Genomic DNA, 70095 nt, shown 5'->3' on the forward strand with positions numbered 1-70095 from the left:
TGTCGAGGCGGGCTCCCCATTGGGATAAAACATCCCTTCCTAATAATAGTATGTTTGAAGAGACAACAAAAGGTCTCACCGTTGCCAATTGTCCTTCCGGACCTTCCACGCACACAAGACGCCTACTCCTCAGAGGGTGGACCGCTCCGCCCACACCGGAGATCCTGCCGCAAGGGGGCACAAGCTCCCAGTCGCTGGGCCACCTCGCCTGGGGGATGATGGTCACGTCAGCTCCTGTGTCTGCCATGAGCCGCATCTGCACCGACTTTCCCTGGAAAGAAAGTTTGGCATCAATTAATGGTCTTTCTTTACATACATTTTGGGTGAAGAAAACATGTCTCTCTGTGTCTGGATCATCGTGGGTGTCCAGTACATAAAGCAAAGCAAAAGGATCTCCTTTCCTTAAAGTAAATGGCGGGTGGTTACAAATGACGGAGACGGTGATCTCCTCTCCTGGTGGAAAACACACTACCTCAGGTAAGATGGTGATTTCATTCGGCGTGTTGAAGGAGTCTTCTAAGATGAGCACGGTGGTGTCCCGACACTCGTGGAGGGGGCCCAGGAACCCAGCAGGAACTCTCGTCAGGTCCTCATCCTGGAGAGAGATGGTGATGCTGCTGCGGAGGACCCGACGATTGCCCTGATTTAGGGTACCTGTCCAGCGGATGAGGCGGAGTCCGTCCTCGTGGCTGCGCTGAACTGCTGGACTTGGCCGCGCGGCCACTCGTCCTCCCTGATGGTCGGGAGGCTGGGATGCTGAGAAGGGCCACTTGGTGTCCTCGCGCGGCCCCTCCTCGCCCTCCGCCGCCAGTTTCCCACTGGCTGGTACCCTTGTCGCTGTAGATGAAACTGGTGATCTTGATAAAATGAGTTCCTAGGATATGGTCTTGGAGGGGGCAAGATAGGTTGTTGAATTTGTGGCCAGTGGGGACAGTTCACCTGGATGTGACCCAGCTGACCACAGTTAAAACAGCGCGTATTTTGTAAGTTTATCATGGCCTCTCCCACCCCTTTGCTGACAGCCAGGGCCACCGTGTGCTCCATTGACATTGCCTTTGTGCAAGCCTCCACCATCTGAGAGATGGTGGGCTCGGGGTCCTGAGGTAGTGCACGGAGAATCTGTTTTGTTTCCGAATTAGAATTAGAAATGGCCATCTTTCGTAGAAGCTCTGCACGAGCTTCTGCGTTGTCTATTTGTCTCTCAATGGCCTCTTTCAGTCTATCAACAAAAGTAATAAAAGTCTCCTCAGGCCCTTGCATGATGGAAGAAAAGTTTTGGAGGGGGGTCTTACCATCCGGTATCTTCAGGAGCGCCTCCTTTCCCGCTGCTGCTATGTCCTGAAGCAGCTCCTGTGCTAGTAGAATTTGGTCCTCCGGACTGCTGAACTCCCCTTCTCCAGCAAGGGCTTCCATTGCCTCGTCCCCCTCTCCCACCACCTCTGCGAGATCATACTTGCACAGGAGTGGTTTCAACAGTTTTTTCCAATGAATCTCCCAGAGGTCGCATTTGGTGGGAGAAAACAGTGCCTTAGCAATATACCTTAAATCATGGGGGACTAGCAAACGTCCAGCAAATGTTAAGTCCAGCACATTTTTAAAGAAAGGCGAGTTTCTGCCATAATCTTTGGCAGCCTTCCTTAACTCCTTCACCTCAGCGTATGGAATTTGCTCCCACTTTGGCTCCCTCCCCCGCCAGAGGATGACCGGTGCCGCAAAGCTGCCCAAGTCCCGTGCCAATTCCAAATCCCCATCCTTAATTGCCTCCTCTCTGATCTTTGCCCAACCACCCCCCCCCGACTTGTTGGAATGCCGGGGACTGCCACTCTCCTCATCCTATTCCGAGGATGAAGCAGGCCGGGTTAGGGCACGGTGCCTCTTCCTGGCCGGTGGGTCCCGGAGACAGTGGGCCCGGCAGGCCAGGATGGCCTGCTTCCGGCCAGGCTTCTTCCCGGTTCCGGTAGCGTGGGAACTGGCAGTGGCAGGAGAGGAGGAGGCGTGTCCTGACCCACCCACTGGGGCGTGACCTTCTGGTTGGGGGTTCCCACCCACAGGGGCTGGGCCCACTTGGGGGCTGGTCCCAGCCACAGGGGGCCCACCCAGGGGTGTGGTCAGAGAGAAGGAGGGGACGGGTCCTGACGCAGGGGCGGCACTCGACGGAGGCGGGGGAGGAGGCGGGGGCGAGACGGCAGGAATTTTCTGGGGTGAAGGAGAAGGAGGGGCGCCATCTTGAGGCTGGTCTTTTTTCGCCACGAGGCAGGCGCCATTTTGTCCCATTTGTTCAGTTAAGTCCTCTAAAGAGCAACAGGGTTTCAAACTAGGATTAGGGTCTCTGGGGTGGAGGGAACAGGAATGACATGTGTTGGGGTGGCCAGTCCCAACACACGAATGGGACAGGGAGGATCGGGAAGCAGCAGAGAGACGGCAGCAGCTCTGTGCCGATGTATGGCAGGATCTGTCTCCCGATCCGCCCTTAGGGGAAGAGGGAATAGGATTGGGGGGGGGAGGAACACGAGGTAGGTGAACTGGGGACCCAACTCTCTCCCTTCTTTTTTAACAAATTAAGAATGGAATGAAAATCAGAAAAAAACGACCGACTGAAATCCTCCCCTGAACTTGTAAATCATAAATCTTTCTCCCAACTCTTCCCCAGAAATCAGGCACCAAAACATCTTCCCATGTAGTAGCAGGAAAATGTTCAAAAATAAATTTAACAAAAGGTTTTAAATCTCTCTTATTAAAAGAAATGTTCCCTAAAACAAGGTGGGACTTAATTTGGATATAAAACTCCTGTTGAGCTGGAGACAGGCGGTTACCCATTATATCAGGTCTCACAGCTAAATCACCCTCTTCGAAAAGGAAAAAAAAAACCAAAAAACAAAAAAGGGAGGTGAAGCCTAGTCAGGCATAAGAAAAAGCGAGATAAGCATACCTCTTGTAATTAAAAGGTCTTTGTTCATCAAAACGAACATTTAAAGAAGATAAGAATTTAAACTGAACAGAGAATTTCAGACTGTGAGAAGAGAAAGAGGAGAAAAAAAAGGGGGGGGGGGCTTGATAAACAACAAGTTTTCTGCTTAAGAATTGTGCAAATGCAGCTAGCACAGAAGACTGTGTAACTAACTATACACAAGCTAACTTTTAGGCCAAGGACAACCGGCAAAGAAGATAAGGAGCCTTCATCCAAAGGACCCCCTAGCAACCAATTGCACCGGCGCAGAGTACATCGAGAGAAAATACGTCAACCGAAAAAAAGGGGGGAATATAAAAACAAAAAGGTCAAAGGGGGAAGGTGCGCCGTGGCAGAGTGGAGACTCCCCGGCCGCCCAGTGCTGTTTTTTTGCTTAATACCGCTTGCTTAATAAATTCTTGTTAATTGATTTATCTATAATTAGCCTCCCCAATTGAATTTGTCCATAACAAATTTGGTGCCGTGACTCGGATAAGGGCAAACGGGCAGGAATTCCTAATCAGGGAGGCGCCCCGCTGCCTTTTCAGCGGCCCTGGTGCAGGCTTTTCCTTCTCGGGCCCTTACCGACGAACCTAAATTCGGTATTAAGCAAAAGGGATACCGGTAACCCCGTAATCTTTGTGCACGAAGCCCGGGCGAAGACGCAGGACAGCGTGAGCATAAAAGTGGGATCCGCTCGGTTGGGGTTGGGATCCCAGGACATAACGTACGAGACGTCCTTTTAGGACGAGGCAAGTGTGGACCTCTAAGTAGTGCGGTTTCCAGACCCCGAGAGGGGCTGGGCCACGAACAGGGGGCCGCGAGTGTGTGTGTGTGTGAAGGTGTCCTGGAAGATGGGACAGAGGAAAAGCAAGCCCTCTGATTCCATGGGGACGGGGACCCCGGTAAAGTTTCCCCAGATACCACCTGACAGTCCGTTAGGTTTAATAATAAAATCTTGGGATGAATACCCTTCAAGAAAAGGGAAGGATAAGGCAAAAATGATACATTATTGTATGGAAGTATGGGGAGGGAAACAAATCTGTGGTGATAATTTATTTTGGCCAGTGTTTGGAAGCTTCGAGGACTGGATTTGCCAGGCATTAAACATTTATATAAATTCTAAAGAACCTTTTGATATGGAAGAGAGCAAGTACTCTGCTCTCTGGATAGTGGGGGAAACAAGAGCAAAACTTTTTGCCTTAAGCACCCAGGGAGAAAAAAAGAAAAATAAAAAGCCTGAGGAGGTTCCAACTGCACCCCCTCTACCATACATACCTCCCCCTCCTCCACCTCCACCAGCACCACCAGTAGTCTACCCCAATTTAGATCAAGGGGGGGACTTTGAAAACCAGGAAGTAGAAATCCTGGAACCGGTCCCTGAGGAAAATCGTCGTGTTACTCGTAGCCTAACAAGGGGAAAAAGCGAGAGGGAAAGGCAAGCTCTATATCCATTAAGGGAAGTAGCTTTGGGAATGATCCCTAATCCTAATGCTGGTCAGCAGGGACAACCAGCCCAAATTCCGGGAATAGGTTATGTGGAGGTACCTCTTAATTCAGGAGATGTGAGGGAGTTCAAGAATGAAATGGGACATCTATTGGAAGATCCCCTCGGAGTTGCAGAGCGGGTGGATCAGTTTCTGGGGCCCAACGTGTATACGTGGGATGAAATGCAGTCAATACTGGGGATTTTATTCACCTCTGAGGAGCGAGGGATGATCAGGACAGCCGGTATGAGAATTTGGGATAGAGACCATCAGGCAGGACCCCAAGCAGATACTAAATGGCCTTTACAGCGTCCTAATTGGGATAAGCAGGATCCCCTGCATAGGACACATATGGCCGACTTAAGAACAATTCTTATCCAGGGGATCAGAGAATCAGTCCCTAAGGGGAAGAATGTGAATAAAGCTTTTTGTGACAGTCAAAAGAAAGATGAGGACCCCACGGAATGGTTAGGACGGCTCCGGAGATCTTTTCAGCTGTACTCCGGAGTAAATCCTGACACTCCGGAAGGACAGATGTTGTTAAAGACCCAGTTCGTGGCTAGAGCCTGGCCTGATATTAGGAGAAAATTGGAAAAGATTGAGGATTGGCATGGTAGAGGCCTGGATGAATTGTTGCGGGAAGCTCAGAAAGTGTATGTACGGAGAGAGGAGGAAGGACATAGGAAACAAGCAAGAGTGATGATGGCTGTGGTACGTGAAGGGCAGAGGGGAACGCTTAGTCAGTTCCAGGGAAGTAAGCCGAGGGGCCAGAAGGTAGAAGAAGGGAGAAGAGAAAAGGAGAGTGGACAAGGAAGCTGCTTTTATTGTGGTAAGAGAGGGCATTTTCGGCGGGAATGCAGAAAAAGGTTGGCAGATGAAAAGCATTCAAGGAAGATTGAGGGGGTCAGGGGCTCTATTTGCTGGGGACCCAGAAAAAAACAGAGCCCCTGGTAAAACTAAAAATTGGTCCCCAGCAGCAAGAATATGAGTTTCTTGTGGACTCAGGAGCTGAGAGATCAACGGTTGAAACCCTTCCCTCAGGGTGTAAATTATCAAGAGAAACAATACAGGTAGTTGGGGCAAAAGGGGAAGCCTTTAAAGTGCCTGTAATCAAAGACATTATTTTTGAAACCAGCTCCAAAATAGGTATAGGGTCACTGTTGTTAGTTCCAGAGGCTGACTATAACTTACTGGGACGAGATTTGATGATTGAATTAGGAATTGGAATCGACATAAATGACAAGAAGCTAAATATTAAATTATGTCCTCTTCGGGTAGAGGACGAACAGAAAATTAACCCTGAAGTGTGGTATACCCCAGAAAAAGCAAGCCGATTGGACATAAAACCTTTTGAGATAATATTAAGAAATCCTGAAGTCCCAGTTAGAGTTAAGCAGTACCCAATTCCAAAGGAAGGAAGGAAAGGGGTCAAACCTGAAATTGAAAGATTAAAAGCACAAGGGTTATTAGAACCCTGCATGTCCCCCTTTAATATTCCTATCCTTCCTGTTAAAAAAAACCCGATGGGAAATACCGTTTGGTACATGATTTACGAGAAAGTAACAAAAGGACTGTAGAAAGATTCCCTGTAGTAACTAACCCTCATACTTTATTAAGTCAGTTAGGCCCCGAAAATCAGTGGTATAGTGTTATAGATTTAAAGGATGCATTTTGGGCATGTCCCCTTAAAGAAAGTTGTAGGGACTATTTTGCCTTTGAATGGGAAGACCCAGACACCCACAGGAAACAACAACTCCGTTGGATGGTACTTCCACAAGGGTTTACAGAGTCCCCTAATTTATTTGGCCAGGCACTGGAGCAGCTGCTTACAGATTTTCAGTTGAGAGAAGGGGCTGTCCTGATTCAGTATGTAGATGACTTGTTAGTAGCTGGGAAAGAAGAGGAAATTGTCAGGGAAGAGAGTATAAGATTACTCAATTTTCTAAGCCTGAAAGGACTCAAAGTGTCAAAATCCAAATTACAATTTGTGCAAAAAGAGGTGAAGTATCTCGGACATAGACTGAGTCAAGGAATGAAGAAACTAGACCCAGAAAGGGTTAAGGGAATCTTAGCTATGCCAGGGCCAAGGACAAAGCGGGAGGTTAGACAGCTGTTAGGATTGTTTGGGTACTGTAGACAATGGATAGAGGGATTTAGCGGGAAAGTAAAATTCCTATATGAGGAACTAACAAAAGAAGGCTTGCTTAAGTGGACTCGGGAAGATGAGGAAAAACTACAGGACCTCAAGGCAGAATTAGTAAATGCACCGGTTCTCAGTCTTCCTGATTTAAAAAGGCCCTTTTATAATATAAAACCAGGTGATAAGGTGTTAATAAAAACCTGGAAAGAAACCTCACTAATCCCAAACTGGGAAGGCCCCTATGTTGTTTTACTTACTACAGAAACTGCAGTCAGAACCGCCGAGAAGGGATGGACACATGCGAGCCGAATAAAGGGACCGATTACTGCTGCTGCTGCCGAAGACCCCTGGAGAATAACCAGCCAACCCGGAGATCTTAAGGTCACATTTAAATGGACTTAATGGACTCAGTAAAAATTGTACAAACCAGCTGGTATAGTGAGATATTGGATTATGGATATCCTATAACTGATGATTTTAGAGTCTATTGTACAAATAAGGATTGTGATTGTTACCCTTTTGTATGCTATATTTGTAAAATCTTCCAGGAACGGTGGTGGGTCCATAGTTATAGAGGTACCCCTCCTAGGGGTATTTGTAAAGGCTGTTACCAATTAGAAAGAGAACTGACAAAGTCAGTCCTAGAGATTGGAGAAGAGAACGGGACCCTACCAAGGGAATCCCAAGAGTGGTGGGAGGTGTTTACTAAGGGGGCTAGGCCTGAAAATTGTTGTTACCACTCTAATGAACCAATTCCCCTAATTGTTCAAATTATAAAAGGGAATTGCCGGAAGACTTTACCTGGAATTCAGTGTAATTCACCGCAAGTGAAGGATAAGAATTGGGAATCATTCAAAAAGAGGCAGCAAAAACAGAGTAAGGGTCCTTCTGAAGAATATCCTTGCTGCCGAGAAGATGGTACACCTCGCGGCTCAAAGCAACCGGGTCGGCGAGCAAGGCAGAGGGATAAGAAGCAGTGGAGGAAAAAGCCCTCAAACTGGGACAATTCAAAGGTATTTCAAGAACTGCCTCAAGGATACTGATCTCCCAAGGGTAAAGGTGAGCCCGGCAATAACATGTCAAACCAAACAGTGGGAAGGGGGAAATAATGATAATCAAGTTCTGGGGCGGTTTGGACTCCACCCTTGCTGGCAAATTCTGTACATATTAGTTATATGTTGTACCTGGCCTGTACAAGGGGACTATGCACACCAGCCATTTAATTAGACTCTGACCAAAATAGACCAAGGGAAAGTTGTTAAGCAAAATGCCACCACTGTAGCTCCTACTTTTTTAGTTACTAATGAGGACTTGGTGAACTCTGTGTGGGGATGGAGTAAACCTGACTTCCACGCTATCTATTGGTGTCCTAGTTCCAATCCTGGGAGGGGATATTGTAATTACCCTGGGGAATATCTGTGTGGATATTGGGGCTGTGAAACCATAGCAACTGCCTGGGCTGTCACCCATCCAGATAAATTTTTACAGGTCTCATGGTATCCTAAAGGATGCAAAGTTCCATGGTATGGCACTCAAGGAGAAATTCTGTATATGGGGAATTGCAGGTCCTTGAAAATACAGGTGCTCAAGCCCCTGGACCCAGGATGGCTGGTAGGAAAAACTTGGGGAGTAAGGTGTTGGGAACCGGGTAAGGATCGTGGAGGGTACATTCAAATAAAAAAGGAAATCCTACCACATGATCCTCTACCCATAGGCCCTAACTCTGTAATTGCTGAGGAGGAGTTGACCGAGACAGCCACAGGGACCAGTGACACCACAATGCCCGGAAACGGGACCCTCATACTCCCGACCCCGGATCCCCAGCAAAGTACCCTTTGGAAACTTATGCAGGCAGCATACCAAGTCCTCAATGTAACACGACCTAACATTACTGAACAATGCTGGCTGTGCTTTGATATTAAACCTCCTTTCTATGAGGCAGTAGGACTCAAAGAGAAACCCAAACGAGTTAATGGGAGCAATCCGCCATAATGTAACTGGAAAGACCCCCAAAGCCAAGGGATAACGTTAGCAGCAGTAACTGGAAAGGGACGATGCATAGGGAGAGTCCCGTGGCAAAAGAAACATTTGTGTAAAACAGTCAGTAAAGCACAGCATAAGAGTAACCCGGCAAAATGGTTGATTCCAGCCAAAAATACTAAATGGATACGCTCCAGAGGGGGGCTTACACCCTGTATTGCTCTTGACCTATTCAACGAAGTCTCTGAGTTTTGCATACAAGTGGTAATAGTCCCTAAAATCATTTATCATCCTGAGGAATATGTGTTTAATGCTCAAGTCACTTCTGAACATCACTTATCAAAAAGGGAACCCTTCACAGCCTTGACAGTGGCTACCCTAATGACTGTAGGTGGAACAGGTGTTGGCACTGGGGTGGCATCATTAGTAAAACAGAATCAAGAATTTAATTCCTTGAGGATGGCTATAGATGAAGACTTAGCCCGCATTGAACAGTCGATCTCAGCCCTTGAAAAGTCTGTAAGATCCCTGTCAGAGGTAGTATTACAAAATCGTAGAGGATTGGACTTAATATTCTTGCAACAGGGAGGATTATGTGCTGCCCTTAGGGAGGAATGCTGTGTGTATGCAGACCACACGGGAATTGTGAGAGATACAATGACTAAACTAAGGGAAGGCCTCGAACGGAGAAAGAGGGAGAGAGAGTCACAGCAAAGCTGGTATGAGACTTGGTTCAACAGCTCCCCTTGGCTTACCACGCTACTATCAACCCTTGCAGGTCCTGTGATATTGTTGTTACTAGGTTTAACTTTCGGACCTTGCATTTTTAATAAAATCATAGACATTGTAAAAGGAAGACTAGAGGCAGCTCATCTAATGCTTATTAGGGAGAGGTACGAAGCATTGCCCAGGGACTCAGAAGTAGATGAAACCCTGGTCTTAAGCCACCAAGAGTTAAAGCGTTTTAATGAACAAATTGGTAAAGAGAAAGAGGAGGGATTGTAATAAAAAGGTCTTTGTTCATCAAAACGAACATTTAAAGAAGATAAGAATTTAAACTGAACAGAGAATTTCAGACTGTGAGAAGAGAAAAAGGAGAAAAAAAAGGGGGGGGGGCTTGATAAACAACAAGTTTTCTGCTTAAGAATTGTGCAAATGCAGCTAGCACAGAAGACTGTGTAACTAACTATATACAAGCTAACTTTTAGGCCAAGGACAACCGGCAAAGAAGATAAGGAGCCTTCATCCAAAGGACCCCCTAGCAACCAATTGCACCAGCGCAGAGTACATCGAGAGAAAATACATCAACCGAAAAAAAGGGGGGACTATAAAAACAAAAAGGTCAAAGGGGGAAGGTCCGCCGTGGCAGAGTGGAGACTCCCCGGCCGCCCAGTGCTGTTTTTTTGCTTAATACCGCTTGCTTAATAAATTCTTGTTAATTGATTTATCTATAATTAGACTCCCCAATGGAATTTGTCCATAACAGGATCATCCCACAAGTGCTGCAGGAATTGTCTGCAGGCTCCTGCAGTGCCTCGTGCTGCTCCCTTGCCAGAGGCACCCCAGGCCAGGGGGGCACATCTGGGCTGCTGTGTCTGCCTGTGGGGCTCCCCGTTCTGGGCAAGGAGGAGGAGCTGCAGAGGCTCTGCAGGACTGACAGGATGGGCTTTGGGGCTGTGAGGAGAAGCTGAGGGACCTGGGCTGCTGAGCTTCTGAGGAGGAGGCCCAGGGCTCCTCCTGCAACTGGAGGTTGGCCCATCAGAGTCTGCTGCAGCTGGTCAAAAATTAGAAAAAGTAACTGATCTCCCTTCTCCAGGATAAACAACCCCAGCTCCCTCAGCTGCTCCTCACAGGACTCATGTGTCAGAGCCTGCACCAGCCTTGTTGCCCTTCTCTGGACACGCTCCAGCCCCTCCATGTCCTTCCTAAATTGGGGGCCCAGAACTGGACACAGCACTCGAGGTGCTGCCCAACCAGTGCCCAGTACAGGGGAAGAATCACTTCCCTGCTCCTGCTGGCCACACCATTCCTGATCCAGGCCAGGAGCCATTGGCCTTCTTGGCCACCTGGGCACACTGCTGGATCATGTCCAGCCTGCTGTCCATCAGTGTCCCCAGGTCCCTTTCTGCCTGGCTGCTGTCCAGCCGCTCTGTCCCCAGCCTGTAGCTCTGCCGGGATTTTTGTGGCCAAAGTGCAGGACCCAGCACTTGGTCTTGTTAAACCTCACCTTGTTGGACCTGGATCCAGCCTGTCCAGGTCCCTCTGCAGAGCCCTCCTACCCTCCAGCACATCCACACTCACACCCAGCTTGGTGTCATCTGCAAATTTCCTGATGGTGGATTCAGTCCCCTCATGCAGATCATCAATGCAGACATTGAAATCCACGCTGGCTGGCTCTGATCCCTCGGCCATCCTGTGGGTGCCCTGTGATGGCACTCAGGGTGATCTGTTCCAGAACCTTGCCGGGCACCAAGGTCAGGCTGACAGGCCTGCAGTTCCCCAGATCCTCCTTCCAGCCCTTCTTGGGGATGGGCTCACACTGGCACCTCCAGTCCTCTGGGGCCTCCCTGGTGAGCCAGGACTGATGCTAAATGATGGAGAGCAGCTTGGGGAGCTCATCCACCAGCTCCCTCATCCCTCTAGGATGGATCCCATCTGGTGCCAGAGACACCTGTGAGCATCTGAGTGGCTCAGCAGGTCCCCAGCTGCTCCCTCCTGGATTCCAGGGAGCTGTTCTGCTCCCTGTCCCCATCCACCAGCTCAGGAGAACACTTGTCCTGAGCATGACCTGTCCTAATGTTGAAAACTGGGGCAAAGAAGGTGGCTCAAGTTAAGCAGCTCAGCTTTTCCTTATCTTTAGTTACTTTATTCCCCACTGCATCCAATAAAGAGTAGAAGTTCTACTTATCCCTCCTTTTGCTATTAGTTTATTTTTAAATCACTTGTTATTCTTTTTCACAGAAGTGGCCAGCTTAAGCTCTAATTGACCTTTCACCACTCTACTTTCTGCACAACCTAACAACATCCTTAAAGATTTCCTGACATGCCTGCTCTTCTCTCCAAAGTTGATGCACCCTCTTTTTTCCTGAGTTCCCACAAAAGCTCCATGCACAGACAGAACAGTCCTTTTTCCTCGCTGGCTCAACTTGGGCACAGAGGGACAGGCTGCTCCTTCCCTCTTAGGATTTCTTTCTTGAGATGTGTCCATCCTTCCTGGACCTCTTTGTTTTTAAGGGCTGTTTCCCTGAAAAAATCAGTACTTGATTCGCTACTCTCCAAATCTGCATCCTGAATAAGCCCAGGTCTGCCCTCCGTAATTCCTGTGTAGAAGTTCGGTTGATGCCCCTCTTGCTTTCACAGAACATTGAAAACTTGATTATTTCATGGTCACTGTGCCCCAGGCAGCCTCTGAGCACCACATTTGCCACCAGCCCTTCTCTGTTTGTGAACAGCAGGAGACAGAGCTTTCCTTGGGAGTGGGAGTTACCAAAAATTCGGTAAAACAGAAAACTCCTTAACCCCAATGTAGCATTAGGAAGCAACATTCTTTACTCAGCTGGATGCACGGGGGAGAGCTCCTCCCAAAGCCAAGCATGCTGAGTGCAGGAAAGTTTCTGTTCATATTCTGTATTTTGCACACATATTCATTGATTGTCTGGGACTAAACACACAGATGATAATCATTTCCCCAAAATCATGAACACATTTCCCATCCCCTTTTGCATGCCTTCTTCTGTCCTGGGGGGTCTCTCTGGTGGTCCCTGGTGGTCGTGGACCCCAATGTTCCCGTCAGCCTGGCTGAGCTGGCAGGACACTGAGGCTGGTGAATTTCAGTTCCCCTTCTCACACAATGGGCATTGTGTGGTTTCCATAGGCCCAGGGTTTTGCAAAACGAGCATTTTGTGTGCTCAGCAGGTGGAGACAATTTATCATCTGGGAACATAAGGTCACAGAGTGGGATATGACATCACAGAGTGGGTTATGTGAGGTCATCACGCAACTATGGTATCATAGGCTGTCTCTGTGACATCACAGAGTCAGCTGTGACATCACAGGGCAGAGGTCTGACATCACAGAGCAGGCTATGACATCACAGAACAGGCTGTGACATTAGAGACCAGCTGTGTGACATTAGAGAAATGTAGAGGAATTTCTCATGGAACAAGGGCATGATATCCTTGATGGCATTTCTTTGCAGGAACTGGACAACCCTGGCCTGCAGATTACAGAGATACTTTAGTTACTTTAGAAGTATTTAGGACATCCTTGGAAAGACAATAAGCTTTGTATGAATACAATAGTCTATGCTGGATGCTGAAAACTGTCACGTACTATAACCTGATCAGACGCTTGCAGTATAACAGCCAATCAATAAGTGACTTGTAGATGTAATCACATGACCTTAACCAATGAATGTTAATTAGCTATTGTATGATGTAAGGCAGTAAGGTATAAAATATGGATAAATTAGACCATAAAGGAGGAGGACATGTAGCCATAGTGGTTTGAGTGTCATTATTCTGGCCGGCTCTCCGTGGGACCCTCTTCATACTGGCACCATGAACAGGGACTCCTTTGCTGAAATGCGGATCACTTAAATGCAGAAGGCTCCCAAGCATCAGGTAAGCACCTGATTTGGGAGCCGGAGTGCTGGAGGCAGGAGAGGCCTGGTAGGCAAACGCAAGAGCAGAGTCCGGCGCTTGAGCGGCCGATCAAGCCCCGGCCAAGGTAAGACCAGGATGGAATTAGACGCGGCAGTTAAATTACTGACAACTATCCTCTCAAAGAGAGGTGAGGGCACCAAAGAAGAAGAAGTAATAGCCCTAATAAAATGGGCATGTAAAAAAGGAAAACTTTCTGAACCTGCCCTGCTCTTTAGTGAACCTGAGTGGCAAGAGGTAGGAAACTACCTCCGGGACATCAGGATAGAAGGTGGAAAATATGGAAAAGAAGCAAGGGAGTTAGGAGTTACTTGGAAATCTATCACCAATACATCAGAGTCTATGAAAGCTGAGAAAAAGGTAGCTGCCGCAGCCACTGAGGATTTGGGAGGCGATGTGAGTGGAGCAAAGCAACAAGTTCCTTCCAAGCCGTCACATCTCGCTAACTTTTTTGGAGTTGGAAAGGTCCCCATGAAAGGAATCTCTGCCCCTGTTTGCTCTAATTCACAAGAGTTGTTAAATAATCCATCACAAAAAGAGGAGGTTGCCCCATCAGAGTCTGCTGCAGCTGGTCAAAAATTAGAAAAAGTAACTGATCCCCCCTTCAAGAGGAGCCAGAGATATGGAAGCAGTGCCTGAAGCAACAGAAATAGAAGAAATTCCTGAGGTGGTGGGTGATGCAAGGCCAAAAAAGGCAGCTTCAGCTTGTGAGCAGAAAGGAAAGGAAAAGAATGCTGCACTTCCCTGTGCCCTCCTTTGCCTGACATAGCATCAGACGAATCTATGCTGTCGGCTGAGTCCGAGGGAGAGGAAAAAGATAGAGTTAGAAGGTCAAAGTGCTCTGAATCTAAGTACAAAGCTAAAAAATTGTATTCTAATGACTCAATTCAAGAAGTGTTAAAGAAATTAGCAGAATTATCCATACGGCAGGAACAATTGGAAAAACGAACAGAGACTGTGTCAGTGCTAAAGACTATTCCGACACCCCTTTCCGTCCCAGTCCCTGTGACACCCCCTGAGGAGCTGACTGCTCCACCCATGCCCGGATGCCTTGCAATACCCCCGCAGGCACCAAGGCCGGAAAAAGATCCAATTCAACCGCGATGGTCGGGTGTGATTCCAGATGCTATCATAGAAGGTGAATGGCAGGCTGCCAGTTCTCTTTCTTGCCCTGTAATAGTCAGTAATAATTAAGCAAATTGGGAACCTCATGATTGGAAAATATTGCAACCAACAAAACAAGCAGTTAGTGCCCATGGTATTCGATCAGAAGCTACCCGACAAATTATTCCGTTTATTTCTACAGCAGATGTCCTTGCCCCTGCTGACTGTGCAAGAGTTGCTTCCCTTCTCCTCACTCTGTCTCAGTATTTGTTGTTTGAAAGAGAATGGAAAAGATTAGCAGTTGAAGAAGCAAATAAACATTTAATAGTAGGAGACCCTCTGTATGGTATACAGGCAGACATGCTAACTGGGCAAGGACCCTATTCTAACACACAGGTTCAGCTACCATATCCTATTCAAATGCACCAAATTGCCCAGACTTTAGCCCACTGAGCTCTTTTGTCTGTACCTGATAAGAAAATCCTGCACCTTAGACCACTGTCCGCCAGGGAAGAACAGAGCCCTGTGGACTATTCCTAGACCGTCTGTCAGCAGCAATAAAAGATAATGCAGATTTGCCTCCTGAACTCCAGGAACATATGTTCCACACTCTCGCTTTTGAAGGAACAAATGCCAGAACGAGAGCAATCCTGGCAACATTACCCCAAGGGAGCCCAGTTGACAAAATGCTTATGAGAGCCACTCAGGCAGAACAGAATAATCAGACAGCCGCCTTCACGGCAGCGATGGAAGAAACATTAAAGGAACAAGGTCATGTAATTGCAGCTGCTCTGTCTGGAAACAGAGGCAAGCAAGATAAAATAAAAGGTCAAAATAACAGAAAGATTAAAACTGCTACCTGCTTCCCATGCGGTGAATTTGGGTATATGTGGCGAAGCTGTTCCAAAACCGTTTGGTGTCACGTGTGTAACTCTGACACTCGTGCCACCGCTGCCTGTGCTCACAAACCATCAAGAAACATGCAGAGCAGCGCGACCTGTCTCCGCACAAAGACACAAGTACAGACCCCTTCAACCCAACACACTCCTTCGACACAGATGAAAAATACGGTTTCCTATACCAGCGCGTCCCAGCCACCCGAGGGAATCTCGGAGTGGACGTGGCAACCACAGTAGAGGTAACCCTGAGCAACAAAGAGGTAACATTGATTCCAGCTGAAGTAAAAGGCCCTGTGCTCAGGGCTGAGTCTCCAGCTGGAGGGCTTTTACTTGGCAGGTCGTCAACAAGCAAACAAGGAGTAATTGCATTACCCGAAGTAATAGATGCAGATTTCATAGGGCAAGTACAAACCATGGCCTGTGCTTTACAACCACCTGTAACAATTCCAAAAGGCAGCAAGATTGCACAAATACTTCCTTATGACAACTTTCTTACACATCGAGAATATTATGAAAAACTCAAAAAACAAGGCCAAGTAGCTAAAGTAAGAGGAAATAAAGGTTTTGGATCCTCTGGATATGATGTGTTTTTCACATTGGACCGTAATCAAAGACCAAATGCGAAAATTCAACTGAAAAAGGGCAGTCAACAAATTAGTTTAGAACCATTACCAGACTCTGGAGCAGATGTCACCATCATTAATCAACATATGTGGCGTCGGACATGGGAATTACAATCTCCAGTTGCCCAAGCAGTGGGGGTGGGAGGAACAAAAGCACCAAAACAAAATAAAGACTTAATTACTTTGCAGTTTGAAGGCAGCCAAACAATTGTAATTAAACCTTATGTAATGCAACTTCCACACACTTTACCAGGATTGATTGGGCGGGATGTTTTGTCACAACCGGGACTGGTGCTGACAACAGATCAGCATTTTGTGCCACAGCCACTGGGCGGCAGCCGCCCATTCTAAAAATTACATGGTTAACTGAAAAGCCAGAGTGGGTAGACCAGTGGCCGAAGACCTCAGAAAGGCTGCGCATTGCAGAAGAGTTAGTGCAGGAACAGCTAAAAGCAGGTCACATTCAACCTTCCACAAGCCCGTGGAACACTCCTATATTTGTCATCCTGAAAAAATCTGGCAAGTGGTACCCTGCATGATGCTCAAGAGCTTTTGGGAGACTTACAATGGGTTTGTAATCTAGTTGGCTTCACCAATGATGCCTCATCCACTTCCAGTCTTGGCTGCATGGCACCGAGGCACATAGTCCCCGCACCTGCTCACCAGAACAACAGGCTGCCCTGGATGCAGTAGCTCGTAAGATTCAAACAGGATGGAGTAATCGCCGATTGCCAGATCAGCCATTATCTCTTCTGATCTGCAACACCACCACTTCTCCCCTTGCCATTATCCTACAATGGCAAAAGAAAAAGGGGGAGGACACGGCCATCATTCTTGAGTGGGTGTTTTTGCCAATGCAACTATGGCATCATATATCATGTCGATCAGAAGCATTAGCAGCTTTGGTAAGATAAAGGAGGGACAGAATCATTGAACTAGATGGAGCTGAGGCTGCAGACATCAGCATCCCGGTCCGTGGAGATGATTTGGAATGGCTCCTGTGGCATTCGATTGAAGTGCAAGAAGCCTTGATAGGCTCTACAGGAACTGTACATAATAATCGACCAAAAGGGCCTCTTTGGAAGATGCTTGAACGATACGGGTCAAAAGGCCACTCTGTCCTGAAAGGCCAGTCAAAGGGCCAACGGTGTTTACAGATGCAGGGCGAAAAATGAAGAAGGCTGCATGTGTGTGGCAATCAGAAAATCACTGGCAGAAGCACATCATCCTTGGGCAACAGAGAGACAGCCTCCAAACCTTAGAACTGAAAGCCATGTGCTGGGCTTTGGAAACTGGAAAGATACGCCTGTAAACATAGCATCAGATTCATTGTGTGTAGTCGGCGTAGTGCAGCACATTGAAGATGCTTTACTACGAGAAACAAAAAATCAGCAGCTTGGTGAACTGTTTGTACAGTTACATACCACGCTTCAGCAAAGAGAACAAGAATTCTGCATGATGCATATCAGAAGCCATCAGTGGAACATTAGATTAGGCAAAGGCAATGCACAAGCACATGAAGCAGTCAGTTGTTTTGCAATAACACCTCTAAGAAACAAATTCGAAGAAGCCCAAAACAGCCATGAAATTGTGAAAATGCATCTTTTATGACTGGCTTTTCAAAAATATTAAAATGAATATGATATGTGTAATAGTAGAAAGTTATGCTGTATTAATTCTCTTGAGTGGTGTGTTAAATATAGTTTTAGGTTATAACATAATGTTAACATAGAAACTCTGCGTTGTAAGATTTTTTACTGGCCCAAGACAGGGATAAGATGATCAAGAAACTCTCCGCAGAGAGATAACAGTGACAGGACACAAAGAGTTACGGCCTCCTTATCGGAAAAGACAAACATTCTTCTACCTTCTCTCCATCTTTATGGAAGCAGCAGGATGAAGGGGAAGAAGTTGACAAAAACCAGAAAAGTTCTTAAGTAGCAAGGAATGTATGCATCATATATGAGATAGATGAATGTGCAACAGGCTGTTGCTTTTAAGGGTTATTCCTTTGTTCTCAAGGCATGTTTTTGGCAGCTTAGTGCACAAGAACATCCGGACGTCTGTAATTCTTTGCTTTTAATTCTCTTGTAATTGACCTAACCCTAAATTTTTATTGGTCTAATTGTATTGCTATTTTTATAACCATTTTATTATTATTAAACTTTTAAAAATTCTAAATACAAGTGATCGCATTTTTCACAAAATGTTTCATCAAAATGCATAATCATTGCATCGACAGAACAGAATCCCTTTGGCAGATGCAAAAGGAATTGTTCGTTCCTGTCCTCAGTGTAGTCATCATGGGCCTGGTATAGGGTTTAAACCCAAAAGGTTTAAAAGCATTCCAAATTTGGGAAATGGATGTAACACATGTTCCTGAATTTAGAAAGTCTAGATGTGTCCATGTAACAATTGATACATACTCTCACTTCATTTGGGCCACTGCCCAGGCTGGAGAAAAGGCAGTTCATGTTGAAAGACATTTAACAGCCTGTTTTGCAGTTATGGGAGTGCCTGCAGAAATCAAAACAGATAATGGCCCTGCTTACAGTAGTTCATGGGTTGCTAGATTTATGAAAACATGGGTGGTGAAACATGTCAGGGGAATTCCACACTCCCCTACAGGACAGGCCATAGTCGAGAGAGCAAATCGCACATTAAAAGGCAACAGAGATTGATGCAAGTAAACGGTTAAATAAAGTATTTTTTACATGGAATTACTTGTCTCTAAGAGAAGGAAGAGAGGGGCCTCCTGTTGTTATACATCATCAGGCTATTCAAAACAGTCAAAATCAAACCATTCCAGGGATGCAAGTTCATTATAAAAACATGTGACTATGGGCAACTGGGAGGGACCCAGTCCAGTGTTCTTTATCGGTCAAGGATATTTCTGTATTTCCACAGGTAAAGAACCTTTGTGGGTCCCTAGCAGATTTGTCTGCCCTGCATGTCAGCCCCAGAAGAACAAAGGGAATATCAATATCAACTCTACTTCTTCCCAATCTTCAAGAGACTCCACAAAGAACTTGGACCAATCCCACGTTCCACAGAAGACATCGTGTCAAAAGTCATAGCAGGACAATCATTTGGTCTGCTAGCTTGTAATGCTGTGTTAAGGAAGTGCTATAAAAATTCTGCTTGTGAGAATTGTGGAAAGCAAGGTGACATAGTGTTACATTGCAGTAGTTGTAGAAAGAATTTTGTTATACAGTGGAACCACTTGCAAAATGATCATGCTTTGTGCTCAGACTGCTGAGATGTCGTTGTTAGTATTACCTTTGAAGAACGTGGTAGAGCATTTCTGAACCTTGAGCCAGATCAGCCTTTTCCAGAAACATGGATACCAGAAAATATTGAAGGCCTATACGAAGCTTTCTTTTGGCATCTTTTAACCAAGGCTTACACTGTTGTCTTAGCCACAAAAAGAACACAAGCTCTTAGCCTGTGGTGTTCATTTTGCCAGTTAGGAACAAGAATTACAAAATTCTTGTTTCATTTGATTATAGGGCTGTTAGGACTGACAAAACTGTCCTTGGAGAAGACAGCATGGATTAACATCCAACCATGAACAAATATGTGGGTTACCTGGGCCAATCAGACAGGGCAAAAATCATTCTGTTTATCACTGGCTACCCCCTCTGATCCCTTTTGTACTTCTTTAATCAGAGTTCCTTTGAACAATCTCACAGAATTCAGGCCTTGGACAAAAAGTAAAGTATATCCCAAGCCTCAACAAGCAGCAGATGAGTTTTGTACTACCGCCTGTTGTTGTTGTTGTGGCAGGACAGGAACAAAGATCTCCAGTTCAGAAGGCGAGAAGGAAAACTGATTTATTTCAAATGCACCACTCTCTTTAGAGAGAACATTGTGCAGACAAATTTCATTGGTCTTAAAGTAAAAACATCTCACACCATTGGTGCGCTCTGAATGACGCACGGCGGCAGAATATATCTATAAACAATATGAACAACAAGAGACATACTGAATTCTTTACATTCTTTTCCAACTCTCTCCCAGGCCCAGCCTGGTAGAAATCTCTCTTTTTCTCTCGGACTGAACTGAGAATATCCACAACAATTAAATGAAACAAAAGGCGTTCCAATTAATTGCTGCAAACAACTCAACATTTCGACCAACCCCCCTAGGGTCCTGAGCATTCTTAATTGCAAAAAGGACTGAATGTTACAGGTATAGAACCTCAGGAGCTTGACATGTTAGGGTCTGCTCCAGGAAATTACTGTCTAGTTTTTGGATTTCAGAGAAAGGACATTAGCTCCGAAAACCTTCAGGCATTCAAACCAAGAAGTAATAGTACTTGCATTGCCCCTGGATCCCCTTGGTACAACAACATTCCTGCTGTTTGTGACAATTGGATTTGGCCTGTTCCATGGTTTAGGGCCACGGCACAGATGTAACCTCCAGGAGTATTCCTCATTTGTGGGGATCGTGCCTGGCCTGTCATACCTGCAAAGCAGCAGGAGGACCGTGTTACTTTGGCAAATTAACATCATTTGCCCCCAGCATCCAACAGGTACTCAACATAAGTCACAAGTCTCAACGTGTTAAGCGTAGCGTACACCAATTAGAATTAGGACCTGACTGTAGAGATGATGTTCAATTGTGGGGACGACCATCTGTCATTTTAGCATCAATTTTTGCACCAAATTTTGCACCAAATTCTGCTTCTGCCCGAGCTTTTGAACTAATAAGACGACTGGCGTGTTCGACAGGGAAACAAAGTAATATCACCTCCAAAATATTAAGTGAGATCACCACTGACGTTGGCAGTAGACGACACGCTGGATTACAGAATCGTGCCGCAACCGATTTTTGTTACTGGCTCAAGGACATCGCTGTGAGGATTTTGAAGGAATGTGTTGCATGAATCTTTTTGATCACTCTGCTTCCATTCACAAGAGACTTTCCCTACTTCAAGAGAATATGAAAAAGCTTACTATTGTTGAAAATCCTTTGGACAAATGGCTCAAGAAATATGGAATTAGTGGATGGCTGAAAACCTTCTTGATGGAAGGAAGTAGAATCCTTCTTGTCACTTTTGCTGTGCTTATTATCTTTGGCAGTATTTTTTCGTGTATGAAGAAAACTTTAGAGTCTATTGCAAATAGAGCCTGGGTTGTCCAGAAAGAAAAAGGGGAATGTGTAGAGGAATTTCTCGTGGAACCAGGGCATGATATCCTAGATGATATTCATGTGCAGGAAGGTGCTGGCAAGAGCGTCCTGCAGGAACAAGGCTCTGGGCTCTGGCTGGAACAGCCTGGTTTTGCTGCCGTGACCCCAGGCAGGAGTTGAGGCAGGTGAAGAGGCAGCGGGCAGCTTGTGTTTGTAGAGGGCCTGGGGCTGCACCTCTGAACCTCCACCTGGAAACACACTTGGGGGAATAGGAGCTACAGCTGGAGTGCCTGTCCTGAAAGGACCTGAAGTCATTCAGCCTTGCCAGCTTTTCTTAAGAGTGTGTTGGTGTTCCCCAGGAAAGCTACATGTTTGGGGAAATGCCTTTGGAGGGAAGGGGCTTGCTTCTCAAGGGAAGTGCTTCCCAGGGAGGCAGGTGCAAGTGTCCCCCTTTGTCTCTCTGTGGTCCTTTCAGTCTTTGAGGCTCGTTGCACTTGGCAGAGGGGCAGGGCAAGGGAGAAGGCTGTGAAGAGCAGGTTTGGCATCCGCCTGGACCTATGCAGACCAACCCAAGCACCTGCAGCAGGGTGTGTTCCCCCCTTTGGACAGAGGTGTGAGCAGGAGCATCTCTGTCCAGCCGCGAGCCCCAAAGCTCTCTTTGAGAGCTGTGAATTAAAAGGCCTTTATGCACACACTTTTCACATCTTCCCTGTCTGCTGGGTTTCAACTCTTGGCAATATGCATTTGCCTCTTGCTTGGGGGATGCTGCTGTGGCCCAGGGCCAGCACAGAGCTGGGCTGTGTGGACCACGCAGAGTGGAGAGTCTTGTTTGATCTTGGTGTGTCCCTGGCCTCAGAAAAGGCAGGGAAGGTTTGCCTCCCAAGGCATCCTGCTCATTGGCTCTCCCTGTGCATCTTGGAGAGAGCAAGGTAGGCATTTCTGGCAGCTGGGCATCAGCAGGCCTTAAAATGGGGCTGTGTTGTGGAGCGAGCCCAGCTGAGATACCCTGAGAGGAGCCCAGTGCTCCTTGCTCCCCTGTGCTGACACGTGAGCGTTTCTCTGGTTTCGGGATGACCCTGGCTGTGTCAGGGGGGGCTACGTGGACACGAGACAGCCGGTCCCGTCCCGCTGGGTCCCAGCAGTGCCTCGCAGCAGTCCTGCATCCACGTCAGGATGCTGGCCAAGAGAGGTCCTGGAAGCTGAGGCAGCTGATTTTAAGCTGGTGCAGGTGCCTACAGGTCAAGGCCAACGGTGTTCCCTCAGGATACAGCAGTCCTGAGGGGTCTCCCTTATTCAAAGAAATCGGCAGACAAATGCACTGTCTGCCAAAAGCCCTTTTACTGACCTGGCAGGAGGGCAGGGCTCTGCACCCACCGAAATGTTTCTCCACCACCTATAAATTTCAGGGGGTTGATGTAGGAATTGTATCAAACATACCATCCATCTTTACACTGCTGAGGTGATTCGATAGGCAGGGGGTTAGAAATACATTGTGTCAGATTGCTGTACTTGAAGCTGATGTCCAGGCCCTGGCCAGGAGCCGTCTCCATGCCCCAAAGCAGCACAGTCTTCCTCACGGCTTCCCTGCACAGGCCTGACTCCACACCTGCCCTTAGTTCTTCTGGTAGACTATGGCTAAAGCTTTTTGTCAAGTCACTCTCAGGTCAAGTTAGGCCTGCCAGGTTTTTCTTATGCTAACTGCTGCTAAGTACTTCAGTATGTCTGTGCTCATTACTTGTTTACTCCTGTGAATTGCTTGTGCTTCCTTCTGTCAAACAAAGGCCTTGTTTCCTTGCCAAAGGTGCCTGAGGCCACCCGCTCCTTGTGGCAGCAGTTGCTTTCCTGTGGAATGTTCTACCTCCCCGAGAGTAAAGAGGGAGCTGGAGAAAGAGCTTGCCAGGCTGCTCTCCATCCTTCCCCAGCACTCCTGGTTCAGTGGAGAAGTCCGAGCTGAGCACAAAGGTGCAAATGGAACAGCCGTGCACAGGAAGGCTCGGTGGGAAGGATGATGCAGGAACCATAGGCCTGGCAACCTGAGCTTGCTCCAGGGGAAGGCCTTGGAGCAGATCCTCCTGAGTGCCATCCCACGGCACCTGCAGGGAACCAGGGCATCTGCTGGAGGCTGGGAAAGCTCTGTGGAGGGACGGGGACAGCTGGGGCTCCTGGCAGGGTGTTGAGGGCTTCTGTGCGGGAGTTTGGGGGGGTTGGTGCTGGTGGGGTGTTGGAGAAGGAGTTGTGTGGAAGGGGAGAGGTCTAGGCTGGAATTGGAGTCAGTTGGAAGGCAGCATCTGTGCTTTGGCACAGCTTTGGTTAGGGAGGGCAGAAAGAATATCTGTGACTTTTCCTCTTCATGCTCCTGATTCTGCTGCAGGGAACAAGAGGAGAGAGCTGCACTTTACTGGCCACTTTGATATCTGTACCAGGGGGAGGATTCGCCCTTTTGCATTCTACTCATTTCTCTGGGCTAATTTTGTACCACTGAGTGGACTTTGATTTCTTGAGAGCTTTTATTCCTTAAGAGAATTAGGATATTATCATCCCTTCATAGAAAACCAAAGAATGGCCCTTGTTTTTGCCCTTTTTTTGTGTAGTGTTAGGTTCTGTGAAGTGACCCTCAGTGGATGAGGTTAAGGCAAATGAGTTGCTGCTTTGAGATGGGAAGCAAAATTCCAAATCTTCACCTCCTCAGGCCATCCCAATTAATTTGGGAAGCTTGCAAATTTTTGGAACTACTTGAGTTGAACAATGGGAAGTCAAGCTTTCCTGAACTGAGGATTCTTACTTGCCAGATTCTTCCGTGCCTTGGCCACTAAGGTGTTTTTGTGCAGAAGGCAAGAACTTCAATGAGAAAATAATTTCAGCATGGAGTAAGAGCTTCTGACAGAGACCAAGTGTTGCCAGCAGTTGCTCCAGGTGCTCCTGCCAAGAGCCCCTGCAGGCAGGAGCGCAGCCCCCAATGCACGTGGGCTTTGGCTCCCTCTGGCACAGAAGCCCCCAACGGGCACAGGTCTCTGGGGCAGGAGAAGGGCACCAGAGCTGCCAGGGCCCGGGGGGTGGCAGGTCTGCTTGGGCAGGGACTCTGCCACACCTGCTGATGTCAGCGCTCCCCGGGCCCCAGGGGTCCGAGCAGCATTGGTGCCCTGGCCCACACGTTCCTTGTCTGTGTCACACCCGCGGGTTTAGGATGGCCACCAGCCGGGACGTGTCCCAAGGAGGCCGTGCCAGCTTCTGTGGAAGGCCCCGTGCCCTTCCCAGCACAGCTGCGTCGGCAGCCCTAGGGGCTCCTTCTGCTGCCCTGAGCCCACAGAGCAGGGCAGCGTTTGCTGATGGTTTCAGCCGTTCCTAAAGACCCTGTTGGGCTCTCTTAGACACTTGGGGTGAGGAATTCCTTCCAACCTGAGCCACTTTGGGTGGGTCAGGGGCGGCCCCAGGGCAGGGGGCAGTGTGTGCAGGGGCCCTTTGTGACACGGTGCAGCGTGATCACCGTGTCATGGAACGGGACAGCGTGTCCAAGGGCCCTTTGTGACACGGGGTGACATAGGAGCTGGCGGTGACAAGACCACGCCAGAGTGCTTGGAGCACGCGACGGGACAGGACGGGACAGAGCGGTGCCGTGAGGAGCCCCCGCACAGCGCACTCGTTCGTGTCTGACCCGGAGCTTTTCCCAGGCGTTATTCCTGCAGCTGTCCTCGAGGCCAGACCACAGGACTTGGTGACCTGTGGCCTTCCCGAGGCTTCTCTCCTGCAGGTGCCCTTGAGGGCAGACCGTGGGACTCGGTGCCCCGGAGGCATCTCCCATCCCTGCCACCGGTGCCCTCGAGGCCTGACCACAATCAATCCTTGACAGGAGTCTCCTGTCCTTGTGGCAGGAACCCTCGAGACCAGAGTGCAGGACTTGCTGTCCTGTAGCCTTCCTGAGGCTTCTGTCTTGAAGGTGCCTTCCAGGCACGACTGCAGGACTTGCTGACTCGGAGCTTTTCCGAGGCATCTCTCCTGCAACTCGCCTCAAATCCAGTCACTGCCATGGAGCAGAGATCCCTGAGAGGGCCCAAGCTGGCCTGGGTGCAGGAGGAGGAAGAAGGCCCTGGAGCTGCCGCAGTAGAGGAGATGAAAGAGGTGGTGCGGTTCAAGACTCTACAGGAGGGTGAGTGGCAGAGCTGGGCTTAGGGTTGGTGCCTGCAGCCAGCTTGGCACCATTGCATTCCATCCCACTGCATCCCATCCCATGGCATCCCATCCCATGGCATCCCATGGCATCCCATGGCATCCCATGGCATCCCATCCCATCCCATCCCATCCCATCCCATCCCATCCCATCCCATCCCATCCCATCCCATCCCATCCCATCCCATCCCATCCCCTGGGGACATGCCCACGGACAGGACAGAAGAGGGGCCGGGCAGACACCCCGCAGTGGCCGTGCTCCATCCCCTGGGGCATCCCGGGGCTGTCCCTGCCTGGGGAGCTCAGGGCTGGGCTGTGTTCTCCGGCCTCTCCCGCAGCCCCTCAGCTCTGGCTGCGCTCGCTCTTTGCCAGATGCAGCCGTGGACCGCACACAAGAGCAGGACCCCGCCCGTGGCCTCTTCCGCAGAACAGTGGAGGTACCTGCAGCCATCCCCACCTGGGCTGGGCCTGCTGGCACCGCTCAGCCGAGCACCGCGCTTGGAGCATTCCGTGGAACATCCCTGGCTTCCTGCCCTTCTCCTACACTTGGTTTGCAAATTCATCAAGAGGATTCAGGGGAAAGAGACCAGCACCATGGGCAAAGGGCTCAGAGCATATTCACACACCTTCAAAACCAAGACCTCTGCTGCCCTGCTGGATATGCTCATAGAGGGGGGGTTTTGCAATCCAAAGCAAATAAGCGGCCTGTGGTTTGAGGGTTTGATCCTCCCAGGAATTGCCTGGCCTCCCAAGCCACATCTGCTGGTCCCTGGAAGCCTTTGAGGCCATGGCAGTGTGGTGGGAAGGGAAGCACTTCTCTGGGGAAGTTGGGGACATTCCTCCCTCTGGCAGCTTTCCAAGTCTCCCCGTGCCTTCTCCAGGTGCCCGCCATGGTGAGGTACATCCACCAGTGGCTCATGGGCAATCAGTTTGCTGAGCAGAGACTGAACAGGGCCCTCCTGGATCTCACTGAAGAACAGCCTGCTGATGTAGTAATGACACTCCTGTGTGTGGCCCCATCCTGTGACAGGTATGGGGCCACCTGCCCAGAGGGCTCAGGGCTCCCCAGCCCATCAGCCTGTACAGCCTGTGCCAGGTGTCTGACCAACAGAGAGTCCCCAGGGCCCTCTGGCTGCTCCCTTTGCCAGCCCTGGCACCTCAGCCCCCGAGCCTGCTGCCATGCTCCCTCGCTGCCCCTCAGGGGCCTGTCCCCACAGGCCTGGGCTGCCTGGGCGCTGCTGGCGAGGGGCAGTGGGCAGAGGCAGAGCTGGCAGCCAGCTCAGGTCCCCGCTGCTGCCCACGCCACGGTGCTGTGTCCCAGATCCCCCTGAGACAAAGCTCTAACCCCACAGAGCTGCTTTCACCATGTGGAAGAGCATCATGTGCTCGCCCAGGACTGCCGAGCCAGTGCAGCTGATGCTCCTCGATGTGCTGGGGAGTTGGCCAGAGCACAGCACGTTCACCTCTGATGGGGGCAAAACTGGTGTCTTTGTCCTGGCTGTGAGTTTCTGCAACTGGCCTTTGCTGGCCCCAAGGCCACCTGCCCAGCAGCTCTCCATCCTCCTTGCACCACTGCATCTCCCTGCCTCAGGCGCTGGGCTGAAACCTGGCCTCGGGGCAGCTTCAGGGGCACCAGGCCCGCTGCTCCCCCTGCGTCTCTCCGGGCCTCTCCCTCCCGTGCTCGGGCCCTGCCACACGGACACCTCGGCACTGAGCGCTGTCTCGGGGGGCTTTGTCCTTTGCAGGCAACTCTGGTGATGTGGAAGATCCTCCAGGTGCCCTGTGTCCCACAGATGGTGACGGTGTATTTCCCCCACCTACTTGTGCATCTGCTCTTCCAAGTGTTCTTCAGCACTCTGGATATGCCAGAGGAGGTCGATACCTTCTGGAAGGGATGCCAGCAGCAATACGGCCTTGCCACCAGCCCCAACAGGTACTCCATCCCACTCCTCTGTCCCTGCCACATCCCTGGGCAGGAGCCAGTGCTCCCAGCGTGACCTGGGCTTTGCTCTGCACGCAGGTTTGCAGTGCGGACCCTGAAGTCCCTGCTCTGCCAAATGGAGCACGAGGATGTGGTGCTGGCAATGGAACGCAAGCGTGGCTGGGACACGCTGCTGTGTGCTGACACCCACCACTATGCCGTGGGTCTGCTGGCCAGGTGAGACCCCCTTCTCCCCGCTGCCTCTGACATTTGTGCTCTGTGCCCAGGGTGCCCCACACAGTCCCAGTGGTTGTGGGCCAGAGGGCCTTGTCACCGAGGCACAGCCAAGCAGACTGGAAAAGGCTGGCAGAGGAGGGTACCCACAAGGAGCTGCCTCCCAAATAGCCCAGGGCCCCTTGCAGGATGCTGGGGAAAGACCAGACCTCTGTGAGTCCGTCCTGGGAGAGGTTTGTCCCCCGGCCCAAAGTCTTGGTTACTTTTTCTCCTGCCAGGGAGATATCCCGTGTCTCCATCCCCTTGTGCTCCCGGATCGCTCGCTACCTGCTCCGGCTGCTCAACACACTGGAGCCACGCTGGGAGCTGCCCGCTCTGGCGTTCCTTGTGGAGGTGAGCCTGATGGCCAGCGCTGCCTCGCTCAGCTGCCTCCCAGCTCTCTGCCCTCTCGTAGCTGCAGCTGCCTGGGACGGGTGCCCGCGCCCTGTGCTGCTGCCTGGGCCCAGCCCTGTGCGGTTCCGGGCTCCTGCCGGCCGGGTCCCCTGTCACTGCCCTGTGCCTTTCAGGTCCTCGAGTGCCTGAACTTGAGTGGAGGCAGTGCTAACAGAGTCCTGCAAATCTTGTCAAGGCACCTGCACAGCAAGTGCAGGAACAGGCGTCGCCTGGCGCTCAGGGCCCTTCTCAAGCTCATTGACAATCCCTCGATGGTGAGAAGGGGGCAGCGGCTGAGGCTGCACTCGGGAATGCAGTCGCTTGGGCTTTGCTGGGCTTTAGGCACTGGGGCAGCTGCTCCCAGCTCTCCTGCCTCCTGCTTCAGCTGCCCAAGTGCTCCGCAACAGCCCTTTGGCCTCTAGGCCCTGCGGCAGCAGGATGGCGTTTCACAAACTTGTGTTCCGCACAGAGTGAAAAAATGGGGAGCCTGACTGAAAGTCTTGTGGAGCTCCTGTGCGACGCAGATGGAGAGATAGTTAGCATGACAGTCACGCTCCTCAGCTTTATCTCCCGGGACAAGGACATGCTGATAGCCAGCTCCATTGCACTGCGGCTGGTTCAGGCGCTCCTGCCACTCTTTGACCACGTAAGGCTCGCTGCCTCCAGCCACAGCCACTGGCTGCTGCCCGGACACTTTGTGCCCTGTGGATTTCCAGGCCTGAGCCAAGCTGAGCCCCATGCAGCCGATGCTCAGGTCTTTTTTTCTTCCTTTCATACAGGACAATAGCCAGGTGCAGCTGCTCTCCATCCTGCTCTTCCAAACATCGGTGTCTCTTCCACTGCAAAAGGACAAAAAGGCCCTGAAGACACACGTGCACCAGAGTCTGCTGCCACTCTTCTTCCACTGCCATGATGAGGATGGGCGTGTGGCACAGGTGAGGACTCGTGGGCTGCTGCTGTCCCCCTGGGAGGTGGCTCAGCTGCCTCCTGCCCTGGCGCCTGCTGGGCTGCAGCCTCCTCCAGGCCTTGGCACAGGGACACAGGTCCTGCGCCCTGGGCTGTGGGGCCATCTCCGCGTCTCTGCTGCTCTCCAGGCTTCTCAGGAAACGCTGCTTTGTGTGGCCCAGTTCCTGAAGAGGAGGGATCTGGAAAAAGTGGTGAAGAAGAAGAAGCTGTGGAAGTTCACCGAGTGCCTGGTAAGGATGGTCTGGAAGTGCCAGCCTCAGGCTGGAGAATCCCCCTGAGCGCGGTGCTCAGTGTGCGGGGCTGGCAGCTGTGCCCCTGCCCGCTGCTGCAGCCAGAGGCGGCGCGGGCTCTTCTCCAGGCTCCTGTGGGCCCGAGCTCACGGCGGTGCGGGCAGGGGAGGCTGGGGCTGGGCGCAGGGAGTGCCCGGTCCAGGGGCTGAGCCTGCACCAAGCCTTCCCTCCTGCCGCTCTCTCCAGCTGGCAGACGACAGCAGCAGAGCGGCCGAGCACCTGCGCCAGGCCATGCCCTACCTGGAGAGCCCAGAGGAGCCCCTGCGAGAGGCGGCCATCAGGTTCCTGGGTGAGCCGCGAGGCCGGGCTCCCTCCCCGCCCCGCCGCAGCTCGGCCCCAGCCCCGCCTGCTGCCCCGGCAGCGCCATCCGGGCCCGGCGGGGTGGAGCCCCGGCTGGCCTGGGCGCTGCTGCCGCCCTCTCGCAGCCGTGCCCTTGGGCGGCAGCGTGCGGCAAGGGCCCGGCTGAGCCCTGCCGGGCCAGGAGGCCGTGTGGCCACAGGGCTGGCAGCGCCGCTGGCAGGGAGCTGTGCCGCTGGGCCGTGACGGGCTCTGTGTTGGCAGGGATGGCCGGGCGGCAGCTGAGGGGGAAGAAGGAAGAGCTCCAGCTCATCTGTGAGGGTGAGTGAGGGCAGCGGGCTGTCAGCGGGGGCTGGCGGGGGAGCTGCAAGCCGTGCCCCGGCTGCGCAGGGCTCTGCTCCCTGTGCGGACGAGGGGCGGCGTGGGCAGAGCACACGGAGATTTCAGGGCCACCTGGGGGATTCGTGGCCAGCAGCTTGGGGCTGATCCCGTTTGTCCCTTATTCCCTGCTGGCCGTGGCCGGAGCCGGCTGGGATGGCCCTGGCAGGGAGGTCTCCTCGGGTCCCCTCAGATCCGGGATCTGACCATGGCTCTGTTGCTCTCTCTTTCAGCCCTTGAAGGCACGGCAAATGACATCAGTGTCGCCGTTGGAAGCCTGGCAATTCAAACGTTGTACATCCTCCAGGCAGTAGAGAGAGCTGGATATTCCCTCTTGGACAGCCTGCATGATCAGCTCCGCAGGGCATGGAGGACACGGCCTCGTCTGTTGGGGCTCGGCTGGCTGCGCTGCTGGAGCTGTGCAGAGTGCTGATCCCAGAGGCTCTGTCTGCTGGGGCCACCTGAGCCAGCAGGAGTGTTTAATTTCTTCGAGGTTGTTCTTTCATTCTTTTTACTTTTCTGTAGCATTTAAATATAGGATGTGTTATAATAGACAGACTCCCAGGATCTTTCTTTTGCTGCCCAGGCTCTGCAGGGCATAGGGGAAGAGGGAGCAAAGGGTGCCTGGGCTCAGCAAGCTGCCCAGGCACGTGCAGGCTTGCAGGGAAAATGGCCAGAAGCCCCTTGGCCTTTGGTGGTTCTGCTGAAGCCTTTGTGCTGCCAACAGAGCCGGTGGGCAGGGGCCGGAGTTCCAGGGATCCCTGTGAGACCGGTGCCTGGAGATGGCCACAAGCCCTGTCCCAGGCAGGAACCGCCATCTGTGTCCTCCTGCCCGTGTGTTGCTGGCTGCATTGCTGAGGGCTCCGAGGTGCCTCTGGATGGGGCTCCTCGGGAGCTCCTGTGGGGCTGTGGCGCTGCGCCGGGCAGGTTGGCCGGGCTGAGGGAGACCCTGAGGGGATGGGGCCACCAAGGGATGAGGGGCTGCGAAAGCCCTGACAGGACAAGGCAGTGGGAAGGCACGGGGGGGATGTGGGAGGCAGTGGGTAACATTGGCTCGAGAAGGAAAGTGGGTTGGAGCCAAAGAAGCCACTCAGCCCGATGTTCATGGGGCAAACAGAGAGGGTTTGTGCTCAAGCCCTTCCTTCTAAGGGGCCTTTGAAAAAGCCAGTCTGGATAATTTCACTGGTCGGATCTCTGCGCCCCTTCAGATTCTGGCCTGTGAAATGCCTGCAGCCTTGGGAGAGATGTGATGGGCGAGGCCCCTGTCAGTCAAAGCAGGGGCTGGTCCATTCACCCAGTACAAGGCAGCCTGCACTGTGACACACGGCAACAGAGTGCCAGGCACAGCTGCGGGTGCTCCCCATGAACCTCAGCTCTGGGACCACTGTCTGCCCCAAGCTTCAGGGCTGCAGTGGGAGCTGGGCTCTGCCCTGGGGCCATCCTGCAGGGACAGCTGCAAACAGGGAGCATTCCCTTGCCACCAAGAGCCAAGCCAGGGCTGCAGGGCAGCTGCTCCAGCCCGGACGGCACTGTTGGGTGCTGCGCTCTGGGGCTGGGGCTCCCCGCACAGGGGACTGGACTGGTGTGCCAGAGGAGACAGAGAAGCTGCAGTTTCAGCCTAACTGAGGTGGGTGCATGGGCTGGGAAGAGTGGGGAGGCCCAAGGGGATTCATAGAGCTCATCCTGCTGAAAGGACAAGGAAAAGGGAGTGGGAGCTCAGCAGTGAGGAGAGCTGAGGGCTGGAGAGCAGCTCTGAATGCCACTAAAATCCAACCAGACCTCGGAGACATTGCAGCTCCTCAGCCAGTGATAGGATGAGTCCCTAAGCTGGGGGCTCGGCCTTCCTCGTGGTGAGGGGCATCAAGGAAGGCAACAGTGTGATGGAGACTGCCACGGGCTGGGAACTCACTGGGGGAAAAGAGGGAGCAGTTGGGAAGTAAAAGGCAGGTGGGGGAGATAATTGTTCAGCAAAGGCCTGAGCTACAGCTTGAGCAAGCTGAAAAATGGCATTTGGGGTCATCCCAGATTGATTTCATTTCAGAAGCTATTGAGCAAGTTTAATTTTTGGGTGGTGGCATGTTTTCCCTTGGAGGTGTGCACTCTGCAAACTTGAGCTGTGTTGCTGAAATGCTCAAGCAAGTCTGTGCTGCAGGTCACACCATTTCTTCTTTGGCTGATTGGGGCCCGGTGCTGAGCTCCAGCAGAGCCGTGGCAGAGCCCAGAGCAGCCTCAGCACCCGCAGAGCCCGTCTGCAAGGAGAGAAACCAGAAAGTGCCCCTCAGCTGAAGGCTCCTGTCCCCTTGTCCCAGCTGCCCGCAGTGCCCAGACCATGCTGGCCGTGCCCAGAGCGGTGCCCAGAGCTGCCCATCACTGCTGCCTTTGGCAGCAGAGCAGGAGGGCAGGACATGTGCCCAGCCTGCAGCCAGCCACGGCACATCCAGCCCTCAGCAGCTGCCCAGAGCAGGATGCTCCTGTGCTCGCTGCCATCTCCCCAAAGCTCTGATCCCACCATGCCAAGCAGACGGGACCCACCTGACGCCATCCACCGCTGGAAGAAAAGCTGGTCCCAAACGATGTCCTCAGCCTTCTCCAAGGGCACGGCCCATCCACGCCGCAGCTGCTCCCAAGCACTTCCCCATCCAGACTGGACCCCACCTAGAACGCTTCCTCTAGAAAAACACACAACAAATTATTGAAAGTAGATTACAGACAAAAAGGGGAAACAAGAAAAAAGGTCAAAAATCATATCTCTGTCTTGGGCTTGAGGAAGGCCCAACCCCTGCATGCCAGGGAAAAACCCACCCACGGGTGAAGGAAGCCCAGGTTTCTCCCTTCCCCCTGCACTGCCCCCCAAAATAAGAGTGATCCCAAAGCAAACAAGGGCAGGGGAGCAGCCCAAGCCCTTCCTTGCCTGCAAAGCAAAGCAGCCCCTGCACAGGTTCTGGAGTCCCACCTCTGCTCCCACCATGGGGGTTGGTTTGTGTTGGGCTGGCTGCCCCAGCCCCAGCCCCAGCCCGGGACACGGTGGGTGGTGGGGGCTGTTGGCAGGGCCAGGAGCCCACTCCCATTTCGTACCCACCCCAGCCCATGCCCCGAGCCCTGCCAAAAGCAGCTGGGCAGCCAACTGAAGGATCCCAGCAAAAGGGGAACCTTCTGTTCCCGGCCAGGCTGTGCAATGCCCAAATCTGGGAGCATCCCCTGTGTGTGGACTCATCTGCAAATTCCCTGTGGAGCCTGGCTTTGGAGAAGGTGCCAGAATCAAAGTGACATCATCTTCAGCTTGCCGGTGACCAGGTGGAGCAAGAGGTTGTCATCCTTGATGTCTTCCTCGCTGTCTCCAGCAGCAGCAGCCCCACCTGGTACAGCTTCTCCAGGGGCTCCTTCTCCTTCCCTGGGGCTGAGACCAGGCTGTCAGGGTTCTGCCCAGGGCCCCAGCTGTCAGGGAACCAAGGACAAGCAAAACCAGCTCAGATGGCGGCCACCAGTGCTGGGCAGAGCAGCTCCGCTCCAGCACAAGGGCTGCGTGTTCCCATCTGATGAGCCCTGGGCAGTGACACAGGCAGCACAAAAAAGTCTGGGTTCCTGTGCTTCTGATTGCCAAGGCGTGTGTGGGGCTGTAACTTACCAGGGCCTTGCATCAAAGTGTGCCTGTGGCTCTCTCCCTTCTTCTAGGGCAGATGAACGTCCTGCATCCAGGGATCACACAACAGCTCTTCTAATGAAGGCCTTTCCATGTCCAGCATGGATAAACACCGCCTGATCAGATCTTGGCACTCTGGGCAGAGAAACCAGAACCCGCCGGTCAGTTGGAGAAGGCTCCTGTTGGCTTTGCCCCACTATTCCCGTGCCCAGGCCATGCTGGATGTGCTCAGAGCTGGGCCTAAACTTTCCCATCAATTCCCTGTTTTGGAGGAGAGCAGGACATGTGCCCCCTCCTCAGCAGCTGCCAGAGCGGGATGCTCACGAGCTGCTGCTGTCTCCCAGCACTGGTATTGCCCCTGTGGCCACAGATGGGGATCCACCTGGAGAGAGCCGTTGTGGCAGCGAGAGCTGATGGTCCCAGCTGATGTTCTGGCAGCCCCTGAAAGGGTGCTCCCCGCAGACCATCTGGTGCAGCACGATGCCCAGGGACCAGACGGTAGCTGGCTTGCCGTAGTACCAGCCAAAATGCATCCATTCCGGGGGGCTGTATGACCGTGTTCCTATGGAATAGAGATGGGCTTCAGCAGGGGGATTCTGCTGCTCCCAGAGCCTGGCCCCAGCATCCCTGGGCATGCAGGGGCTGCCCCAGTGGCACACGGGGTGACAGCTGCCCTCTCGCCAGCACCTGGGACTTGTGTACAGACTTGGGGTTGGAAAAGAAGCCACTGGTGTTGGAAGAGGGCAGCAGGAGCCCTGGCAAGGCCTGACTGTGACAAGGAAAAACCCACTAAATGCTGGGGAAAAAAAACATGCCTTCATCCTCCCTGCCTGCATTGCCCCAAGAAACGTGAATCCAAAACAAACCAGGTGAGTGGAGCAGTCCAAGCCCTTTCTCACCTGCACACCAAACCGGTTGGGGCACAGGTTCTGGCCCCCCCTCTCTGCTACCCCCACTCACAGGTGTTTTTGTTGGCCTGGCTGCCCCAGCCCCAGCTCCAGCCCTGGGCAGAGTGGTGGGCAAAGGCTGCCAGCAGGGCTGGAAGCTGGCTCCCCACCCAGCCCTGCTGAAACGCAACTCGGCTGAAATCTCAGTGCCATCAAGGGCAGCAAAAGGGAGAATCCCCGATGCCACACCCAGCTTGGGCTGGGTGATGTTGGGCCATGAGGTGCCGGGACTGAGAGCACACCCCTGTGTGGACTCACCTGCAAAGTGAGTGTAGGCTGTGTCTTGCAGGTAGGTGCCACAGCCGAAGTCAATCAATTTGGCCTGCCCGGTGGCCAGGTCAACCAGGATGTTCCCTGCTTTGATGTCCCTTGGCTGCGGGAGGAGCACAATGTCGTCAGTGGGGCTGAGGCCGTGCCGGTGCTCGGGAACCCCTCGCCCAGCCCGGGATGCTCTGCGCCCTGCGCTGGCCCCACGCCCGCTCCCCCTCGAGGCGTCCCGGCCATCTCGAGCAGGTGCCCATGGCTGAAACTGGGATTCCACGTCCAAAACTCCATCATCCATCCAAGGATTGCTCCCAAATGAAAGCTGCCAGGACAGACAGGTCTGGCTGCCCTTGGCCTCTTGGGTGCTGCCTCTCACCTGTTTTTGAAACACTGGCTCTCGGTGCTTTCCTTCCAATGGAAATGAACTGTCCTTTTCATCAGGGTGTCCAGGGCTGAAATTGAGACTCCACCCCCAAATTCTGTATATCCAAGGATTTCTTGGTGATGAAAGCTGCCCGGACAAACAGGTCTGGCTGGCTTGGCCTCCCAGGAGCCACCTCTCTCCTCTTCTGCCTTTGAAACACTTGGGCTCTGTGCTCTCATTCCTGTGGAAAGAATCCATCCTTCTTCTCAATGCAGAAATGGCCAAATTGGGATTCCACCTCCAAAATTCCCTATATCCAAGGGTTGCTTTCAGACAAAAGCTGCCAGGACAGAGAGTTCTGGCTGGCCTTGGACTTTGGTGGTCACCTCTCATCTCAAGGAAGCCCTGAGGAAAGTATTTTAACAGGTTTGAATACTGGAACATCAATGAGTCTCTCATCCTCTGAAAAACTCAGATGCCCTTCTGATCAGATGTGTCTGGATTTTTTCTCATTGTGTGTTCTGCATGAAATACTATTGTCAGCTAAAAAATATTCTTCTTCACACTCTAGCATTGTTATCTGACACAAAACACCTCGTCTACATATGGATCCAGGTCACCTGTAGAAGACAATGAAGAATGCAGCAGGAATGATTTGTCTCTGTTCCCATCTGTCACATCTCCTCTGGAGCTGGAGGTGCAGCCCCAGCACTTGGCAGGGCTCAAGGGCTCACCAGCTCAGCTCCCACACAGAGAACTTGCGGACCCTGGGCTGCTCTTCTTGGCCCCTGCACGCTCAGCCAGGCTGAGATGGACACTGATGGTTTCTGGGCCAGGCTCTCGGAGCCCAGCCCAGCTCCCTGCAAGCTCTGCCAGCTGCCCTGAGCTCTGTGCAGCACCAAGGGCCTCTCCCCAGCACAGCCCAGCCGGCTCTGGCCCCACAGCTCTGCTCAGGCCAGGCTGCTCTGGCCACTGGCCCCACGGCCTCAGCCCCTGCCAAGGGCACAGCAGCAGCTGCAGCTCAGCCAGGACTCAGCCCCAGCCATGGGGGAAGGGGCTTGGCCAAGGGAAAGGAGGCTCCCTGGGTGCCCTGCTCCCCTCGGGCTGAGGTGCTGAGAGCTCTGCAGCCCCTGCTGCCATCCCATCTGCCCAGGCCAGCACAAGAGCCCCGGCCTTGGGGCCCTCCAGAGCTGCTCCTGCTCCAGGCCCAGGGCCCATCCCAGAGCTGGGCAGCCACAAAGCTGTGCCCATTTCTGTTCATTGCTGCTCTGAAGGGGATGGATCCTCAGCCCCTTGGAGGTTGGTGATGAATTTTAATTGTCCTGAGGCCTCTCCTTTCTTGAGCTCTTCTGTTGAGAAATTCAGTGGCAAAGGCTCATTAACATTTGTTCAAAACACCCAAACAAGACAAGCCCATGGGAATAATTCAAGTCTTCAATACTTCTGTGGTCAATTAGACAGATTTCAGAAGTGTATTCAAAGTGAATCTACTATATTGAAAAGAATGAAGAAAGAATTGTTTTGTCCTGTTCAGTTTTCTTTTCCTGTTTATAGATTGATATCAGCAATCCCCAGTTGATATTGATCCCCAGCACCTCCTAATGCAGTCTGAACAGATATGAAATTCAAGACCCTTCATGGCTGACAATCAATCACACCTTGTCCCTACCCCCACCCCACCATTTCCCTCATCCAAGCCCTGGCACTCAGAGCAGCTGAGGAATGGAGTCACATCCAGGGCTGTCCCCAGGGCTCAGGACTGGGGCCAGGTCAGTGAAATCTCTTTATTGCTGATCTGGACGAGGCCATCGAGGGCACCCTCAGGCAGTTCCCAGGTGAGCCCAAGCTGGGTGGCAGTGTGGCTGTGCTGGAGCACAGGAAGCTCTGCAGAGGGATCTGGACAGGCTGGAGCCGTGGGCCCAGGACAATTGGATGAGGTTCACCAAGGCCAAGGGCCGGGTCCTGCCCTGGGCTCACAACCACCCCAAATCCCTGGCTCTGCCCTGCCCCTGATCCCCACAGCCTGTCCTGTTTCCTCCATCCCTGCATTGCCAGGGACTTTCTGGGACAAGGCAGCTCTGCTCTGGGGATGGAGGGAGGTGCAAGTGCCACCACTGGAGTGGGAACCAGAACTCATCGGGTTTGTGTCCTTTGGGGTCAGGAACTGGTGGCACTCAGAGTCACAGGAAGTTTCTCTTCATTGCCAACATAAAATATGTAAACATGGTAGAATTTAAGAAACATTGAAACTCTTCCCGCAGCAATGGGAGACATCCCAGCAACATCTGACATGTCCAGCATTCACAAGGGATTTTTGTACAAAACCAGTTTTATACAGAAATGATTTTGTGATAGATATAGAAACAGTTAAGTTGTTGTATCATGATGCTCTGCGTGAAGTGGGGATAAATCAGCCTGAACCATGCCTGGTCTGCAAAGCTGTCAGTGGTGGATGGAGAAGGGGATCAGGCTGCTTTTGGGGTTGAGGAAATGCTGAAAGCAGCCTGACTCATTTCATCTCCTCCTGTCCTGGGATGAGGAGCCCCTCAGCCTTCCCTGCTCTGGGTTGGACAAGCCCATCTCCCTCAGCCTCTGCTCACAGCCCAAGGGCTTCAGCCCCACCTTGGAGGCCCTTCCCTAACCCTGCTCCAGCTGCAGGGGGGACCCAGCGGGACAGGGACCCTGCTGGGCACAAGCAGGGGAGACTTCTCTGGGGGGGAAATGTGAGCAGGGCTGGGGCAGAGTGACCAACCCAGTGACCTCACACAGCCCCACTGTGATGTCACAGTCTGCTCTGTGATGTCACACAACTGCACTGTGATGTCACAGCTCACTCCCTGATGTCACAGCTCACTCTGTGATGTCACTCTACCACACTCTATGATGTCAGAGTCTGCCCTGTAATGTCACAACCTGCTCTGTAATGTCACATCTTACCCTGTGGTGTCACAGACCACCCTCTGATGTCACACAGCTGCCCTGTGATGTCAAAGACTGCTCTCTGGTATCACACAGCCACTCTGTGATGTCACACAGTCCCCTCTATTATGCCTTAGCTGATCAGTGACCTCACATAACCCACTCTGTGATGTCATAGCCCACTCTGTGATGTCACAGCCCTCTCTGTGACCTCACTCAACCTGTTCTGTGATGTCACACAGCCCCTTGCTGACATCGCAGCTGCTCTGTGCCTCTCTCACACACAGCCACGGCGGTGCCTCTATGACACAGCCCCCTCTGGGACATCACACAGCTCATCTGTGACATCACGGCCATTCCCTGAGGTCACTGCTCCCTCTCTGGGACATCTCCCAGTGTCACCTTTGGGACAGAGGGGATAGGTGGGCTCCAGGCGTATTTGGGCCCCTGTGCCTGCAGCCCCCAGTGCCCGGAGGTGCCCAGCAGCTCCCGCAGGCTGCAGAACCTCCGCGCCACCCCCGACAACCACAAGTGTCCGTCCTCGTCCCGGCGGAGCTGGCACCGCTTGGAATCCCGGCCGGAGCGCGGCTGTGGAGCGACCGCCGGGCTCAGTGGGGCGGGGACCCCCGGAGCCCCCAGACCCCTCCTGCCCCACGGGTGCCCGCGGCAGCAGAGGAGAGGCAGAGGGGGGTGGCGTGCTGTCCCCAGGCATGCCAGAGTGTCCCCATGGGTGTCAGGCTCTCCCAGTGGATGACAGAGTGCCCCTGTGGATGCCAGGCTTTCCAATGGCTGCCGGGCTGTCCCCGGCGATGCTGGGCTGTCCCGTGGGTGCCACACTGTCCCCCCACCCTTGCCTCACCTGTCACGGCTGCAGACCTGTCCGGGGCTCTGCCTCTCCTCCTCGGTGATGGGCAGCAAGTCCAGCACGGCCAGGCTCAGCCCCTGAGCAGCAGGCCTCGGCCAGAGCTGACTGACAGCGCGAATCCTGGGCACTGCGTGAGCAACACCATTGGTATTATTTACCTAAAATACATGACCATGATGCTTATGCCAGCTCCGTATAACCTGGTGTTATATAACCTATTGTTATCTGCAAGAAATGTATCATTTGAAGGAACTTTCCCAGTTGACATGAATAGAGGCTTTTTTGTAGGGTATTTTAGGGGAAAACCCTCCCGTTCGAGGTCTGGGCTCTGGCCAAACCCTGGTCCCTGCTGGTCTGGACGTGTGCTATCAGATCCAGGAGTTTCTGTGCTAAAAATAGAATCAAGTCACTTTGAGTGACTGATTTGGGCCTATAAAAGCTGGACTCACTTTTGGGGTGAATTTGGAGAGCTCACCTATGGGTGGATGCACAGTGCAGGATTTTGCCAGTTGCTGGGAAGGGTTCTCCAGATCCTCACTGTGAAATGGGGCTCCCCAGCGACTGCAGACTCTGGATGGTGGTATTTAGGCAATTGGTGATGTATCTTTGGCAGTCACGCTCCTTTCTCTCCCACAGTAATGATTAGGTGCATTACACTGCTGACATTGGCTTGTTGCTAAAGCCAACTGATATATTTATTGAATATTTCATTTTACCTTTGTGTTGTCTTTATGTTCATAGTAAAATAAGACCATTCTTTCCATTGGTGTCTGTGTTCTTTAAATCTCCCCTCTTGATTGGCAGAACACTTTCTAATAGCTAGATTGTGTTAAAAGTTTTCTATCTGGCTGATTCAGTATCAGTTTTTCAGGCCCCAGAGTTTCACAGTGGCCCCTTGCTTGGCAAGTGTCTCAATGGCCTCTTGGTCCCACGAGGCCCCACAGTGTCACAAAGGTCACCTTGATTCCATGGCCCTGAAGTGCTACAATGGCCCCTTGGCTCCATGAGGCCCTGCAGGGTCACCCTGGGGCAGGAGGCCAGGAGGGATTCGTTCCCCACACGCTGCAGCTCCCTGGGCCAGCTGGCACTGACACCTTCTCCCAGGCCAGCGCTGCCGGGCACAGCCAGGGCCGTGCCACACTGCAGCTCCCTGCAAACCATGGCAGCGTCTGCAAGGCCAAAACCCGAGTCACAGACAGTTTGTCACTCTTTCTGTCCGTATTTGACCAAGAAATGTCCCATTGTGGGGTCCCCTTTCCTGCAGTCACTGCAACACTGGGACCACAGCCAGAGCTCTGAGCGAGAGAAATGGCCAGCGCTGCACCTCTGCACTGGCTCGGGGATGGTGGGAAATGCTCTGTGGGGTGGCTGGAACCATGGAGAAAGGACAATTGGCAGCACAGAGGGAAACCCATCTGGGCTGCTGGACTGGGAAAAGACATCGCTGCCCAGGGGAGAAGCTGGCTGTGAAAGTCCCTCCTGTGGATGCTCACATGCCCAAGGGTCAGGCACTGAAGAGCATTGCAACAACACACAGGGGGATGGGGCTGCCAGGATTCAGGTGTCTCAGGTGTCTCAGGAGGGTCTGGACTGGCCACACAAGGCTGAGTTATTTCTGGACACCTCGGGTCATCAGGGCAGAGATGCGAACTCCAGACGGGCTCATGAGCGAGGGGTGGATTTAACCATGGACACCATCTCCAGGTTATCCCTGACTGTGAAACGTGGGCTGAGATCCAGCAGGCCCAGGTGGGTAAAGCCCCTGTGGTGTGGGGGATGATGGTGGGAATATCTGTCTGGGGAGACATGTGGTCTTCTTAGTGGGAGTAGTAAATTGGAGAGCACCATTCCTAAACCACAGCAGCTCTGTCAGGGCCAGCCCTGTCCCTGCACTGCCCCAGCTCTGCTGCCCCACAGCTGCTGCATCAGGAAGGGCAGAGCCATGGGGGAGGGAAATACACAGGGACTCCTCCTGGGAGAGACCTCTGGAGGTTTCCAGGCCAGGCCAAAGCACAATCGGTGGAGAAGGGACACAGGCATGGGCTATTTGTGTGCTCTGCCATGGCAGGATGTGAGGCAGAGCTGCAGAGACATCCAGACCATGTGGATCCCTGCAGGAGCTGATCCCACACAGCAGCTCCCAGGCCTCTGCTGCTCGCTGGTTGCTCTGGTTTGATGTTCCCTGGTGCTTACACCCAGCCCCACACACACCAGTGCTGTGTGCAAACACACCAGTCTCACCAGTGCCTGGGCCCCCAAAGGACACAAGCCCTGATGATTTGTGGTCCCCACTCCAGCATCTGGCACTTGGACCTCCCTCAGGACCCAGAGCAGAGAGAGCTCCCTTGTCCCAGACAGTTGCTGGCAATGGAGTGTTGAGGAAAATGCCACAGACTGTGGGGATGGGCATGGCCAGGGATGCATCTTTACACATGACCAGCTCTTTCATCCCCTTTTCTCTGTTGATTCATGTTTGTTCTTTCACAAACCACCATAGTGCAACCATTTCCCTTCCTGTGGTCCTCTCTTAGGCATCCCAAGGGAAATCCTGCACATTCCCCAGATGCCCTTTGTGAATTTCCATCATGAATCTCAGAGCCAATGCAGAACCCCCCATGCTCGACTGGCGAGGTCATGCTGGAAAGCTCTGCCATTGACCCCCTGGGTGAGTCTTTCATGAGGAGGTGTCAGAACTTTCCTTAAATTATGTTTTATCTTCTGTTTTTAAAATTGGAATGGCCCTAAAATATCATCTACTGCAGCCCCCTTGCTGTGGGAAGGCACAACTACCTCTGGAACAGATGGTCAAAGCTCCTGACCTTGAACACTTTTTGGGATGGGACATTCACTTCTATGGATGACCTGTTTACGAATTGTCAACCTCATCACCAAATATTTCTTTCTTATATCAAATCTAAATATATCCTTGATCATTTTAAAGGCTATGTCCCTTCCTCTGCCACTACAGGGCAATACAAATATTTCAAATTTTCTTGGATTATGACCACAATATTTCTAGGTCTGAAAAGACCTAGAAAGGACACAAAAATCTCCCAAGAGGGGATTGGAGGCCTCAAGCACATGACCCAGAGAGACTGAGGGCGCTGGGCTCAGTGGTGTGAAGACTGAGAACAGAACAAGAGAAGCCTGTGAGGACTTGGAGGGTGGTTTCAGAGATGGCAGAGCTCTTCTTCATTATATGAAACAACCTGAGAAAAAAATGATGCCACACAGATCACCTGGGGAGGTCCAGACTGGACACCAGGAGAAAGGAATTTCCCTCCCAGGGCAGGGCTGTGGTGCAACACGTCCCCAGAAGGAGCCGGGAGCAGCCCAAGGCTTTGTGTGGCCAGGCAGAGGCAGGCAGGAGGCAGAGCTGTCAGCAAAGGAAGGGGCCAGCCAGGTGGGGCAGCCGGGGGATGAGGACAGCCTGCAGGGACAGAGGCACAGGGCAGGGACACCGTAGGACAGCCTGGGCTGCAGAGGGCACAGGCATGTGCAGCAGCTGCAAGGCCCTGACAGAGCCAACCTGTGCAGCACTTTGGCCGTGGCTGCTGGCCCTGGCTCCAGGAGGGGACAAGTGACCCTTGCAGGCCTGGGGCCTCATTGCCTCCTTGTCCCTGCTCAGCAGCCTGGCAGGGGCTGCCCCATGGTCCTGCCCTTGGCATTGCACATCCCCACATGCCAGTGCCCATCCCGGGAAGAGCCCTGAGCAAGGAGGGAGGGACAGGATCTGCCTTGCCAGGGGCTGGGGCTCAGCCTTGGCCCTTTGCATTCCTGAAACACGTCCAGGTTTGCTCAGCACCAGAGACACCTTTCCCTTGTTTGTCCCCAGCTGTCATCACTGCCTCCAGTGTTCTGCTCTAACTGGAACCTGGGGACGCTTTCTCAGTCGTGTCCCTCACAGGGATCTCTTCAAAGTAAAAGAAACTTCAATCTCACTTGGAGTTCTTGAGAAGTTCTTTGAGCACACTCTGAGGGACTGGGTCTGATGCAAACAGCACCAAAGCCCCAGAGGGTCATTAAAATCCTGGTGCTGTGTCTGTGCTGCTGAGCTGGGCCGGGCTCCTGGCCCAGAGGCAGCTCCTGGCAAGGGCAGCGCTGCAGAGAGACAGCTCTGGCCAGGAGCAGCTCCTGTGCACAGCCCAGCAGGGCTGGGGCACTGCCAGGGCATGCCAGGGACACGAGCAGGGCACAGACAGAGCTCACAGGGGCTCAGCACTGGCAGGGGCTGTGGGATGTCCCAGAGGGGGCTGTGTCACAGCAGCACCTCTGTGGCTGTGTCCCGGAGGCACAGAGCAGCTGTGATGTCAGAAAGGGGCTGTGTGACAGCACAGAGTGGGTTGTGTGAGGTCACAGATTAGGCTATGACATCACAGAGTTTGTTGTGTGAGGTCATTGAGCAGCTACGGCATGATAGAGGGGACTGTGTGACATCACAGAGCAGGCTGTGACATCATGGCATGGCTGTGTGACATCATCAAGCAGGCTGTGAGGTCAAAGTGTGTGCTGTGACATTACAGAGTGGCAGTATGACATCTCAGAGAGGGTTTTGTGACATCACAGAGCGGACTGTGACATCATAGAATAGGGTGTGAGGCCATAGAGCAGATTCTGCCATCATGGAGGGTGGCTCTGTGACATCAGAGAGTGGGTTGTGACATCACCGGGTGGCTGTGTAACTTCATAGAGCAGGCTGTGACATCACAGAACAGACTGTGACATCTCAGGCTGACATCAAAGAACAGACAGTGACATCTCAGGGTGACTTTGTGACATCAGCCTTCAGTGACATCACAGCACAACTCTGACATCAGAGAGTGACATCTCAGAGTTCACTCTGTGACTTCAAAAGGGTGCTGTGTGACATCCCAAAGTGGGTTGTAACATCAAAGGTGGCTGTGTGACATCACAGGGGCTATGTGACATCACAGGGGCTGTGTGACACCACAGGGGCTGTGTGACATCACTGGGGAGGTCACTCCACCCCAGCCCCCCCTCACAGTTCCCCCAGAGAAGTCCAACGCTGCTCGTGCACAGCGGGGTCCCCTGTCCCCCCGGGTCCCCCCGCCCCCGGCGCCGCAGCCTCCCCCAGAGGATGTTCCACGAGATCGACCCCAGAGCCTGACACGGGGACGGGGGCTGGGGCTGTGGGGGGTGGGACAGGGGGACAGGGACCCCCGGCAACGTCCCTGTGTCACCCAGGGCCAGAGCCTGGGCCAGGGCTCCTTCACCCTGTTACCTATGAGAGCTTGAGAGCTCTGGAAAAATCCCCAGCAAGGGATCAGCAAAAACCATTTAATTTAATATTAAGATTAGTTTTAATATTAAGTGACAGCACGGCCAAGTTCCTTGGCAAGAGTCGCTCTGCTCCTGACTGGACACTTCAGGCACTCCAAGGAAATAAAGCAATAACAAAACCAAACAGAATCCAGGCAATCAAACCAGAAATTAACAGAGAACTGGGCCTCTGTGTGTGTGTGTGACACAAGGACAGTGAGGGCAAGGATAAGAAGAATACAGCCTAAAAGCTTAACAGAGCTCAAACTTGACAGGACTTAACTCATACCTTAACCTTAACTTCTACCTTAAACTTCACAATTTAGCAAAAGAACAGCACTTTACAGCATTTTACCTAACTTATAACCTATGACATTGCAATTTAACAGAGGAATAACATTTAACAGTATTTAACTCAGCTTATAACTTATATTAAACATAACAACTTAGCAAAAGAACAACTCTTAGCAGCATTTAACTTCACTTACACCTTGTGATTTGACCTTACTTACAGGCCTGACTGGCTCAGCTACCCAAGGCACTCCGACCCCTCAGAGAGCAGCATTTCTGCCACATTTCCCGAGCACAGGCACTCCTGTGTGCACACAGACACAAAGAGTCAGTGCAAGGCACCTGTGAGAAATTCCCCTGAGGGCAGGGAAATGCTCCCTGTGGATGCTTTGGCATCTCCCCAGTGGGAGAAGGGTTGAGCCTGGAGGAGTGGGGGGATCGGCCCAGGCTCCGTTGTTGTTCAGGGATCCCCCGAGTGCAGCAAACGGGAGAGTTCCCGGCTCGGAGAGGCCCCACTCAGAGGGAGTCGCTGGCCCAGGAGAGCTCCAAGGGGCTCCTTTTGGAGCGCTGTTTGTAGGGCCCCAAGAGAGGGGCTTCAGCCCCAGCAATGTTTCATCCTGGCCGCACTTGGCATCAACAGCTTTCTTTGGCAGGGTGAGAACAGGGATGTTGTGCCACCGAAGGAACAAAACAGTTCCCAGGACTGCTCCTAAAGGAACCAGGAGCTGTTTGGGCAGCAGCAGTGCCTGGAGCAGAAAGTGTTTGTGATGAGCTCCAGAGGAGCTGAGCCCAGGGGCTGTTGGCCAAGGCCGAGGCCCAGCGAGCATTTCTCAGCTGGCAGGGCGGCCTGAGAAGGTGGAGGCGGGGGGAATAATTCACACCCTCAGTGTGCTCCCAGTCGCTCCCAGTATTTCCATGTCCATGCTCCAAGTGCTGCTCCCAGCCCTGATCCGTGGGGATGGGAATGTCCCGCTCCCTTGCCGGGGCAGGGTCCCACCTGAGCCAGGTGTGCAGGGCAGGACCTTGCCCTGACCCCCAGCACTGTCCCAGCTGCAGGATCTGCTTCCCACCAGCCTCTTCCTCCTGCGGCCCCGAGCCCAGCTTGGTGCTGAACAAAGGGGCTGGGCCGGGGTCATCCCCCGGCGGGGGCTGCGCACCCCCTCTGCCCCCTCCCCAAATTCCCTCCCAGGGGAGCAGGAGCTGGGACAGGAGCCCTTTGGGGAGGGACAAGGGGGTGACAATGGGATGGGGGGGTCACACACACTCTGGGGGGGACACACACGGCCCTGGGGACCCCCCATATCTTCTGCAGGGCCAGGAGGATGAACCCAAACATGGAGCCACTGACCCCTGGCAGTATCTTGGGGGGTGGGGTCTGGTGGCAGTTTGGGGGTCTGGGGGAGTCACAACCACCCAAAAACTCCCTCCCAGCCCCACAGCCACTCCCAGACTCCTCAAACTACCCCACAGCTCCCAGCCAGGACTCCCCCAACTACTCCTTGCAAGATAAATGACCCCAAGAACCACCAAAACCCCTTTGCATCTCCCCCAAGACCCACCCAAATCCTCTGCAAGCCACGCAGCCCTGTCAGGGACCCAAACCTCCCTGACACACCCTGCCAAGCCCCCTCCCAGCACCACAAATGCCCTCAGAAGCCCTTCCCAGTCCCCCCAGGAGCCCCTAAACTCCCACCTCCCATGGCACTGACCAGGAGACGTTGGTGGACAGGAACATTTACAGCCAGGATCAGCTCGGGCACTTCAGCAGCCATTTGGGCACTTTGGGGGAACATCCCAAATGGGGAGACCCAGGCCAGGGACTGGGACAGACAATTAGAATTCTTGGAGAACAGGTGGGCTCAGGTGGACACGTTTTGCCAGCACACCTATGAGACTGTGGACATGTGCCCTGCCTTTGATAGCCTCAGAACACCCAAATCCTCCCAAATATTCCAGTGAACCAACCCCAAATTCACCCCCAAATCCTGGTAAATGGTGCAGCTTTAGATCTATTTGCTTAATTTCTTTATTTCCACCCAGTTTTGGTTGTTTAGACAGGGTGAAAAAGGAAATTATTTAGATGGAGAAGACCTCCAAGATCATGCAGCACTGCTTGATACAACCAGAAGAAACAACTGGACAGAGCAGGTGAGTTTTTGGGGTATTAAGTCAACAAATCACTTCTTCCCAATGAATTTCCAGTTTAGATCTGAGTCCTGATGGACTCTGGAACCCCATTAGTCCTAATACAGAGAACAGTCCTTGTACAGAGAACTCTCCGGTCACTTTGTTCATCTCTTGCAGACTCAGCTTTGGATTTTTTTCCTCTTTGTTTCAAAGTTCAAGGGGCCTCTCTTATTTCTCCAGCTTGGAAATTCACATTCTTTCTTCTCAGCTGAGGCAGATTTTACAAGTGCAGCAGAACTAGCAGACTAAACAGCATATTTTACCTATGCTAGCAAGCTACTAATGATTCAAAGCAGCACATTTCACCTAAATACAAATGGATTCTACCCTGTTAAATGTATCCTGTAAAATACCCTGTTTCAACCCCCGAGCACCCCCTGGGCTGACAGAGACAGAGACTCCCATGAGCACTCTCCTGGCATAGGGTGAGAGGGAGGGAGACCCCCGCAGGAATTCCCTGGAGTGAAAACGATGGAGACCCCCTGGGGAATGGCCTGGGGTGACAGGGACAGAGACACTGCCTAGGGAATGGCCTGGGCTGCCAGGGGCAGGGACAACCCATCCAAGCCCCTCCCAAGCATCACCCAGGGCGAGAGGCACAGAGACCCCTCGAGCATCCCCTGGGCACTGGACAAAATAAACTCAGCAGAAATCAAACTTAAGGCTACATAAAGTGCCTTGAGGAATATTTGCTCTTCCCACAAGTCACTTGTGATGGAAACGCAGACAAGTCCCAAACATGAAGAAATCTACAACAGAAGCAATTCTGTGGCAATTCCAAATTTCATCGGTTCCTGCACAGCTCCAGCTCAGCTGCTGGCAGGTTCTGAGAAAAGTGGAAATTTGGCCCAATACAGATTATTAAAATGAAGGGAAAGCTCAGCGTATCTGTCAAAAAGGTGATAGGGATGAAGAAAATAATGATTCTCACATTTGGCAAAGCCCCCAAGCCTGTGAATTTGGGAGTTATTTGGGAATTTAGCTACTTGAGCTGGGCTTCTTCTTGGACTTGAGTAGCCTTGTTTTCCTCACCTTGTGGTGAATGATCCTTGTCAGTCTTGCTGATATCATTTGCTCCCTTTCCTCCAGTGATTTGAACAAACTTTTCAAGGAAGGACAACAAAATATTTTCTTTACACTGGCCAGCCACAAGAGCGATTTTCCTCATAAGTTCTCCCATAAGTCGCTCAGAGGAAGCTGCGTCCAAGTTTCCAAGAGTTCCTCCAGAAAGAGCCAGAACCTGCTCAGAGGAGGGAACCATGCTGATGTCAAAGGCACTTGGTGTCAGACAACACTGCCCTGAACTCACTGTGCCAAAAGAATATCACAATCTGACGCCGTTGAGCAGGACGGGAACAGAGAACTCCAGATCAGAAGGCAAAGAAAATGAACTCTCTCCTTTATTTCAAATGCACCCCTCTATATATAGAGAACATTGAGAAGACTAATTTCATTGGTCTTAGAGTAAAAACACTTCACAGCATTGGTGTGCAGTGAATGACGCACAGAGGCAGAACATATCTATAAACAATGTGAATAACAAGGTAGATTAGAAAATTATTTACATTCTCTCCCCACCTGCTTCTCAGGCTGTCGCCTGGTTAGAAAACCTTTCTCTTTCTCTATGACTGAGCTGAGAATACCCACAACAATCTGGTTAAGAAAATTGTTAGAGAGATGTCTCTGCCCCAATTAAGGTTCTAAGGAGACCGAATCTAAAGTGGATTTTATTGAACAGTAAATATGAGGTAGAGAGAGAGATGGAAGGAAGGAGAAATGGGGGGAGAGCAAGGGAGTGACAAGGACAGAGACCTCCCCTGGGGCAGGGCAAGTGTGATATTGTCCCCTGTGTGTGTGGCCTTCCCAGGGTGGGAGTTTTACACCAGAGGCAGTTTGGGTAAGGGGGGTGGTGTTCACCCCCCACCCTGAGCAGGGATTGCCTCACTGTTTCAGGTGACAATGTAAGATGTAACCAAAAGTATGTTTTCAGTCACCATCTTCATAAGCTGTTATAAACAGGTGGGGCAGTGTTCTTTATCTCTTCCATGACTCAGCCCTGATAACGCCCTCCAGGGGCCATCTTCTGTTAATGGGCCATTGAGTGTCACTGCAGGACTGATAAAATTACATCATCCCATTGTGGGATGCTCCGCCCAGGGGGAGGAACCAAGCATTCCTACCTGGATATAATCTCACCCTTGCAACACCAGGACCACCCTGCCTACTGGATTCCCAGAGGACAAGAGCTCCATAACCACCACTGGACCTTCAGAGGAAGACCAGACCCTTCTGCAGGATCACTGCTTTGACAGAATCACGTTCATCACTCCAACAGGACTACAGCCACCATTTCATCAGACGGCTACCACCACCCTGACCAATGGTGTGTCAGGTTATATCCTGACTCTGTCCGTGTAAGCCAGGGTTTCTGTATCATTGCTTTGATTTTAATTTCCTATTAAATTGTAATTCTGGCTTAGCCTCTCCCCCTGGTTTGCCCTTAAACCAGTACAAAACTCAACGTGCTTATCCCTTGTTTTCCTCCCAAAACAGAATTTCCCATCCTCAAACCATGGCTGGATGGAGGAGAAGGTTGCGAGGATGAGAAAGGTGTCTAGGGACAACCAGGCAGGTGAGGAGGAAGTCAGTGCCCCTTTCCCCCTCTCTCCTGCTCCATCTCCCATCCCAGCACAGCCCCCAGCTGCAGGACAGCCCCGCTGCCGACGCCGTCCTGCCGGGGACGCACTGGGGGGATCTCCTTCCCCTTCCCTCTGGCATGGAGGCAAATCCCATCCTCTCCTTGTCCTTCCTCCCCCAGACCAGGAGCTGAGGATGGAGACCAGGGAGGACAAATCCCCACAGCAGAACCTCATGGCAGAGGCTGTTTTGAGCGGCTCCATGGCACAGGAATACAATGGGAAGGAAAAGCCCCAGAGATTCCACAGGAGGAGGGGCTGCAAAGCCAGCCCAGGGTGCTCTGAGGAGGAAAGACCCACCCTGTGCCAGGAAGGTGGGCAAAGCTTCAGCCAGAGCTCGGAGCTGGTGGTCTATGAGCAGCTTCATGATGGGGAGAAGCCCTACAAGTGCCTGGAGTGTGGGAAGAGCTTCAGGCAGAGCTCCCACCTGATCTGCCACCAGATGATCCACACCGGGGAATGGCCCTACGAGTGTGGGGAGTGTGGGAAGGGCTTCAGCTGCAGATCCAACCTCATCATCCACCAACGCATCCATACTGGGGAGAGGCCCTACGAGTGTCCTGAGTGTCAGAAGAGGTTTCACAGCAGCTCAGATCTCCTCTGCCACCAGCGGAGTCACACAGAGGAGAGGCCATTCCACTGCCCTGACTGCGGGAAGAGCTTTAAGCGCAACTCCCACCTCGTCAGGCACCGGCACATCCACACTGGGGAGAGGCCCTGCGAGTGTCCCTAGTGTGGGAAGAACTTCCCCCAGAGCTTTAACTTGACCAGAAAGCAGTGGAGTCACCGGTAAGGGAAGCCCTGCAAATGCCCCAACTCCAGGAAGAGCTTCATGCACCGCTCCAGCTTCATCCCCCACTGGAGAACCCACACTGGGAAGAGCCCTGGTGACCCATCTTCCCTGTGATCCATGCTGGGAAGACACCTGTACCTTCTCCTGCCCCTGCCAATGGCATTATGTGGGAGTGAAGAACATGAGGGTCTAGCCTTGGCCCTGTCATGACATTCACTCCCACCTCAGGTCATTGCCAGGGGCAGGAAAGGGACTCTCTCTCTCTGTCCCTGAGGAGAAGGGTGTCCTTTCCAGGCAGGAGGAAATACGTGGCTGGGACGGGACGGTTGGTGGTGATGTAGTTTTCCCTGTAAATAGTTTTTCTTATCCCTTCTGTTATCAATATTGTTTCTGTTCCTGTCTGTTCCTTGTCTCGTTGATATTCCCAGGAAATTGTTCTTATCCCAGCCCGGGATCTTTGCCTTCTGTGCTTTCCATGGGAGGTGGGAGGGCAGTGAGCGGCAGCACGGTTTTGGTGGGAGCAGGAAATTGGGGAATCCCATTCCTGAACCCCAGCCTGTGAAAACTGAGCATCCCAGCTGGTGCCAGCCTTGGTGGCCACGGCAACAGCCTTGGGAGAGTGTCCCTGGCTGGGGCTGTGGGAACCTCTTCACTCTCTTCACTCTGGTGCCCAGGGACAGGAGTGGAGGGAGCGGCTGCAGCTGAGTCAGGGCAGGCTGGGGTTGGATCTCAGGAAAAGGTTTTTGCCCAGAGGCTGCTGGGGCACTGCCCAGGCTGCCCAGGGAAGGGTCACAGCTCCAGGGCTCTCTGAGCTCCAGCAGCGTTTGGACAGCGCTGCCAGGCCCAGGCTGGCATTGTTGGGGTGTCCTGTGCAGGGCCAGCAGTTGGACTCGAGGATCCTGATGGGGCCCTCCAAGCTCAGCCAATTCTGTGGCTCTGGGATCCCATGACCCTGGGGATGGGACTGCCAATGGTTGCCATGGCAACGGGCTCTGGCTCCATGCCTGAGCTGGTGTCCATGGCAACCACCCCTGGCATGGGGTCTCCATGGAGCTGCCCAGGGACTGACCATAGCAACAGGGGATGGTGATGGTTGCCATGGAAACTGACCATAGCAACAGGGGATGGTCATGGTTGCCATGGAAACTGAATATAGGAACAGGGGCCAGTGATGGTTGCCATGGAAACTGACCATAGCAAAGGGGCTGCTGATGATGGTTGCCATGGGAACTGACCACAGCAACATGGGGTGAGATGGTTGCCATGGAAACTGACCATAGCAACACGTGCTGGTGATGGTTGCCATGGAGACTGACCATCACAACATGGGGTGATGATGGTTGCCATGGAAACTGTCCATAGCCATAGGGGCTGGTGATGGTTGCCATGGAAACTGACCATAGCAACGGGTCCTGGTGATGGTTGCCATGGGAACTGACCACAGCAACATGGGGTGATGATGGTTGCCATGGAAACTGACCATAGCAACAGGGGCTGTGATGGTTGCCATGGAAACTGACCATAGCAATGGGTCCTGGTGATGGTTGCTATGGAAACTGACCATAGGAACAGGGACTCGTGATGGTTGCCATGGATACTGAACACAGCGACATGGGGTGATGATGGTTGCCATGGAAACTGACCATAGCAATGGGTCCTGGTGATGTTTGCCTGCTAAGGATCAGATTTGTCACAGGCCCTCAGAGGGGTTCCATGGGGATTTTCCAAGAGTCTCCAGGCTGTTCAGGAGCTGGAATGCCACAGGCAGAGACAGGGGCTCCATGGAGACCTCCCAGGAGTTTCTGGGGATGGTCAAGAGCCGTGTGGTCAGAGGCAGTCACAGCCATTCCATGGTGACATCCCAGGGCACCTTGGGCTGCTCAGGCACCGATCTGTCACAGGCACTCACGGGGGCTCCACGGTGACATCCCAGGAGTCCCCAGGCTGCCAAAGAGCCAGGATGGCACAGACAATCACAGGGGTTCCCGTCATGGGCAGAGTGGGAGCTTCAGGCTAAAGCTTTATTTCTTTATGGAGAAACTCCTGCTGAGTCATGAGGTGGAGAAATGACACCCAGCAGCCACCATGTAGCCTCAAACCACTGCAGGACCCGCGAGAGGAGACTGGGAGTGACTGGATCCAATCCCAGCCCCACAATTTGTCAAAGGTGTAAAAGATTGGACAGGTGGAATAGGACCTTAATGCAATTTGTCCCACAGGATTAACGATGGAATACCAGAAATATTTATATAAATACAGCTCTGATTGATTCTGATCATGATTAGACAGAAGGATCTTAACCAGAGTTATTTACTCCACAGTCCAGAAGCTATAACAATTATTCTAATATTGTGCTCTGGGAACCAATTTTGAAGGCAACAGGGCCTTGCTGGAGTTCTTTGAGCCCAGTGCAGGCAGAGCCTCCTGCTCCAGCAGGAACTGCCTTTCCTGTGCCAGGAGCAGGGCAGGTCCCGCTGCAGGAAAAGCCCCAGGCCAGCCCCAGCCCAGGGAAGGCCTCGGGCACAAGGGCAGAGTGCCGTGCTGGGAGCTGTGCCAGGCAGAGCCTGAGGCACCAAAGGCACCTTGGCAGCAGCAGCTGCTTGCAGGGCATGGCCAGAAGCCTCCCTTGGCAAGCCGGCCTGGTGGCCAGCACTGCAGAGCTGCTGCCTCAGGGCTCATTTCTGGCTGGGCTCTGGAAAGCCTCTTCTGCTCCAGGAGCCTGACAGGGAAGCCATTGGCCCCAGCACCTTGGGGACAAGATCTTAATGACAAAACTCTACATGGCAGCAGAGACAAGGCAGGGGCAGAGGAAAGGGGAGAGCCAGGCCCAGGGGACAGGGCTGCAATGGTGATGGCTGTGAGGTCACAGCCCCTGCAGCAGCCTGGCTGCCCTCAGCAGACATTCTGGCCAGAAGTGCTGTGAGGGCACCCAGCACATCAGAGAACCCACACAACAGGAATTCCATCCTTGGGGAGGGGACGGGGTTTCCCTGGGTCAGGTTGCACAAAGCTCCTGCTCTTGGAGCATTCCTGGGATGAGGCATCCACTTCTCTGGAAAAACAGTTGCAGTTTTGTGCCACTCTCATCATTGTAAAATATTTCCTCCTTCTAACAAATGAAAATCGACCTTCATTCAGTTTAGAGAGATTGACTCTTCTTCTGTCACTGCAAGTTTTGGGAGAAAATAACTTTGATCACAGTTTCCGTTTTCATAGACCTTGGAGAGGAGCCAAAAATCTCCCAAGATGGGATTGGAGGCCTCATCACATAATCAGCAGGTAGAGGCTGCGGGCTCTGGGCTCAGTGGTGTGGAGACTGAGGACAGAACAGGAGTAGCCTTGGAGGGATTGAAGGGTGGTTTCAGAGAGGCTGGAGCTTTTCTTCATAGAGGACATAAGCATGAGAAGGAAATAAAGACTCCAGGTACAGCTGGGGAGGCCCAGACTGGACACCAGGAGAAAGGAATTTCCCTCCCAGGGCAGGGCTGTGGTGCAACACATCCCCAGAAGGAGCCTGGAGCAGCCCAAGGCTTTGTGTGGCCAGGCAGGGGCAGGCAGGAGGCAGAGCTGTCAGCAAAGGAAGGGGCCAGCCAGGTGGGGCAGCCGGGGCATGAGGACAGCCGGCAGGGACAGAGGCACAGGGCAGGGACACCGTAGGACAGCCTGGGCTGCAGAGGGCACAGGCATGTGCAGCAGCTGCAAGGCCCTGACAGAGCCAACCTGTGCAGCACTTTGGCCGTGGCTGCTGGCCCTGGCTCCAGGAGGGGACAAGTGACCCTGGCAGCCCTGGGGCCTCATTGCCTCCTTGTCCCTGCTCAGCAGTCACACACAGACACACAAACAGAAATTTAGAATAGACAGGAAACAAACATGGATGAAGAAGATTGAGTAGGATAGGAGAGACTGTGGAGATCCGGTACCAGGACCAGCCAGCAAAGTCCACTGAGAATCCCCTTCTGCCCATGCAATCCTGGAATGGTTTGGATGGGAAGAGTTCTGCAGTGCTCATCTCACCAAAACCTCACGATGAGCAGGGACATCTTTCAGCAGATCAGGTTGTTCAGAGCCCTGTCCCAGCTGGACTTGAATGTTTCCAGGGATGGGGCATTGACCACCTCCATGGGCACCTGTACTGCTTTATCACCAACCTCATCATCAAAAATTTCCTCCTTATCTCTTCTTATCTGAACCTCCCTTCCTTTAGTTTAAAACCACTCCCCTTTGTCCTGTTGTGACCGGCCCTACTAAAACCTTTGTCCACCCTTGTATTTCCAATGAGCCGGGTTTCCATGGCAACTGCCAGGACAGGTGACCCAGGTGTCACAGCCAGTGAGGGTTGCCATGGAAACAGTGCCCAGCACGGCCCCTTTCTGTCTGGCTGACCTGGCCTTTGGCCCTGGCACTGCCCTTTGCTGCTGGTTCCGCGGCGCCTGAGCGGCCAGCGCGGCACAGGGCAGGTGGCCGTGGCACAAGGCCCCAGCACGGGATCCCCTCTGGCTCTGGGCACTGACAGCAGCCCTGAGCAAGGGGCCCAGGGCAGGTTTCCATGGCAACCAACCATCACAACGCCTCCAGGCCTTGGTTGCCGTGGCACCAAACTAAGGAACGGGTCCCTGTGGCCGTGGCCGTGGCACCTGGCGGCACCAACGAGTGTCACTGCAATTGTACCTCCTTGGAGGCAGCTTGGTCTTGGCACACCCTTGAGGAGGGTGTCTGTTTTTAGTGGGCAACTTGGCAGATTTAGATTGCTTAAAAAAAGAAGAAGAAAACCCTTCTTTGGCTGTGTGCAATGAGTTCTCCAAGCAAAGCAGGCCCCAGATGAGGAAGGAGAGGCAAGATGGGTTGGGGAATGTGGCGCAAGGTTGTCCCCACTGGGTCACATCTCAAGGCACAGCTTCTCTGAGCAGGCCAGACCTTCTTAAGAGAATCCCTGGATCACTATGAATCACTGAATACTGCAATCACCTCTGCTAGAAAGAGAACAGTAATGAAATATACCCTTTAAAATAGGAATAAATATTTCTTAGAAGCTCTTTGAAATAGTTCTCCATAACTGCAGTAGGAAAGCTTACTGATGAACTGCACCGGGCCTGAGGGAAATGAAGGCAGAGGCATGGTTTGTCAGGATTTGATTGATCCTAATGAGCCCCGTGGTGCATTTGGAGCTGAGCCCTGGAACCTCAGGGCCCGAGAGGAGATTGCACAATTTCCAGGAGTCCAAGTCAGAAGAAAACCCCAAAGTGTCTCAAAGCATTAATGGGACCCACTGAGGTCCATCCCCAACACAGGCTCCTCATGGACTCCTTGGAGGAGAGAATTGGAGGCCAGGATGGCACAAAAACCTCTCAGAGACTCAAAATGGCACAAAAACCTCTCAGTGTGGAAAGGAAAATCCAAAGTACCTTAAAAATCTTGAGTATCTCAAAGCATTAATGAGCCCCACTGAGAGTCAATACAAAGCTCTCAAGGGACTCATTAAAGCAGATAATTGAGGCCATGATTGCACAAACCTCTCACAGAGTCTGCATCTAAAGGGAAACACCAAGTACCTTAAGAGAACTGAAGTACCTTGAAGCATTCATGAGCCCCACTGAGTGCTGTTCCTGACAAAACCTCTCCAGGGACTAATTACATCAGATAATTGGAGGCCACGATTGCACAAAGCTCTCAGAGACTCCAAGGCAAAAGCCAAAGCCAAAGTCCTTTGAAAAACCTGCAGTGCCTGGGAGCATTGTGGAGCCCCCAGGGCCATTCCTGAGCAAGGCTCCCCAGGGACTCATTCCAGCAGATCCTTGAGGCCACTGGGATGTGGGCTAGGGGGGGATGCTGAGGGCAGGACAAGGGGCTGACAGTGGCCAGCCTGGCTGGGGCTGTGCCAGGAGGCCCCAGTGCCTCAGGACAAGGTGTCTCCTCACAGCCCTCGGTGGCACAGACACTGCTGTGCCCCGGGGCACCCAGACTGGGCTTCTCCTGGGCACTGCCAGCCCTGCCAGGGCCCTTGGCCATGTCCAGCACAGCTTGTCCTGCATGTCCCACAGCTGCTGCTGTGTCCCTGCAGGCTGCACACTCCCATCTCGCTGCCCCCGGCTCTGCCCTGCATTTCCCTTTCTCTTCTCCCTGATATCTAGTGTTGGAACATCTGAGAAGGGTTCAAAGCTGTACCGGGATGCTTTAGACTGGACAGGAGAAAGGGTTTCTTTACTGAGAGGGTGGTCAAGCACTGGAACAGGCTCCCTGGAGAGGTGGCTGATGCCCCAAGCCTGTCCGTGTTTAAGAGGCATTTGGACAGTCCCCTAATGCCTGCTTTAACTTTTGGTGACCCTGGAGGGGTCGGGCAGTTGGACCAGACCCTCATTCTGGTCTGAACTGCAGATCATTCCCAGCGGGACTATCCTGGTCCAGTCTGTCCCATTCCATAGTCATACCTGTGCACGGATCCCTGCACAGCTGTGCTCGGACACTCGTCTGCTCAGCAGCTTCCCCTGGATTCCAGTCTCACAGCTGAGGCATTTGGGCATCTGAGCCCTGAGCCCACAGCCCCATTCCAGGTGCTGGTGCAGACCAGACACACCCCACACCCCCAGACCCCTAAGTCCAGTCCCTCCGGTCACTCCGTGGCCAGCACCGTTGGCAGGTGGGCTCTTTGGTGCCCTCCCCCAACTGCTGCCCTCACACCCCCAGGCTCCCATGCTCAGGCAGAACAGAGATTTGCTCACACAGGGGGAGAATTCAAGTTTAATGAGAAGACAGGACAGACTGCTCTGGTTGGGGTCCTCCCCTCACCTTCCCACAAGTCCTGTGCTATCCAAAACTGCTCCTCCCCTTCATCCCAAAACGTGTCCTACATGCCAGGGCAGCAGTCCCCTTAGTCCAAATGGTGACCTGCTCTCAGTGACTTTGGGGTTTCAAAGGTGGACACAAGGGCTGATGGCTGTCCCAGGAAAGGAGCTGGGACAAGGTGTCCATTGCTCAGGAGCTGTAATTTGGATTGTCACTTGCCACTGTTCTGCTGAGCTCTTCTCTGTTTTGGAGATGGGGGCTCTCCAGTGATGGGCCTGGGAGCAGCCAGGGCAGAGAATGAACTGAGTTTCTCCTCCTGCCATTGTTGGTGCCCTGTCTGGGTGTGCAGATGAGTCTCTTATCTCTTAACCTGACACAAGCCGGCAGGAGCATCAGTCTCCTGAGGCAGCCGTGTTTGGAGGCTGCACTCACAGGCACTGGTAGTGTGCAACAGATGACATCAGATTCTTGGGATGGCTTTCCAGAAATGCACCATGGTTAGGGGAAAAGCTTTGTTCTTGCCCTGGCAATGGATTTGTTCAGGGCCAGGATCACAGATTTGTTCCGAAGGCTGTAGATGAATGGATTTAAGAATGGGTACAGGACTGTGTTGAGCAGAGCTACAATTCTGTTGGTCCTCAAGGAAACATCTTCTGCAGGACACGTGTAGAGAGCAATGCAGCTCCCATAGGCAATGGACAAGGTGATGAGATGGGAAGAACACGTAGTCAAAGCTTTCTTCCTCACAGAGGCTGCTGGAAGATGCAGAACACAGAAAAGGATGCAGGTGTAAAATGCCAGAGTCAAACATAAGGAACCCAGCACGACACACGCTAAGAAGACAGAGTCTATTTTCCAAAGCAGGCTGGTGTCAGAGCAGGACAGTCTGAACAAGGGGGAGTTGTCACAAAGGAAATGGGGGATCTTGGAGCCACAGAAAGACAGCTCCGAGAGGAAGAACAGCCGGTAGCTCAGCAGGGCAAAGCCGAGGACCCAAGCAGCAACAACCAGGTGGACACAGAGCTGAGGCTTCATGATGGCAGCATGGAGCAAAGGTTGGCAGATGGCAACATAGCGGTCAAAGGACAGGACAACGAGCAGGATGAACTCTGTGCAGCCCAGGGCAAAATAGAAATAGTTTTGGGCAAAACAGCTGCTTCGTGAGAGAGTGTTCTGAGCAGAGCTCAGCATGACAAACAATTTGATGTTTGTGGAGGATGGAAAGCAGATCTCCAGGAAGGCCAGGTTGCTGATGAAAAAGTAGATGGGGGTTTGCAGCTGGTGATCCACACACACGAGGAAAATGATGGTTGCATTCCCCATCACTGTTGTCAGGTACATGAGCAGAAGGACCCGAGAGAAAAATAGCTGCAGTCTCGGATCAAGCTCTGGGAAACCCTCTAGGATGAACTCAGTAACTGCTGTTTCATTTTCTGGTCCCATGCTGAATTCCAGCTCATCCTGCTGAGACAGGAACATGGCAAAACCAAGTGGGATCATTTCACAGTCTGGACAAACATTTCTATCCTTCCTTCTCTGCTGCTTTCTTTTCCTGCACTCTTGCTATAGAGCACAGAGATTGTGCTTCAAACAATTCTCACACCCTGATTGTTCTCTTTCCCATTTCAGGTAGAGACCTCAGAGATTTTATTGTGTTCTTTCTACCTTTTCCAAACACTCCCAAAGAATTCTTTCACCAGAACAGAGGATTCTAAGGAGCTGTTGGCTATTTCCCCCCATTCCTGGGAAATTCCCAGCTCACTCAGACCTACTGCAAACATCTGTCACACCCATACGCCAAACACCTCTCATCTACAGCACAAACACTAAACGCTGAAATTACACCAAATCTGTGCATTGAACTTCCTTGTTTCTGCTTTTCAGTACTTGCCTTTGGACCAGGAGTCCCTGAGGAACTGTTGCTTCCAAAAGAAGCAATCCCAAGTATCTCTTTTGCAACCCTCTGCTTTCTTCCACAGCTTTTTCCTCTCTGTCTCTTCAGGAAAGGAATGGGGAGGGCAGAATAGGGACCAAGTAGAACTTGGATTTTTAGTACTCTAAATGAGGACTGGAATTTATTATGGATCCACACAGAGTGTCACAATCTGAGCTGTCACCTGTCTGCACCAAAATGAACCTGTGCAGAGCAAGGGAAAAGTGCCAGGAAGAGATTTGTAACTTTTGTTTTGTGTGCCAGTTGGTAGTACCCAGCCTCCAAATGTTCTATTGTCTCCACTGGCTACAGAGGGAGCCCCGAGAAAACAAATTCTCCTGGGTGCCTGCAGGGGAGTAGATGAAACTCACTTTTCAAGTCTCAAATCCCTGATTAGTTAAGTAATTAAGTTACTCTGTTTTGAAACTAAAATACACAGCTAAGAAAAGATGCATGAGAAAAAATATATGCAATAAAGACTGGTGTTCTCCTTTTCAGGTTTTTTGATTTGCTTTTCAACATGAAGAAGAGCAGAGCAGACGACTGTGAAAATAGGATTATTTAAAATGCCAGGAGAGAAGAGGAGAGGGAGGGTCTGAAGCAGTGAAACAAAGCTCTGCCACCAGAGCACTGAAGTCATCGGTCCCCTGGGTGGCCCAAGGGCTCTCCCATCTCATTGTCCACACAGAGCAGAGGAGAGCCTGGTCTGAGACAGGCCATCAACTTGAAACCAAGTGACTGAGTTCAGTCAAGAGCCCTCAAAATGAACCAACTCTAAAATGAGCAAAAATGAGTCGCCTTCAAAATGAACTGTGGGACTGAAATGTTTGGGAGCTCTCCAGGTGGGGACTCGGGGCAGCCCTAGAGATGAGCACATCCTGCTGTGCCCAGGTTGATTCTTGTGCATAAATGCAGTGATCCCCACCCTGGGTGGAGGCTCTGACTGCTTCAGAGACCCCCCTGTAGCAGCTTCTGCCGCACAGCTGAGTAAAACGGAGCAAATTCCAATTCCATAGGATGCTTCCACACTCCAGAGACCACAGGGCAGGCGGATTATCAGAAGCAATCGGAACAGCTGTAAGTGAAGCCACATTTGATGCAGTTGAAGGCTCTGTTGCAAAGGACACTCTCCCAAAGTGAGTTATTCCACAATTCAGTCCATCTTTCCCCTGAGGGCTCATCAAAGAAGAGCAGAGGAAGGAAGAAAAGAGACTTGCTGTTAATCAATGTGCACACTGTAAGAAAGAGAGGCGTTTGAAAAGGGACTGTCCGCAGGTACAACACGAAACTCCCCTCTCGTGGCCATCACCGATGGTCACTGCGGGGGACCAGAGGATTCTTTCCCAGCAGAACATCCGGTCACAGCTAAGCTGGGACAATGAGGAGTTAGGATTTTGAGTGGCTACAGGAGCTGGTTGCTCTGTGCTAAATACAGTAAAAGGAAACTTGAGTAATGATTCTATAACAATCATTGGTGCAACAGGGAATCATGAAACTCAGCCATTTTTCCAGCCCATTGATTTTAAATTAGGAAAACAATGGGTGACTCCCCAGTTTTTGTATCTACTCCATTTACTTAAGCCTCTCCTTGGACAATTTCTTGGAAAACCTGAATGCTAAAATCAAGATTAAGATGGCAAAATGCAGGTTATTACTCCAAAATCTAATTATGTGGAAGCCTCTGTTTTTGCACTCCCATCTTCAGATGTGATCCATCTGCCATCTGTATCACTTGAGGATGCAGTAAATCTGGTAGTCTGGACTGGAGAGGTGCCCCAGTGACCCAGAAAAGCAGAGCCTGTGAGAAACAAATTGAAACCCTGAGCAGGACCAGTAAGGCAGAAGCAATACCCTTTGAGAAAAGAAAGTTGTAAGGGGTTATTATCCCTTGGATAGATTTATAAAAGAAAAGAAAGATTAGATTTATAAAAGAAAAATTTATAAAATGAGGCCTGTTGAAGGAATATGAATCCAAATTTAAGAGCCTTATTTTGCAGTTAAGAAGGCAAATGGAGAGGATTAGTGGCTGGTACAGGATCCTAGAGCCATACATGAGACAGTAGAAGATATACACCCGTCCGTAGCAAATCCTTGTACCTTGCTAACAAGCTAGAGTGAAAAATTAAAATGGTTGAGAGTGTAGAATTTGAAAGTGGCTTTTTCTGTATCTCTTGGAGTAGTGAAAGTCAAGAACTATTTACTTCTGAATGGGACAGTCCAAACACAGTGAGAAGAGCCCGGCTGACTTGGCCAGTTCTACCCCAGGAGTTTAAAAATACCCCCATGATATATGGAAACCAAGTGGCAAAAGAACTGGAGGAATGGAAACATCAGAACCCTCTTTGGAGTCTTGTTCCAGTCTGGAGATGGCATTCATCTCTGAAACTGAAACTCAGCAGCAGTTCAGGGATCAGACTGTGGCATTGTGGAATTTTCTGGGCCTAAGTGGATACAGAGTACAAACAGTCCAGAGCACAGAACCCTACCTGGGATTCAAAATCCTCCAGGGACAAAGGAGGTTGGGACAGGAAGGAAAAGAAGCAATTTGGCAAGTCCCACAGCCACGAACAATGAGAGAGTCACAGGCATTTCTCAGGGTGTGGGATGATGTCAGCTGTGCATCAGCAATTATGGGCTGCTGCTAAAGCCTCTGTGTGAGCTCAGGCAGCTCAGCAGGGCTTTATAGTCTGGACTGGTGTGGCATGGGCTGCCTTTTCACAGCTCCAGCGAGCCCTCATGCGGGCCCTGTTTTGGGACTCTCAAACCCCATGGACCCATTGGATCTGTTTTTTCCATGTGAGAGACAAAGCCCAGCACGGGGAGTGCTGTCACAGTTCCTGGGGAGTGGAGCAGGGCTGTGCCTACTTTTCACAGCAACCAGACAATGTCAGCCAGAGCTGCTGGGCTGTCTGAGGGCAGTAGCAGCTATTCTTCTCTTCATCCAGAAAGCTAAAGAACTGACTTTGGGGCAGAGTGTTATAGTTTAAAAATGCTTTCAACGCACAGCTCAAGATGAAACCTCCTGGGGATTTAAAGAAATCTGGGCCAAATTTCCTTCATGGTTACCCAGCTGGGTTTGGTTAAAACATCTGTTTATAATGGTCACCACAATAATTGCTGTATGGATTTAGCTTGCATCACAATTCAGTGTTATAGTGCCCTACACTAGAAAACAAAATAGAGATATTGAGAGACCGGTGCCCATAAGGAACTGAGTCTCAAGAAAAGGGGGGACTTGATGAGGGCAGTAGAACAGAACAGCACAACCTTGGAGAAACAGATAAAGGATGTAACTCATGCAAAGCACAAGCAGGATGCCAGCTCTGCTCTGCAAGGCTGACAAAGCAGAAGTTATGCAAAACAATGATATTGCCCTTACTCAAAAGCAGGAGTTGAGGAACAGCCATCTAAAAAGGACACTGGATGTTGGAGACAGACCCCAAAGAACCACATAAAGACTTCTGATAAGGGGTGCAACTATGTCAAATAATGTCAAAGGAAGTGGGGATAGCTCATGAATATGTAATCAGTGTGTCTGCAAAAAATTCTTCACGCGATGTTCACTGCACTCAAATGGATGTAGGATCAGCCAAATGACTGCCATGCTGTATGTAATGAATAATATCTACTTTCAAATACTCAGAACTGTGTGAGAAGGTTTCTATCCAGCACATTTCAGTATCAGTGCTGTCCTTGACTCCATTATGCCCCACAGTTTCACAATGGCCCCTTGGTTCCATCAGGCCCTGCTGTATAACAATGGACCCTTGGTTCTGTACTCTTAAAATGGCCTCCTTGGTTCTGCACTGCCACAATGCTCTCCTTGGTTCCACGAGGCCTTGGTGTGTCACAGCAGCCCCTTGGTTCCATGAACTGCCATCGTGTCACCCGCTCTCTTGGATCTGCAGTATCACAATGGACAATTGGTTACAAGCAGCCCTGCTGTGTCACCATGAATATTTGGTTCCATGGGGCCCCACAGTGTCACAACAGCCCCTTGGTTCCACGAGGCCTCGCTGTATAACAACGGCCCCTCAGTTCCATGAGGTTTTGTTCTGTCAGCAATGGTCTCCTTGGTTCTGTAGGGTGAAAAGGGCTGCTTGGTTCCATAAGGTTCTCAGTGTCACAGGGGTCTCCTTGGTTCCATGAGGCTCTGCAGTGTCACAATGTCCCATAGTTTCCAAGAGCTTCTGTCCTATCAACCATGTCCTTTGATCCAAAGACGCCCCACAATGTCACAGTAGTCCCTTAGCTCCATGAGGTTCCATAGTGTAAGCCGGTTGCCTTGATTCCAAAAGATTCTGCTGTATCAAAATGGCCCCTTGGTTCCATGAGGTTCCACAGCATCACCATGGTCTCCTTGGATCCGCACTACCTCTGTAGACCGTTGGTTCCATGCAGCCCTGCTGTGTCATATTGGTTCCTTGGTTCCATGAAGCTTCACTGCACATAAATGGAGTCTTGGTTCCACGAGGTTGCAGATTGTCACAATGGTCTCCTTAGTTCTGGAGGGTAACAATGGAGCCTTGGTTCCACGAGGTTCCATGATGTCACAATGGTCTCCTTGGTTCTCGACTGTTAACAATGGAGCCTTGGTTCCAAGAGGTTCCATGATGTCACAGTGGTCTCCTAGATTTTAGATGGTAGCAATGGAGCCCTGGTTCCACGAGGTTCCATGATGTCACAATGATCTCCTTGGTTCTGGACAGTAACAATGGAGCCTTGGTTCCACGAGGTTCCATGATGTCACAATGGTCTCCTTGGTTCTGGACGGTAACAATGGAGCCTTGGTTCCACGAGGTTCCATGATGTCACAATGGTCTCCTTGGTGTTGGAGGGTAACAATGGAGCCCTGGTTCCACGGGGTTCCATGATGTCACAATGGTTTCCCCAGACCTGAACGGGAACAATGGAGCCTTGGTTCCATGAGGTTCCATGATGTCACAATGGTCTCCTCGGTTATGGACGGTAACAATGGAGCCTTGGTTCCAAGAGGTTCCATGATGTCACAATGGTCTCTGAAGTTTTGGACGGTAACAATGGAGCCTTGGTTCCATAAGGTTCCATGATGTCACAATGGTCTACTAGATTTTAGACGGTCGCAATGAAGCCCTGGTTCCACACGGTTCCATGATATCACAATGGTCTCCTTGGTTTTGGAGGTTAACAATGAAGCCTTGGTTCCATGAGGTTCCATGATGTCACAATGGTCTCCTTGGTTCTCGAGGGTAACAATTGAGCCTTGGTTCCACGAGGTTCCATGATGTCACAATGGTCTCCTTGGTTCTGGATGATAACAATGGAGCCCTGATTCCACGCGGTTCCATGATGTCACAATGGTCGCCTTGGTTCTGAATTGAAACAATGGAGCCTTGGTTCCACGAGGTTCCACGATGTCACACTGGTCCCCATGGTTCTGAATGGTAACAATGGAGCCTTGCTTCCATGAGGTTCCATGATGTCACAATGGTCTCCTTGGTTCTGTTGGGTAAAAATGGATTCTTGGTTCCACAAGGTTCCATAATGTCACAATGGTGTCCTTGGTTTTGAGTGGCAACAATGGACCCTTCGTTCCATGAGGTTCCATGATGTCACAATGGTCTCCTTGGTTCTGGTGGGTAACAATGGAGGCTTGGTTCCACGAGGTTCCATGATGTCACAATGCTCTCCTCGGTTATGGACGGCAAAAATGGAGCCTTGGTTCCATGATATTCCATGATGTCACAATGGTCTCTGAAGTTCTGGACGGTAACAATGGAGCCTTGGTTCCATAAGGTTCCATGATGTCACAATGGTCTACTAGATTTTAGACGGTCGCAATGAAGCCCTGGTTCCACACGGTTCCATGATATCACAATGGTCTCCTTGGTTTTGGAGGTTAACAATGAAGCCTTGGTTCCATGAGGTTCCATGATGTCACAATGGTCTCCTTGGTTCTCGTGGGTAACAATTGAGCCTTGGTTCCACGAGGTTCCATGATGTCACAATGGTCTCCTCGGTTCTGGATGGTAACAATGGAGCCCTGCTTAGAGGAGGTTCCATGATGTCACAATGGTCTTCCCGGTTCTGTACGATAACAATGGAGCCTTGGTTCTATGAGGTTCCATGATGTCACAATGGTCTCCTCGGTTATGGAGGGTAACAATGGAGCCTTGGTTCCACAAGGTTCCACGATGTCACAATGGTCTCCTCGGTTCTGGTGGGTAAAAATGGAGCCTTGGTTCCTTGAGGTTCCATGATGTCACAATGGTCTCCTTGGCTCTGGAACGTAACAATGGAGCCTTGGTTCCACGAGGTCCCATGATGTCACAATGCTCTCCTTGGTTTTGGAGGGTAACAATGAAGCCTTGGTTCAATGAGGTTCCATGATGTCACAATGGTCTCCTTGGTTCTGGAGGGTAACAAAGGGGCCTTGGTTCCACGAGGTTCCATGATGTCACAATGGTCTCCTTGGTTCTGGACGATAACAATGGAGCCTTGGTTCCATGAGGTTCCATGATGTCACAATGGTCTCATTGGTTCTGGACGGTAACAATGCAGCCTTGGTTCCACGGGGTTCCATGATGTCAAAATGGTTTCCCCAGACCTGAACAGGAACAATGGAGCCTTGGTTCCATGAGGTTCCATGATGTCACAATGGTCTCCTCGGTTATGGACGGTAACAATGGAGCCTTGGTTCCACGAGGTTCCATGAAGTCACAATGGTCTCCTTGGTCCTCGACTGTTAAGAGTGGAGCCTTGGTTCCATGAGGTTCAATGATGTCACAATGGTCTCCTCGGTTCTGGACGGTAAAAATGGAGCCTTGGCACCACGAGGTTGCATGATGCCACAATGGCCTCCTTTGTTTTGGACGGAAACAATGGAGCCTTGGTTCCACAAGGTTCCATGATGTCACAATGGTCTCCATGGTTCTGGACGGTAACAATGGAGCCTTGGTTCCATGAGGTTCCATGATGTCACAATGGTCTCCTTGGTTCTGGATGTTTACAATGGAGCCATGGTTCAAGGAGGTTCCATGATGTCACAATGGTCTCCTCGGTTATGGGCGGTAACAATGGAGCCTTGGTTCCACAAGGTTCCATGATGTCACAATGGTCTCCGAAGTTCTGGACGGAAAGAATGGAGCCTTGGTTCCAAGAGGTTCCATGATGTCACAATGGTCTCCTAGATTTTAGAGGGTAGCAATGGAGCCTTGGTTCCACGAGGTTCCATGATGTCACAATGGTCTCCTTGGCTCTGGACGGTAAAAATGGAGCCTGTGTTCCACGAGGTTCCATGATGTCACAATGGTCTCCTTGGCTCTGGACGGTAACAATGGAGCCTTGGTTCAACGAGGTTCCATGATGTCACAATGGTCTCCTTGGTTCTGGACGGTAACAATGGAGCCGTGGTTCCACGAGGTTCCATGATGTCACAATGGTCTCCTTGGTTCTGGAGGATAACAATAGAGTCTTGGTTCCACGAGGTTCCATGATGTCACAATGGTCTACTAGATTTTAGACGGTTGCAATGAAGCCCTGGTTCCACGAGGTTCCATGATGTCACAATGGTCGCCTTGGTTCTGGACGGTAACAATAGAGTCTTTGTTCCACGAGGTTCCATGATGTCACAATGGTCTCCTCGGTTCTGGTGGGTAACAATGGAACCCTGGTTACACAAGGTTCCATAATGTCACAATGGTCTTCCCGGTTCTGGTGGGTAACAATGGAGCTTGCTTCCATGAGGTTCCATGATGTCACAATGGTCTCCTTGGTTCTGGTGAGTAACAATGGAGCCTTGCTTCCATGCTTCCATGATGTCACAATGGTCTCCTTGGCTCTGGACGGTAACAATGGAGCCTTGGTTCCACGAGGTTCCATGATGTCACAATGGTCTCCTTGGTTCTGAATGGTAACAATGGAGCCTTGGTTCCATGAATTTCCATGATGTCACAATGGTCTCCTTGGTTCTGAATGGTAACAATGGATTCTTGGTTCCACAAGGTTCCATGATGTCACAATGGTCTCCTTGGTTCTGAATGGTAACAATGGAGCCTTGGTTCCACGAGGTTCCATGTTGTCACAATGGACTCCTTGGTTCTCGACTGTTAACAATGGAGCCTTGGTCACATGAGGTTCCATGATGTCACAATGGCCTCCTTGGTTCTCGACTGTTTACAATGGAGCCTTGGTTCCATGAGGTTCCATCATGCCACAATGGTCTCCTTGGTTCTGGACGATAACAATGGGGCCTTGGTCACATGAGGTTCCGTGATGTCACAATGGTCTCCTTGGTTCTGGAGGGTAGCAATGGAGCCCTGGTTCAACGAGTTTCCATGATATCACAATGCTCTCCATGGTTTTGGAGGGTAACAATGAAGCCTTGGTTCCATGATGTTCCATGATGTCACAATGGTCTCCTTCGTTCTGGACAGTAACAATGGAGCCTTGATTCCAACAGATTCAATGATGTCACAATGGTCTCCTTGGTTCTTGACTGTTAACAATGGAGCCATGATTCCATGAGGATTCATGATGTCACAATGGTCTACTAGATTTTAGACGGTAGCAAAGGAGCCCTTGTCCCACGAGGTTCCATGATGTCACAATGGTATCCTCGGTTCTGGTGGGTAATAATGGAGCCTTGGTTCCACAAGGTTCCATGATGTCACAACGGTCTCCGAAGTTCTGAATTGTAACAATGGAGCCTTGCTTCCTCGAGGTTCCATGATGTCACAATGGTCTCCTTGGTACTGGCGGGTAACAATGAAGCCTTGGTTCAACACTTTCCATGATGTCACAATGGTCTCCTTGGTAATGGACGGTAACAGTGGAGCCTTGGTTCCACGAGGTTCCATGATGTCACAATGGTCTCCTTGGATCTGAATGGTAACAATGGAGCCTTGGTTCCACGAGGTTCCATGATGTCACAATGGTCTCCTTGGTTCTAGATGGTAACAATGGAGCCTTGGTTCCACGAGGTTCCATGATGTCACAATGGTCTCCTTGGTTTTGGACTGTAACAATGGAGCCTTGGTTCCAAGAGGTTCCATGATGTCACAATGGTCTCCTTGGTTCTGGACTGTAACAATGGAGCCTTGGTTGCAAGAGGTTCCATGATGTCACAATGGTCTCCTTGGTTCTCGACTGTTAACAATGGAGCCTTGGTTCCAAGAGGTTCCATGATGTCACAATGGTCTCCTAGATTTTAGAGGGTAGCAATGGAGCCTTGGTTCCACGAGGTTCCATGATGTCACAATTGTCTCCTTGGTTCTCGACTGTTAACAATGGAGCCTTAGTTCCACGAGGATCCATGATGTCACAAGGGTCTCTTTGGTTTTGGATAGTAACAATGAATTCTTGGTTCCACGAGGCTCCAAAATGTCATAATGATCTCCCTGGTTCTGGACAGTAACAACAGAGCCTTGGTTCCACGAGGTTCCATGATGTCACAATGGGTTCCTCAGTCATGGACGGTAACTATGGAGCCATGGTTCCACGAGGTTCCATGATGTCACAATGGTCTCCTCAGATCTGGACGGAAAGAATGGAGCCTTGATTCCATGAGGTTCCATGAGGTTCCATGATGTCACAATGGTCTCCTTGGGTCTGGACGATAACAATGGAGCATTGGTTCCATGAGGTTCCATGATGTCACAATGGTCTCCTTGGTTCTGGATGGTAAAAATTGAGCCTTGGTTCCAGCAGGTTCCATGAAGTCACAATGGTCTTCTCGGTTCTCGACGATAAAAATGGAGCCTTGGTTCTACGAGGTTCCATGATGTCACAATGGTCTCCTCGGTTGTGGACGGTAACGATGGAGCCTTGGTTCCATGAGGTTCCATGATGTCACAATGGTATCCATGGTAATGGACGGTAACAATGGAGCCTTGGTTCCACAAGGTTCCATGATGTCACAATGGTCTCCTTCGTTCTGGACGGTAACAATGGAGCCTTGCTTCCATGAGGTTCCATGATGTCACAATGGTCTCCTTGGTTCTGCATTGTAACAATGGAGCCTTGCTTCCATGAGGTTCCATGATGTCACAATGGTCTCCTTGGTTCTGGAGGGTAATAATTGAGCCTTGGTTACACGAGTTTCCATGATGTCACAATTGTCTCCTTGGTTCTGAATGGTAACAATGGAGCCTTGCTTCCATGAGGTTCCATGATGTCACAATGGTCTCCACGGCTCTGGACGGTAACATTGGAGCCTTGGTTCCACGAGGTTCCATGATGTCACAATGGTCTCCTAAGTTCTGGACGGAAAGAATGCAGCCTTGATTCCACGAGGTTCCATGATGTCACAATGGTCTCCTCGGTTATGGACGGTAACAATGGAGCCTTGGTTCCACGAGGTTCCATGATGTCACAATGATCTCCTCAGTTCAGGATGGAAAGAATGGAGCCTTGGTTCCAAAAGGTTCCATGATGTCACAAGATTCTCCTTGGTTCTCGGCTGTTAACAATGGAGCCTTGGTTCCATGAGGTTCCCAGATGTCACAATGGTCTCCTCGGCTCTGGATGGGAAAAATGGGGCCTTGCTTCCACGAGGTTCCATGATGTCATAATGGTCTCCTTAGTTCTGGACGGAAAGAATGCAGTCTGGGTTCCACGTGGTTCCATGATGTCACAATGGTCTCCTTGGTTCTGGATGGAAAGAATGGAGCCTTGGTTCCAAGAGGTTCCATGATGTCACAATGGTCTCCTCGGTTCTGGTGGGTAACAATGGAGCCTTGGTTCCAGGAGGTTCCATGATGTCACAATGGTCTCCTGGAATCGGGACGGTAACAATGTAGCCTTGGTTCGAAGAGGTTCCATGATGTCACAATCGTCTTCTTGGTTCTGGACGGTAACAATGGAGCCTTGGTTCCACAAGGTTCCATTATTTTACAAGTATCTCCTTGGCTCTCGACTTTTAACAGTGGAGCCTTAGTTCCACGAGGATCTATGATGTCACAAGGGTCTTCACGGTTCTGAAAGTTAACAATGGATCCTTGGTTCCATGAGGTTCCATGATGTCACAAGGATCTCCTTGGTTCTGGATGGTAACAATGGAGCCTTGCTTCCACGAGGTTCCATGATGTCACAAGGGTCTCCTTAGTTCTGGACGGTAACAATGGAGCCTTGGTTCCACAAGGTTCCATGATGTCACAATGGTCTCCTTGGTTCTGGACAGTAACAGTGGAGCCTTGCTTCCACGCGGTTCCATGATGTCACAATGGTGTCCCCGGATATGATCGGTAAAAATGGAGCTTTGCTTCCATGAGGTTCCATGATCTCAGAATAGTATCCTTGGTTCTGGACGGTAACAATGGAGCCTTGCTTCCACGAGGTTCCATGATGTCACAAGGGTCTCCATGGTTCTGGATGGTAACAATGGAGCTCTGGTTCCACAAGGTTCCATGATGTCACAATGGTTTCCCCAGACCTGAACGGTAATAATGGAGCCTTGGTTCCATGAGGTTCCAGGATGTCACAATGGTGTCCTTGTTTCTGTA

The 70095-nt window shown here is 51.6% G+C and overlaps 2 protein-coding genes and 2 long non-coding RNA genes across 6 annotated transcripts; 2 read left to right on the top strand and 2 right to left on the bottom strand.

The window, feature by feature from the left end:
• The first annotated feature begins 3246 nt into the window (after positions 1-3246).
• LOC128820913 (uncharacterized) lies at positions 3247-7003 on the top strand. Its single transcript, XR_008440995.1, has 2 exons — positions 3247-3621; positions 6837-7003. It is a non-coding gene; the product is annotated as an uncharacterized LOC128820913 (long non-coding RNA).
• Positions 7004-24578: 17575 nt separating this feature from the next.
• On the top strand, positions 24579-28539 carry LOC128820922 (maestro heat-like repeat-containing protein family member 9). Its single transcript, XM_054001763.1, has 10 exons — positions 24579-24722; positions 24844-25118; positions 25511-25575; positions 26020-26168; positions 26491-26638; positions 26884-27071; positions 27159-27296; positions 27572-27686; positions 27860-28000; positions 28195-28539. The coding sequence occupies exons 2-10, from the start codon at positions 24998-25000 to the stop codon at positions 28510-28512; spliced, it is 1383 nt and encodes a 460-aa protein (XP_053857738.1). The 5' UTR covers positions 24579-24722; positions 24844-24997; the 3' UTR covers positions 28513-28539.
• A 3175-nt stretch (positions 28540-31714) lies between these two features.
• Positions 31715-34591, bottom strand: LOC128820911 (uncharacterized). 3 transcript variants are annotated; one of them, XR_008440993.1, is made up of 5 exons: positions 34502-34591; positions 33679-33858; positions 33282-33557; positions 32189-33091; positions 31715-31905 (listed from the first exon to the last, which is right to left on the bottom strand). It is a non-coding gene; the product is annotated as an uncharacterized LOC128820911 (long non-coding RNA). The 3 variants fall into 3 exon arrangements; XR_008440992.1 differs by lacking the exon at positions 31715-31905 and having other exon boundaries at positions 31990-33091; positions 33282-33431; XR_008440991.1 differs by lacking the exon at positions 31715-31905 and having other exon boundaries at positions 31990-33091.
• Positions 34592-57156: 22565 nt separating this feature from the next.
• On the bottom strand, positions 57157-58393 carry LOC128820899 (olfactory receptor 6M1-like). The gene has a single exon (XM_054001741.1). It carries the CDS (start codon positions 58180-58182, stop codon positions 57181-57183), a length of 1002 nt encoding a protein of 333 aa, XP_053857716.1. The 5' UTR covers positions 58183-58393; the 3' UTR covers positions 57157-57180.
• Between the last annotated feature and the right edge of the window lie 11702 nt (positions 58394-70095).

Source organism: Vidua macroura, chromosome 32 (assembly GCF_024509145.1).
Source record: "Vidua macroura isolate BioBank_ID:100142 chromosome 32, ASM2450914v1, whole genome shotgun sequence".
NCBI lineage: Eukaryota > Metazoa > Chordata > Aves > Passeriformes > Viduidae > Vidua > Vidua macroura.

Coding starts and splice junctions, on each gene's coding strand:
- LOC128820922 (XM_054001763.1), top strand. CDS start 24,998: ATGGAGCAGAGATCCCTGAGAGGGCCCAAGCTGGCCTGGGTGCAGGAG. Junction 26,169..26,490: donor GTGGCCCCATCCTGTGACAG/GTATGGGGCCAC, acceptor CTAACCCCACAG/AGCTGCTTTCACCATGTGGA. Junction 27,297..27,571: donor GCCGTGGGTCTGCTGGCCAG/GTGAGACCCCCT, acceptor TTCTCCTGCCAG/GGAGATATCCCGTGTCTCCA.
- LOC128820899 (XM_054001741.1), bottom strand. CDS start 58,182: ATGATCCCACTTGGTTTTGCCATGTTCCTGTCTCAGCAGGATGAGCTG.